The 72,089-nt window shown below is 35.7% G+C and overlaps 1 long non-coding RNA gene and 1 other non-coding gene across 2 annotated transcripts; both read left to right on the plus strand.

Moving 5' to 3' along the window:
- Positions 1–11,530: 11,530 nt before the first annotated feature.
- On the plus strand, positions 11,531–47,307 carry PCAT4 (prostate cancer associated transcript 4). The gene is made up of 2 exons (NR_026555.1): positions 11,531–11,663; positions 45,350–47,307. It is a non-coding gene; the product is annotated as a prostate cancer associated transcript 4 (long non-coding RNA).
- LOC124900174 (small nucleolar RNA SNORA75) lies at positions 27,162–27,288 on the plus strand. Its single transcript, XR_007058522.1, has one exon. It is a non-coding gene; the product is annotated as a small nucleolar RNA SNORA75 (small nucleolar RNA).
- Positions 47,308–72,089: the final 24,782 nt, after the last annotated feature.

The following is a 72,089-nucleotide window of genomic DNA, read 5'->3' on the forward strand; positions in this document are numbered from 1 at the left end:
ACATTAACAACAATAACAAGGACAGGAAAGTTGCCCCCAGGACAAAGGAAAATAAACTTATTGAGGATACTTGCAACAGCAATTCCAAGAAGATGCTGACTGGCTCATTTTACTATTTCTATTTCTCCCCAAGTGATTCTTCAACAAATAGCTTCATTGAAAATAATAATAACAATCCAATTAGTATGAAACTCTTTAGGCAGGCAAGAGGGTAAATAAAGAAGAATCAGAACATGAGGAAAATACAGATGACAGATGCAAGAGTAAATACACAAGGAAACAGAAAAAGAAACTATAAGAATAGTTCTTTATAGATGTTGTATTTTTAAAAATAAAGAAAAACTACATTTTTTTTTCAAAGATGAAATTACTCAAAATCAAGAGGTGAGTTTGAACCAACAAACCTTTAAGACAAATTGTAGGAGGAAAACAAATACATTAAGAGAAGAAAAACACATTAAGCACAACAACCACAAAATACAACCACATGTGTTTACAAATATAGGGAGTGATAGATAAGATAGAGAAAATCACATAAAATGACATTTAAAGAGCTCTTACAGAGATCCTACTTCTGGTGATAATGGAAGGCCTTGTATTGAATTAACTCTTTCCATGTAAAACAGTTATAACAAAATATTTATAAACAACAACAACAACATTTTGAGATACTAGAGTGAATACAAATAGGCAGAAGCTGGAAGAAAGTGGAATCTTAAAAGAAAAAAAGAACTGCACTGCTATATATACATTTAACACAGCTTTTTAACTGAGGGCATTTCCCAGTTCTAATAACATAAGAATCTAAAACCTAAACAAAAAGTCATAGTCTTGAAGAATCAGAGGACCAAGCTCCACAAAGTTTCAGAAAAGAAAATATAAAAATTAGTCTATAAATTCTGATTAAATCTTTGGTTAACTCAAAGTTGCAAATAAATGGACTGACTCCAAGGACAGCAGAAGGAAACACTGCTGGAAAGTTTAAAGAACCAAGTAGAAATTTAATTGCTTCTGGGAAGGAGAGGCAAAGCTGAAAGTCTGAGTCAAGCCCAGTTAACTACCTGCTAGAACTAAAACAGTACTCTTCAGAGGAAGATAACAAAATCTAGAGTCTCTACAATATATTACCTAAAATGTCTAGTATAATATAAAACATTATGAAACCTTAAAAAAAAAAACAGAAAAGTGTTCACATAATAAAGAGAAAAATCAGCCAATAGAAACCAAACCTTAGATGACCCAGATGTCAGAACTAGTATACAGGAATTTAAAATAATTACTGCAAATATTGACTAAGACCAAGTAAAACAAAGTCACAATAAATTAATGGGTGGACTACCTCAACAGAGAAATAGAGAATATTTTCTAAAAAGCAAGTCAAAATTTGTAATCTAAATAAAATATCTGAAATTATAAATTCACTGGTTAGGCTTAAGAGCAGCTTGGGAATAGCCCCAGTAAAATTAATGGTAGATCAATAGAAAATATTCAATCTGAAAAATAGAAGGACTGGGAAAAGCATGTCTCAATGACCTTCAAGACAATATCAGGAAATCAATTATAAATGTAACATAGCCTGAGAAGATGAAAGAGTGGATCAGGAAAAATTATTTTTAAATACTAGCAATTTTCAAAAATATATGGTAAAAAACATAAACTTACAGATGTAGAAAGCTGAATGAAACCAAGCAATCTAATAAAAAATACAGAAAAAGAAAAAAATACTTAAAGTAACCAGAGAAAAACAACAAATTACCTACAGAAAAGCAATAATAGAAGTGATAGCAGACTTCTCATCAGGAATAACAGAGGCCAGAAGACAATAAAATAAAATCTTTAAAGTACTGAAATAATTTGATGTTCATTTCTATTTTTTTTCAAAAAATGAAAACATAATATAGACATTATATAAAAATGAAAACTTGGAGAATTTTAGCAAGATATGCTGAAAGTTCTTTCAGCTGAAGGCATGTGATACCAAATGAAAACTCAGAATTACAGAAATAAATAATGAACACTGGGACTGATTATTACATGTATTTTTCTTTCACCAATTAAAAAAAATATGACTAATGCCAAAATTACAACATTATATTTCATGGGTTATAATGTATACTTATGTTAAGATATTTGACAATAACACAAAGGATAGGATGGTAAATGGAGCTATACTATTGCAAAGTTTCATGCTTTATGTTATGTGGTAAATTAATGATTTATAATGTGAGTTCCTACATCAACTACTAAAAATGTACTGCAAAAATTACACTAAAAAGGCAATAAAGAAATTGAAATGCAATATTAAAAAGTGTCCGATTACCCTTAAAGAAGGCAAAGTAGACAGAACAAAAAACTGAAAGAACAAATAAAAAGAAAATAGCAAAACGGTAGACTTAATTTCAACTAAATGGACTGATTACACTATATGTAAAATGGCTGAACATTCCATTTAAATGTCAGAGATTGTCAGCCTGGATAAAAAGTAAGATGCAACTATAAGTTTTCCATAAATGATGCACCTTAAGAGATAAATAGGTACAAATAAATATGAAAATGCATACCATGAAGACAATGGGCATTACAAAATTGGCATGCCTATATTACTATAAAAACTGACTTTACAGAATTTTGTTAGAGATAAAGAGAACATATTTTATGGTAGAATAGTCAAATCATCAAGAGGACATAAAATTCACAGATATATGTGCACCTAATAACAGAACTTCACAATACTTGGGAGAAAAACAGAACTAAAGGGAGAAATACTTGAGCACAGCTTCATAGTAACTCTAACACCAATCTGTCAGCAATTGATAGAACAAGTAGTGAAAAACTCAAAAAGCCTAGAGAATATTTGAATACTACTATCAAACACCTTACTTTACTTGATATTAATAAGCATTTAACCCAACAAGTGGAGTATATTTGCTCTCTTTTAGTGCACAGGAGATGGTCACTAAGATAGACCATACGCTGACTAAAGATAAAAATTTCAATAAATATCAAAAAACCTAAAATATTTTAGAGTAATTGTTATTAACACAGTAAAATTAAATAAGAGCTTACTAACAATGATTCCTAGAGAAGCACAGATAGAAACAACACATTTCTAAGTTGCCCCTGGGTAAAAAAAGAAATAGCAAAAAAATTAGAAAGTTAGAAAATATTTTAATTAGAAAATTTCACAATTTGTTGGCTGCAGCTAAAGTCATGAAAATGTATTACTTTAAATGCTTAGATTTAAAAGGAAGAAAGGTCTAAATCAATGACCTAATATTTCACCTTAAGAAGCTGGAAAAAGGACAGCAAATCAAACTAAAAAAGTAGTAAAAAGAAGGAAAAATAAAATCAGAAAAGCGGAAATCAATGAAATAGGGGAAATAACTATGGTAGGGAAAAATCAACAAATTTATTAAGTAATTCTTAGAAAAGATTAATTAAATTGATAAAATGCTAACAGGAGTGCCCAAAAAGAAAAGGGAAAACACAAATTACCAATAACAGTGATGAAAGAATATACAACAGTGAAATCCTAGGTATAACTTAAAAAGAAGAGACTATAATAAAACTACTTTATGCCAATAAGTTTGACAGTATAGTTAAAATAAACAAATTCCTGAGAAAAGCAAAGGATCAATTTTGACCCAAAAAGAAATTGATAATATTAATAATCTTAAATGTATTAAAGAAATTGAATTCATTGTTTAAAATGTTTTCATTGAAAGTACTTAATTCAGATTGTTCTGCAGTAGATTATCCCAAAATTTTAAGAAAAAAGATTTATTTCAAATTTCAAATTATTTCAGAAATTAGAAAAAAGACACATTATTTTATGAGTCCAAGATAATTTTTATACTTAACTGAAAAGGATGTAAATAGAAAAAAAACACAGACAATCTTTTTCATAATGACAATTGTGAAAATTCTAAATACAATATTTCTGTGAGTAACTTCAAAAATCTTCTTGACTTATCTTAATTACATGGTTTATACAAAATATGACCATTACCGGCCAAAAGGAATAAAATAGTAAAATGTGTTTTAAAAAATAATAAATGTCTAAGCAAACTGCATAGGTTTTGATGTCAGAATGATGTTACACACACATGTGTGCACACACACATCGTTTAATAATACAGAGTCTATTCAGCTATCTTGCTATATGCTGCTTTTCTTAGTTCTGGAGATCCATAGGAAACAGCAACATCTCACAAAATTGCATAATATGACTTACAAGAAAAAAATGGCTTATCAAAAGTTGTTCTTGATATGTTGTTTACCCAGCAAAGAAAATATAAATAAGGAAGAATTACATGAACTCTGAAAGTTGCTACAAACCACAAAATATAATGGTGGGACAGGCATAGGACAGACAACTTTCATTCCAAAAGGGAGAAACAGGAAAGAATAAAGCAGTAACTGGTCCAAAGCAAGTTCAAAACTCAACAGGGCAAACAATACTAAGTCCTAAAGCTTGAGCATAATATTTGACTTCATGACCTGTCTTACAGCACACTTGGACAGGAGTTGGCCTCAGGCAGCCTTGTTCCTATGCTTTGTGGGGCTTACTCCATGCAGCAGCTCCTATAGGTTGGAGTCCCATCCCTGCAGCTCTTCCAGCCTGGTATTGTATGCTGGTAGCTGTACAGTTCTAGTATCTTGAAGATGGCCCTGTCCCCATGGCTCCACCAGCAATTGCCCTAGTGGGGACTCTCTGCAATAGCTCTGCTCCTATGACAAGTCTGTTAGGGCTGCCAGTCTATCTATGACATCCTTTGAAATCTAGGTGAAGAAAGTCATGTCCCACCAGCTCTTGGATTTGACATGCTTGCAGAGTTAGCACCACATAGACTGCCAAGGTTTATGGCTTGTACCTTTTGGAGTTTGGGTTGAGTCAAATTCAGGGCCTGCTTGAGCCATGGCTGAGGCAGCTGAGAAGGGTTGCCCTGGAATGCAGGAAGTTGAGACTTGAGGCAGCCCTGGGCAGTGAGCCCCAAGGTCCTGAGGGTATTCTAGGCCTCCCTCTTGACATATTTCTCTCCCCCAGGCCTCAGCACGCTCTGCCTGTGACGGGAGAAATCTCCGAAGTACCTTTAGGATCATTCTTCCATTGTCTTGATCCATAGCTCCTCACTTCATTCTATCCATGCTAATCTTCTTGTCAAATGGTTGTTTGGCCACATCCTTGGTTTCCTCTCCCGAAAATTCTCTTTCACTCTATACCACAGTGCTAGGATGAGAATTCTTCCAATCCCTACACTCTGTTTTCTTTTTAATTATAAATTCTGTCTTTAAATCCTGTCTTCTCTCATTTTCCTACATGCAATTAAAAGAAGCCATACAGCACCCTAAATGCTTTGCTGCTTAGATATTTCCTCTGCCAGAGAGCCTAGTGCACTGCTTTGAAATTCCACCTTTCATAAAGTCCTAGGGGACTGATAACAGTTCAGCCAAGTTCTTTGACACTGTAACAAGAATGGCCTTTCCTCCAATTTCCAAAACCTTGTTCCTCATTTTCGTCTGAGATCTCATCAGAATGGCCTTTATTGCCCATCTTTCCACCAATATTTGGATTACAACCGCTTAAGTAATCTCGAAGAAGTTTCAGACTTTCGCCACAGCTCTCCTCTTCTGAGCTCTCATCAGAATCACTCTGCATGCTCCATTCATAGTAATATAGGCTTTTTTCTCACCTGCTCTTCCAAATTCTTCTAGCCGCTACTCATCACCCAGTTCCACAGCTGCTTCCACATTGTCAGGTGTTTGTGACAGCAACACCTCAATTCTCTAGTACAAATTTCCTGCCTTAGTCTACTCATGCTGCTATAACAGAATACCTGAGACAGGATAATTTATAAGGAACAGAAATTTATTTATTATAATACAATTCTGGAGGCGGGGCAGTCCAGGATCAAGTTTCCAGCATCTTGCAAGGCCCTTCTTGCTGCATCATCCCATAGCAAAGAGCAGGAAGAAGGGCCAAGAAGGCACACCAGAGAGCCAGAGAGCAAGAGAAGGCCAAGCTCTCCCTTTTATAACAACATTGATCCCACCCATGAGGGTAGAGCCCTCATGGCCTAATCACCTCTCAAAGGTCCCACCTCTTACTACTGTTATAATGACAAATTTTAACAGAAGTTTTGGAGGAAACAACATTCAAACCATAGCAGTTTATGTTTATTTTCTATTCCTGTGTAACCAATATCATAAGCTTAGGGGTATAAGACCACACTGATTTAACATCTCTCAGTTTCTGTAGATCAAAGGTTGGGGGAACATCATGACTGGTTTATCTTCTTAAGGTCTCACGGGGCTGAAATCTAGGTGTCAGCTGGGTCTAGGATTCTCATCTGCGGCTCAGGACCCTCTTTAAAGCACTATTGGAAGAATTATTTTTTGTCATAGAACTGAGGCTCCTGCTTTCCTGCTGGATATTGGCTTCCGACCACCCTTAACACCCAGAAGCTGCCCATGGTTTCTTGCCACGTGGCCCTTCCATCTGCAAAGCCAGCAACAGTGGGTCTGTCTCACATCAAATCTCTCTCATGCTTCAAATCTCTGACTTCTTCTGTGTCTGGCCTCTATAGCCAGATTTAAAGGGGTCAAGAGATTGGGTCAGGCTCACCCAGATAATCTATCTTTTTTAAAATTATGCCATAGAACATTATCTAATTACAAAAATAAAAAAAAAACTATGAGATTCACAGTCCTAGGGATAATGTATCAAAGTGTACATCAGAAAGTGGAAATCTTGGAGGACATTTTAGAATTTTGTCTATTACAGGGTTGTTTTAAGGATTAAATAATATAACATAGAAAAACATATATCTGAATACCTAGTCCTTAATAGGGACCTAATAAGTATCATTTATTTTGAATATGATATTTGGAGGGAGGGAAGACAGTTGACCTACCAACTAGGCATTGTCATTTCTATAGATTAAAGATATTAAAATATCAACAATTTTATACGGTTGTATTATACCATGTTTGCTCAATGTAGTATTTTATAAAACTGAAGAAACACCTCTATATTGAATTTTTAGTCAGTAAATCATTCATTTTCTTCATTCATTCATTCATTTTCCCACAAGTTGGAGCTAATACTTAATACCTAGTATGAAATAGCCAATAAGTGGGGCAATTTAGAGCATACATAAAAGAGAAAGACATCATCCCTAACCCTCAAAACTTTAGGATCTAATGGAATTTGAGTCTTCCTAGATTTTAACAGTGTAGTTGATATTAAACAAAGCTGCTTCTAACAGAGCTAAAAGAAGCAACACATATAGCAATTTCATGTGTCTAACCTCACATTGTTTATAATTCTATGACAAAAACAAATGGAGAAGATAAATTTAGAAGAAACTGTACTACACAGGCTTAGTGACAAATGGAGTTTACAGTCTTGGCAAGCAGCCTCCAAGGTTTTTCAGCGTTAGCTGGCATCCTACTTTGGAAATACCTTTCTTAGTTTCTCAGCAACAGTTCAGATATGACAAACAATTCTAGTGTCTCCTTTTTTGGCTTCAAATAAAATAGCATAAGCATATTTAAACATCCATCTTCTTCTGGCTTCTAAACTCTTTTTTCACATGAGCACTTAATTGATGGCTTTGTGCACCTTACTTGTGTCCCCCAAGGAGAGTATTCCAAACATCCCTGGACATGTAAAAGCTTCTTTTGTAAAGTGACGCAGAATTCCATACTTCTTCAATTTGTTTTTTATTATTTCATTGGTCAGAATGTGGGCAGCTTCTGCTGCAGATACAGTCTCCAGTAACTGCCCTTCTAATGGTGACTTGGCTGAGTTATGCTGTGATACAAAGACAGTTTCCAAATCTCTGCCAATCTTCCTTGTGTTTATATAATTGCAATAATAAAACATACCACAGAATTTATCTTAGACACACTCTAGTCTAATCCCCATCATATTTTTAATTCTTATTGCAATATCCTTAACAATAACACCCACTCTCTTCTTGAATACTGGGATCAAAATGGAGTTCTTTAGCAAAGAACATTGCTCCTGCTTTTAATCCTTAATTTCCAAGTTGGAAAAGTTATTGCTGAATTTCTGGTCTTTTGTGTTGGTTGTGGATGGGCAAGTAGAGATTTCTCCACTCTCCCAAGATATAAACAGATTAAAACTCCTGATTTCATTAGTCAAGGACACAAATAATTAATAGGAGCAAGTTAGAAACAGATATAACTTCTCTTGATGTGAATTTTCCTAGGCCTGTAGTTCCCTAAAAAGGCAGAAGCTAACACATTTCCAGAATAGGATAATGTCTGATATGAGAAAATAATCTAATTTGTGGTATGACAAGCCTTTCGTATTTGGGGTTTATCAACTGCTATAAGCAGAATTAGGAGTCCTCAGCCCCAAATATGTCCATGTCCTCATCCCCAGAACCTGTGACTATGTTAAGTATCCTGGCAAAGGAGCATTAGGGTTACAGTATCGGGGAACCTGCCCCAGTATTCATGTAGGTTCTTTTCTATTTTCCTTAAGTGTCGGCCAGCTTGAGAAATAAAGGGACAGAGTACAAAAGAGAGCAATTTTAAAGCTGGGCATCCAGGGGAGACATCACATGTTGGCAGGTTCCGTGATGCCCCACAAGCCGCAAAAACCAGCAAGTTTTTATTAGGGATTTTCAAAAGGGAGGGAGTGTGCGAATAGGTGTGGGTCACAGACATTAAGTACTTTACAAGGTAACAGAATATCACAAGGCAAGTGGAGGCAGGGCGAGGTCACAGGACCACAGGACCGAGGCAAAATTAAAATTGCTAATGAAGTTTCGGGCACCATTGTCATTGATAACATCTTATCAGGAGACAGGGTTTTGAGATCAACCGGTCTGACCAAAATTTATTAGGCAGGAATTTCCTCTTCCTAATAAGCCTGCGAGCTCTATGGGAGACTGAAGTCTATTTCATCTCTGCAGTCTCGACCATAAGAAACGGCCACGCCCAGGGGGCTGTTTATAAGCCTATACCTCCAGGTGCACATTCTCCTTCTCAGGGATGTTCCTTGCTGAGAAAAAGAATTCAGCAATGTTTCTCCCATTTGCTTTTGAAAGAAGAGAAATATGGCTCTGTTCTGCCCGGCTCACTGGCAGTCAGAGTTTAAGGTTATCTCTCTTATTCCCTGAACAATTGCTGTTATCCTGTTCTTTTTTCAAGGTGCTCAGTTTTCATATTGCTCAAACACACATGCTGTACAATTTGTGCAGTTAATGCAATTATTATAGGGTCCTGAGGCAACATACATCCTCCTCAGCTGACAGGATTAAGAGATTAAAGTAAAGACAGGCATAGGAAATCACAAGGGTATTGATTGGGGAAGTGGTAAGTGTCCATGAAATCTTTACAATTTATGTTTAGAGATTGCAGTAAAGACAGGCATAAGAAATTATAAAAGCATTAATTTGGGGAACTAATAAATGTCCATAAAATCTTCACAATCCACATTCTTCTGCCATGGCTTCAGCTGGTCCCTCCGTTTGGGGTCCCTGACTTCCCACAACATCTCTCCCTTTCTTTTTATATAAATGTGCCATGGCGATGAAGGCTTGTTCGTTCTCCCGATTTTGATGCAGGATTCTTTGACTGGTCTGGCACACTAAAAACAAGCCGATTAAACAGAGAAACATAATTCCAAAATGTACTACAGTGGAGCCCCCAGTAGACTTAATCCAAGTCATGGGGTTTAATCCATAAAGATTTTCTGCCATCTGATCTAACGCCTCAGCTCCAGGCACAATGGATAAGTGAGCTTGAGAGGCTTCAAAAATTTGTTTCTTTAATTTAGTTATGTCCAATGATAAATTATCTTCTCTACCCAGAAGATGTCCTTTGACCATTTCCCATGAATGATCAGTCTCATTATAGGAATATGGGGTGATGTAGAAATCTGAAGTATTCCAATCGCACTGCATTTGCATGAGATGCTCGAGACTCACTACCCGATCTCCAACCCAAATAACAGACTGTCTTAAATCATTAATTTGATTTGCCAATTTTTGATCGATGCCTTGTTGAGAATTCCACATTTGGGTGGAAATGGCTTGCCAATCATTAACAAAATGAGCTGTTTGAATGGATTGGTGTAATGCCATTCCGGCAGTGGTGGCCATTGCAGTGACTGTAATTAGGCCCATGATAACAGTGACTAAAGTGAAAACAAATCTCTTAGATCTTTTTAGAATTCGCTGTAGCACTTCCTTATTGAGGGGGAGGATTCCCAAGGTCTAGGTAAAGTTACCGGAATCCAGATTCCTTCTCGAGCTCGAACATTACATTTTTCCTGGAGTCAAAATGGGAGTTAATACAAGTGCATAGATGACAATTAATGCATTGGACAGTTTGATTATGTGTCCAAATTTTGATATTTCCTACTAACGGCATGTAAGGAGGCTTAACACAGCTCTGTATGGGAATAGTCAGGTTGGAGGTAAGTAAAGCAGAATGTCTGGGTCTACATTGATACTGAGTGGGATGGTAGTGGGAACAACAGTCAGAATAGTTTTCCCTTCCCACACTCACAGTCCAGACATGGCAATAGCCAATTTCCAAAGTTCTGGGTGTTCTGGGCTCAGAATGGGGAGTATCATATGAGGCCTGGGGTTGGGGGGTGTAATGCCTTTATCTACCCATTTTAAGGGAAAGAATGAGCTGATCCTCCTATGCAAAGTAGAATGATGATTCTCGTTCTCTTGATAAGAAATAAAATAAGTAGCCTCCAGGCATTCCCTTCCACCAGAGGAGCAATTGTTTTTTAAATAGCCCTTTGGTGCCCAGTCTATTACTAAACCATATGAGTCATTTTTTAATATTACTGCATGTGAGTTAACACAATCTTCCCAAATTAAAGTTTTAGATGGGCCCTCAAAATTTTTAGGGCACGGTTTTCCTGCAGGTTTATATGGAAAGTATGGGTATCTCCCATTACTCCTCCTTTCATTTGTTTTAAAGGAGAAAGGGAGAGGCCAGAGACCAAATGTCTCATTTTATCTGTAGCTGAACTTTCAGGAAGATAAGCAGCCCAGACTTGAGTTTCTAGATGTATACAACCAGGTGCATGTCCAAGGCACAGAGGGTGGTATTTATAACCCATAGTAACATTAAATGCAGTGTCTTATTCTCCTGGTTGGGCAGGGCAACAGTTATCTGTGGCTCCAGGCATCCACACACTATTGTTAGTGTAGATTTCTGCAGAAGCATCTATCCAGGTGAGAGGTTGAATAAGTGGAGGAAAAGGCACATAAGCCCAATAAGAATATTTATGTGTAGCAGGTAAATCAGTGTGAGAGGAAACTGGTGAGACAGAAAGTATAAGGAGGAGAATCATTAAATAAAACTTATTGTAAGTGAGATTCTGAAGAAGGAAGAGAAGAACAGTGTTAAGTATCCTGGCAAAGGAGCATTAGGGTTACAGATAGAATTGAAGTTGCTCGTCAGCTGATTGAAGATAAGGAGATTGGCCTGGATTATCCAGGTAGGCTCAATGTAATCAGGAAGGGCCTTTAAAGTGAGAGAGGGAGGCAGAAGAGGAAGTCAGAGCGATGTGCTGTGAAATCTACTACCGTTTGCTGGTTTTGAAAATGGAGAAAAAGAGTGAGGAACTGAGAAACATGGATGGCCTTGGGAACGTGGAAAAGGTAAGGAAACACTCTTTCCCCCAGAGTCTTGTAAGAGGAATGCACTCCTGAAACGTCTTGGTTTTAGTACAGTGACATGGTTTTAACCCATACTGGACTTCAGAACTATAAGTTAATAAATTTTTGTTATTTTAAGCCACCAAGGTTGTGGTTACCTATTATAGCAGCAAATAAAAAAACTAATCAACCTTCTGACTTGGGTTGGTTTTAGGCTCTGAAATGAGGATTCATGTGAAAGTGTTTTAGTAGGAAGTGTTCCCAGGAAAAATTGTTTAGGGAAGCAGGAAAATGGGATCAGGAAGGAAAAGATGCCAGGAATGGGTGTCAAGTCATGCTATGTTTCATGCAGGACTTGGATTCAATCCTATATGAAGCAACAATAATATATTTTACACTTAAAAATTTGATAAGAGGGTGGATCTCATGTTAAATGTTCTTACCACAATAAAATTTTAAAGAAAATCTTTTTAATCCCATAGGGGAACTCTGGAGAAAATGTGGGTTATTTGTCAGTTCTCCGAAGTCAAGTGGCAAGAGAGTTGAGTTATTCATCTCTGACCAGACATTGCTTATACACCACCCATAGTGGTGAGGTAGAGGAGTAAATTCCTAGGCAATTTTAGATCTCCATGCACGTAGAAAAATGGAATCTGAATGTTTGAAAGCATCCGTCTACCAAGAGACACAGGTGTTGGCTGTTAGGAATGAAAGCTGACTGGGAGCTTACACATATGACAACGGCAAAGAAACCCAATTAGAGATGGGTAGAGTACTAACAGTGTCTGCAACAGTTTCCTAATCTATGCACTTTTACTTAAATGAATGTTAACAGATTGCATTTTTTTATTGATTTTGTATCAAAGTCAGCATCTGCAATGCCACATACCATCCAGGGAAAGAAAGACTCAGTGCCCAAATGTTTCTGAAAAGTATCTTCACCTTCTCAGAGATCTGCACAATTCAAATAATCCACTTGTCAATAAGGAGTTTGAGTATTGCTGTGTTCCAGGAATAGTCTCTGAGAATCTAGTAAGATACTTCTCAGGTTTCAGTAGAAGTTGTGATAAGATTACAAAAATATAAAAAGTAATAAATTATCGTATTGAATGAAAACAATCCAATCTTTTGTCTGTCATTGCTCTGAAAGCATGACATTATGTAACTTCAGTGTTTAAGAATACCCTGACTATGCCCAGCTTCTCCTTATTAACTTTGTGAATGGATCCATCACATCAGAATCAGCTGCATCACTTTTCTAAGTCACCAGTTGTCTTCAATGGACATCATCTTTAAGATTATGTTCAAAACTGATTGTTTTCCCTTATAAATCTGCCTCTTTTCCCAACTTCTCTTCCTTTGTTAGTGGCATTACTATTATTCTGGCCTCTCAAGTTAAATTTATTAAACTTTTTCTTCTTGGTCCTTTTCCCATTTGCCCTGAAAATACTCACTGGTGGTGCTTGTGGCTGCAGCGTTTAACCTGTGATAATTTTGCCATGAAATATCTCGCTTTTATTATTTTTACATTGCTCTAGTATATCAACTTTGGAAACAAAAGACATCATTCTATTTATAGCATTGTGTTTTTAGTAGTGGTATTTCCATTTACAAAATATAGTAATTCTCAATCGCTGTTAAAATTTGAAGAAATTAGTACCTTCATACACTGCTGGTGGGAATATAAAATAGGGCAACCACCTTGGATAACAGTCCGACAAATCCTCAAGTGGGTTAAACATAGGTTACCATATGACCCAGTTATTCTACTCCTAAGTATATATCCAACAATAAAAACATAACTTGTTTCAAACATCTATAGCAGCCATATAGTTGAAACAATGTCTATCAACCGATAAAGTGGAGGAAATCACTGTGGAATATTATTTAGCCATAAAAAATAATAAAGTACTAATATATGCTATAACATGGATGAATCTTAAAAACATTATGCTAAGTAAAAGAAGCCATTCACTAAAGAACATGAATTATATGATTCAGTTTATATAAAATGTCAAGAATAGGAAAACCTATAGAGACAGAAAGTAGATTAGTAGTTGCTTAGGGCTTGGGTTCGGGGGCTGGAAGGATAACTAAGAGTTACAAGATTTCTTTTGGAAGTGTGTGATGTTAACATCGTTCCCAAACAGCTGTTGGCAGAAGATTCATTTCATGAATCTGATTTTTCCAAAACAGACAATTCTGATGATTGAGATGATTTTGATGTTAGTTCTGTTTAGAAATAACTCCAAGATCAGTTTTTATATTTTATTTTCACATTGAAAAGCTATCACCTTTGTTTCAGCCTCAAAGAGTGTGTTTATGTAAAATTAAATGAGCACTAGCAGTGAGCTGCACTCTTTTTTTTTTCTAAAGGGGAAAAGGGTTAAACCTGGTTTCAAGTTTGTCATTAAGTCTTAAGATATTGCTGCTACTTGTTTTCTCCCTGTGACCGCAACTTCTGACAGTCTAAACTCACTTTTTGTTTATATTGCTGGCCACCTAATATAGTGAGTCCAGTAAGTCTATCAGAAGAACCAAAAATATCATTTTTCTTGTCACTTCCTTGGTCAAAAATCTGCAATGAATCACTTTTTACAGCACCAGGAAATATGACCAAAATATTAACGTTTTATGCATGAGGGATCAAAGCCCTGGTCTCCTTCTTACTACTGAATATTATTCTGTTTGACTTCACCCTGTTGGTTTCCTCTATACCCTTTTCACAATTTGAAATTACATTATTTGTTTGTTTACTGATTATTTTTTATTTATTTTCTATTTCTATTTGGCTACATCTAAACTGTAAACTCTCCAAGGGTAAGAGATAGACATTTTTGTTTAACACCATACATCTTGTACCCTCTACAGGCTACTTATTAGTGCCAGGCAAACAGAAGGTTTTCAATCAACATTTGTTGATTTAGTGGAGAAAGGAAGTAAGGAGGGAAGAGGGAAGATGAGAGGAAGGAATTATTTTTCGGTTCTTCTTGCTGACCATCTCACCTACTTCCTTCCTTCTCCACCCTCATCTCATACTTTAGGATAATTTTTATGTTTGCCTTTTTTTATGCTATACCTCTACCCTCTAATATCTCCCTGCTTTTTCTCCTGGTCAAATCAAGTCACAAATTCTGTCTCATCTCCACTTTCTTGATTTCTGCACCCATATCCTTTCCAACCAGAGACATTTCTCATGTCTTAACTTCTGTTTTAGTTCCCATCTGTATAATTTTGAGCACTTGGTTACATATTTTCTGATGTTGCCATCTAATATTTTAGCATTTGGCATTGTTTCTACATATAGGTCTTCCAGTATTTGCCTTCTGCCTATCTGCTCTCAGATTCATTCACCAGCCTTTCCCTGCTCTGTCCTCTTTTGTATTAGTTTACATTTCTCAGACTTTCTACTCTCTGGCTTTCTAATAATTTTATCAATGGGAGAAATTAATGGAAAATTAGGAAGAGGGAGGAGGAGAAAAGCTGGGATATTTCTGCCTGCAGTGGCTATTCCTGCAGCGATTATGTTTTATCCATGGTTGTAGCTCCTGCCAGGCAGCCTGTACCATGGCTTTACCTCTCGCCAGATGTCCCAGTTTCTGGGTTCCGGTGATAACATCTCTTCTTGTGATTTATCTATCCATTAAGAAGGTAAGGGCTTCCTGCTGTGGCTAATCTCTGAGTTGTCCCAACCTCAGGCTTTCCAGTTTTTCCATGTCATCTATCAACAACTCCTTGTATTGAATTTCTTCTGTTTGAAAGTCTTAAAAAATTGTTTTGTTTTATTTTATTTTGTTTTTCCTGGCAGAACACTGACTGATATGCCTTTTTAAGCCTCCAGGAGTATTTTAAATTTTCTACATCCTTCTACAGCTGGTCATATAAAAGTTACTTATGTATGTGGATTGTTCTTTTATGAGTGCTTCTTGCTTATATCAGAAACAATCATCTGGAAAACACTCCCTTGTTCCCTATAAACAAGGTTCAAACAGTATATTATCCCAAAATGTCTCACTGGAGAAATGCAGTTTAGTTTTCTGCACAACTCACCCAACCTGGCTAGATTTTACCTGGGAAAAATAAAGGTCTTCAAACTTTGAGGTCATTTTGATTAAACTACAGACATCAAGGAAAATAAAAGTGTGTTCTCTGCATTGATTTAAGTTGGTGCAAAAGTAATTGCAGTTTTTGCCATTAAGAAATGGCATATAAAGTATAGCAATGACTATAAGGTTATGAGTATAAGGTATAGCATTAAACAATGACAAAAACTGCAATTACTTTTCACCAGTATAATACCATTACACATACAATGACCTTTCTACTTTCCCTATTTTGTGTATTGAGTCACATCCCAAACATCTGTAGAAAAAGTGTTAGTTAAGACACTAAAGATAAGAATTATAGTTCAATTGTGACTAAAATCACAGTCTATGCTTTCTGGCTTAACAAATATAATCTGGGTATCAGTCAGTAGTGAAGATTCATTTAAATTACCACATCACCAGATATGAAACAACTTCAAAGCTATACCAGCACAAATGCTTTTGAAATGAAATATCATCCCACTACTGAAAATGAATCATATTATCATATTTTCCACTGTCTTCTACTTTCTCTGGCAATATAGTTAATGACTATCCAAGTATAAGATAAAACTGTAAACTGTGAGCAGAATGCAAAACAAGGCCCTAGATGGACCAGAAAGATTGGTGGAATGAGTACTGATCCCAGGGCAGCTCAGGACTACAAATGCAGTCTTACATAAGTCAGTGAAATGGCCAGTTTATTTTCATTTCCTTATCTTCAAAATTCAGGGCTAAATTGAATGATATATTATGACCCTTTCACTGAAAAAACATACAGATATACACAACTGAAAAAACAGAACTAAGTGGCACTTCTTTTTTGATACCAGTACAGGAGCAATCACAAATCCTTTGTGAATGAAGGAGTGTAGAGGCAGAAATAAGTAATAGGACATTCTAACCACAAGTTTGTAATTTTCTAACCAGTTCTTTTATAGTCAACTCAACATTGCATAAATTGAGAAATAATCCCAGTTTGTGTGGCTAGAGGTAAGCAATATTCTTATAATTCAAGACAGAATAATATTCAAGACAGAAACAATGTAGTGTAGTAAATGGTATTATGATTTTACAATTAAAAGAGACCTTAGAACACTGAGTTCAGAGGGTTTTTGTTTTTTTGGCCTTTTTAAGAAAATCATTTTCCTACTGGAAAATCATTTGAAAGCTATACAATCTCTTTCTCGATAAAAACAAACCATAAGCAAGCCTGGCACAGAAAGACAAGTACTGTATGATCTCACTTACATGTAGATTGAACTCTTTATATGATTTAAAAAGTTTAACACATAGAAGCAGAGAATAGAATGGTGATGACCAGGGACTCTGGGTTGGGGGAGTGGGTTGGAAAGATGTTGGTCCAAAGATACAAAATTTTAGTTACAAGGAATAAATTCTAGAGACCTCTTGTACAACTTGGTGGCTATAGTTACTAACAATATAGTATATTCTTGAAAATTGCCAAAATATAGATTTTAAGTGTACTCTTTATAAAATAATAACTATGTGAGGTAAGACATATGTACACTAGCTCAACTGAGCCATTTCACAATGGATTCATATTTCAAAACATGTTGAACTTGATAAATATATATAATTTTTATCCATTAATTTAAAAATTAGTTAATTTTTTTAAAAAAATAAATATATGTCCTGAGACAATTGTGCATAAAATTTCTGGCTGTTCATATACCTGCTGAGGTCTATTCAGGCAAGCCCTGACCACATTGTCCTCAGATAACAGGTAAAAAACTTGATACTCAAAGAATTTCAGCAGATAGTCCAAAGACACAAAGATATTTATGTAAAAACTGTACTAAAACACAGATTTCTTGCTCAATTACTCTTTCTATTTCTCACTGTCTCTTTTTTGGCTAGGACTTAAGTTAACATTATTCATCTGAAAAGAAAGAAAAAGTACTACTTGAACCAAGTGGTTAAATGTCCAAAATATAGTATGAAAAAAAAAAAACAATTAGAAAAGACTTGAAGCAGGTGTACAAAAAGCTAGTAGAGAGTCTATTGGACATGTATTTTTCTAAAAAAGAATAGCTCAGAAAGGTATCAATCAAAAGATCAAATCAGCAAACAAAGGTTAATTTCAAAATAAGTTATCAAGTTTTTTACTTAAAAGATTGAATATCATGATGGAATTCTATCACCATACTTTTTAAATTCCTCTTTTCTTACATACTACAGCTGCTAACTCTCCCTGGCTTCACTGTTCCTGGGAAACTAGGTGAATGGGTCCCTTGTTGATTGCAGACTCATACCTCTTGTCCTTTTTCTGTTATTTTCCTCCTAATTCTGTATCAGAAAAGCATACTACAGCAGGAAATAGTTTGTAAGCCAGGAGAGAATGAGAAACAGAGCATGTAACATCAGTACGGCCTTTGGCAAGGACAGATTATGGAAATCATCAAGAGTTTTCATCCACTGACAAATTTTTCTAATCTGTAAATGAAAGGAAGAAACAAGCATTCTTTTGGAGCAGGAAAAAGGAAAAATAGGAATGATAAATAAGCTTGGAGAGAGGATTTGAAGAAAACTTGACTTCATCTATGTAGTATTGTCCCTCTATAGTATCCCTATGACAGCAAATAAACAACCTGTATCAGGAGCTGCTTCCAAAGGCTGCTAGGAAATATTACTGGAAATAGACAACAAAATTATTTTTTAAGAAATTTACCTACATTATCTTTTTTCTTTTTTTAAAATGGCTTTATTGAGATATAATTAATATGCTATACATGCATCCATTTAAAGTGGACGATGCAACAGTTTCTAGTATATTTAAAGATATGTGAAACCATCACTGCAGTGAATTTTAGAATATTTTTACCTACCTACAAAAGAAATCTTTTTTTTTTTTTTTTTTTGAGCTGGAGTCTCGCTCTGTTGCCCAGGCTAGAGTGCAGTGGCGCGATCTCTGCTCACTGCAAGCTCTGCCCCCCAGGTTCACGCCATTCTCCTGCCTCAGCCTCCCGAGTAGCTGGGACGACAGCAGGCGCCCGCCACCATGCCTGGCTAATATTTTATATTTTTAATAGAGATGGGGTTTCATTGTGTTAGCCAGGATGGTGGTCTCAATCTCCTGACCTCGTGATCCTCCCACCTAAGCCTCCCAAAGTGCTGGGATTACAGGCATGAGCCACCACGCCGGCCAAAAGAAATCTTGTAACTCTTAGGTATTTTTCCAGGCCTCCCAGCCCTAAGCAACTACTAATCTACCTTCTGCCTCTATAGATTTACCTATTCTTGACATTTCATATAAACAGAATCATATAATACATGCTCTTTAGTGACTGGCATCTTTTACTTAGCATGTTTTAAGGTTCATCCATGTTGTGGCATATATCACATTATTATTTTTTATGGCTAAATAATATTCCATTATATGACTATCCCACACTTTATTAGTTGATAGACATTGTTTAAACCTTATGGCTACTATAAATAAATAATGCTGCTATAAATATTTGGTAGAAGTTTTTGTCATTGTTGTGTTTTTTTGACATATGTTTTTATTTGTCTTGGATATATACTTAGTAGTAGAATAACTATATAGTGGGTTAAACATAGAGTTACCATATGTTATATAGTATATAACACAGATTTACCATGTGATATATGTATACCATATGTTTGCTGATTTGATCTTTTGATTGACACCTTTCTGAGCTATTCCTTTTTAAGAAACATACATATATCATATGGTAACTCTGTATTTAACCCACTTCAGGATCTGTCAGAGTATTTTCCAAGGTGGTTGCCCTATTTTTATTCCCACCAGCAGTGTATGAGCAATTTATCCATATCCTTCTCAATACTTGTTATTATCTGAATTTTAAAACTTTTTGCCATCTTGTTGGGTGTCAAGTAGTGTCTCACTCTGATTTTGGCCTGCATTTTCTTTATGACTAATGATGCCAAGTATCCTTCCATGTGCCTACTAACCATTTTTATATCTTCTTTGGCAAAATGTCTATTCAGATTCTTTGTCTGTTTATTAATCAGATTGCTTTTTGTTATTGAATTCTAAAATTTCATCTTTTTTTAATTTGTTTTTTATTTCAGTAGGTTTCTGGGGAACAGATGGTTATTGATTACATGAATAAGTTCTTTAGTGGTGATTTCTGAGATTTTGGTGCACCCATCACCCAAGCAGTGTACACTGTACCCAATGTGTTGTCTTTTATCTCTTGTCCCCCTCTCACCCTTTCTCCTGAGTCCCCAAAGTGCATTGTATCATTCTTATGCCTTTTTGTCCTCATAGCTTAGTTCCCAATTATGAGTGAGGACATACAATGTTTTGTTGGCCATTCCTGAGTTACTTCACTTACAGTAATGGTCTCCAACTCCATTGAAGTTGCTGCAAATGCCATTATTTTGTTCCTTTTAATGGCTGAGTAGTATTCCATGGTACATTTATAACACTTTTTTTTTTTATCTGCTCATTGCTTGATGGGTGTTTGGGCTGGTTCCATGTATTCAAAATTGCAAATTGTGCTGATATAAACATGCATGTATAAGTATCTTTTTCATATAATGACTTTTTTTTCCTCTGGGTGTAGTGGGATTGCTGGCTCAAATGGTAGATCTACTTTTAGTTCTTTCAGGAATCTCCACAATGTTTTTCACAGTAGTTGTACTAGTTTACATTCCCACCAACAGTGTAAAAGTGTTCCCTTTTCACCACATCCATGCCAACATCTATTATTTTTTGATTCTTTGATTATGGCCATTCTTGCAGGAATGAGGTGATATTATTGCATTGTTGTTTTGATTTGCATTTCCCTGATAATTAGTGATGTTGAGCACTTTTTTCATATGCTTGTTGGCCATTTGTGTATCTTCTTTTGAGAATTGTCTATTCATGTTCTTCACCCACTTTTTGATGGGATTGCTTGTTTTTTTCTTGCTGATTTGTTTGAGTTCTTTGTAGATTCTGGATATTAGTCCTTTGTCAAATATATGGATTATGAAGATTTTCTCCCACTCTGTGGGTTGTCTGTTGACTCTGCTGATTATTTCTTTTGCTGTGCAGAAACTTTTTAGTTTAATTAGGTCTCATCTACTTATCTTTGTTTTTTGTTGCATTTGCTTTTGGGTTCTTGGTCATGAACTCTTTGCCTAAGCCAATGTCTAGAAGGATTTTTCCAATGTTATCTTTTAACATTTTTAAGGTTTCAGGTCTTAGATTTAAGTCTTTAATCCATCTTGAGTTGATTTTTGTATAAGGTAAAAGATGAGGATCCAGCTTCATTTTTCTACATGTGGCTTGCCAATAATTCCAGCACCATTTGTTGAATAGGGTTTCCTTTCCCCACTTTATGTTTTTGTTTGCTTTCCCAAAGATCAGTTGGCTATAAGTATTTGACTTTATTTCTGGACTTTCATTCTGTTCCATTGGTCTATCTTCATATATTCTTGATACAAATGCCCAGTTAGATATATGATTTGCAAATTGTTTTTTCTTCTTCTGTAGATTATTTTTTCACTTTCACGATGGTGTCCTTTGGAACACAAACGTTTTTAATTTTGATGAAGTCCAGTTTATCTCTTTTATTGTTATTTGCATACCTGGAACTCAGTACCAAATTCAAGGCCATGAAGATTTATCCCTATGTTTTTTTCTAAGAGTTTGATATTTTTAGTTCTTACATTGAAGTCTTTGATACATTTTGAGTTAATTAGTATATATGGTGTGAGGTAAGGGTCCAACTTCATTCTTTTTCATGTGGCTATCTAGTTGTCCCAGCACTATTTCTTGAAGAAACTATTCTTTCCTACATTGTATGGTCTTGGCATCCTGGTTGAAAATCAGAGTATAGGTACATGAATGTATTTCTAGACTCTCAATTATATTGTGTTAATCTTTATGCCTACTTTTATGCTAGTAGCACAATATGTTGATTACTGTTGCTTTATAGCAAGTTTTGTAATGGAGAAGTGGTGAATCCTATTTTGTTCTTTTTCAGCATTGTTTTACTATTCTGGGTTCTTTGTAATTCCACATGAATTTTAGAATCAGCTTGACAATTTCTACAAAGAAGCCAAATGAGATTGTGGTATGGATTGCTTTGAATCTGTAGATAAATTTCAGGAGTTATATTAGTTCACTATAACTGCCATAACAAAGTACTGCAGACTGGGTGGTTTAAATAATAGAAATTATTTCCCCACATTTCTGAAGGCCAGGTGTTCAAGATCAAGATGTGCTTAGATTCTGAGTATATTATGGATTCTGCAGCCTCTCCTACTGGCTTGTAGATGGCTATGTTCTCCCTGACTTCATGTGGTCTTCCTTCTATGAGCATTCATGTCTTAATGTCTTCTTTTTATAAGGACACTAGTCATATTGGATTAGGGCCCACCCATATGACTTTTTACTTAATTACCTCTTTAAAGGCCCTATAACCAAACACAGTAACATTCTAGTGTACTGGGATCTAGGACTTCAACATACAAATTTGGTGGGAAGGTGGGCCAGAAACACATTTCAGCTCATAACCAGGAGTTTTGCCATTTTATTTTTATTTTTTTTAATTTTATTATTATTATACTTTAAGTTTTAGGGTACATGTGCACAATGTGCAGGTTAGTTACATATATATACATGTGCCATGTTGGTGTGCTGCACCCATTAACTCATCATTTAGCATTAGGTATATCTCCTAATGCTATCCCTCCCCCCTCCCCCTACCCCACAACAGTCTCCAGAGTGTGATGTTCCCCTTCCTGTGTTCATGTGTTCTCATTGTTCAATTCCCACCTATGAGTGGGAACATGCAGTGTTTGGTTTTTTGTCCTTGCAATAGGTTGCTGAGAATGATGGTTTCCAGTTTCATCCATGTCCCTACAATGGACATGAACTCATCATTTTTTATGGCTGCATAGTATTCCATGGTGCATATGTGCCACATTTTCTTAATCCAATCTATCATTGTTGGACATTTGGGTTGGTTCCAAGTCTTTGCTATTGTGAATAGTGCTGCAATAAACATACGTGTTTATGTGTCTTTATAGCAGCATGATTTATAGTCCTTTGGATATATACCCAGTAATGGGATGGCTGGGTCAAATGGTATTTCTAGTTCTAGATCCCTGAGGAATCGCCACACTGACTTCCACAATGGTTGAACTAGTTTACAGTCCCACCAACAGTGTCAAAGTGTTCCTATTTCTCCACATCCTCTCCAGCACCTGTTGTTTCCTGACTTTTTAATGATTGCCATTCTAAATGGTGTGAGATGATATCTCATTGTGGTTTTGATTTGCATTTCTCTGATGGCCAGTGATGGTGAGCATTTTTTCATGTGTTTTTTGGCTGCATAAATATCTTCTTTTGAGAAGTGTCTGTTCATGTCCTTCACCCACTTTTTGATGGGGTTATTTGTTTTTTTCTTGTAAATTTGTTTGAGTTCACTGTAGATTCTGGATATTAGCCCTTTGTCAGATGAGTAGGTTGCGAAAATTTTCTCCCATTTTGTGGGTTGCCTGTTCACTCTGATGGTAGTTTCTTTTGCTGTGCAGAAGCTCTTGAGTTTAATTAGATCCCATTTGTCAATTTTGGCTTTTGTTGCCACTGCTTTTGGTGTTTTAGACATGGAGTCCTTGCCCATGCCTATGTCCTGAATGGTATTGCCTAGGTTTTCTTCTAGGGTTTTTATGGTTTTAGGTCTAACATGTAAGTCTTTAGTCCATCTTGAATTAATTTTTGTATAAGGTGTAAGGAAGTGATCCAGTTTCATCTTTCTATATATGGCTAGCCAGTTTTCCCAGCACCATTTATTAAATAGGGAATCCTTTCCCCATTGCTTGTTTTTGTCAGGTTTGTCAAAGATCAGATGGTTGTAGATATGTGGCATTATTTCTGAGGGCTCTGTTCTGTTCCATTGCTCTATATCTCTGTCTTGGTACCAGTACCATGCTGTTTTGGTTACTGTAGCCTTGTAGTATAGTTTGAAGTCAGGTAGCGTGATGCCTCCGGCTTTGTTCTTTTGGCTTAGGATTAACTTGGCGATGCAGGCTCTTTTTCGGTTCCATATGAACTTTAAAGTAGTTTTTTCCAATTCTGTGAAGAAAGTCATTGGTAGCTTGATGGGGATGGCGTTGAATCTATAAATTACCTTGGGCAGTATGGCCATTTTCACGATATTGATTCTTCCTACCCATGAGCATGGAATGTGAGTATTGCCATTTTAATAATATAAGGTCTTCCAGTTTATGAACATGAAATGCTATTCCATTGATTTAGGTATTTAATTTAATTTGATATTGTTTTATAGTTTCCAGGACATATGTTTTGTTATTTTATTTAATTATTAAGTATTTTATTCTCTTTTATGTTATCACAAATAGACTTTCCTTAATTTTATTTTTTGATTGTTCATCACAAGCATATCAAAATATAATATATTTTTGTATGTTGATTTTCTACCCTACAACTACAATGAAGTCATTTATTAGTTCTAAAAGAGTTTTTATCTTTTTTTGGTAGATTTTTTTAGCATCTTTTTATACAAGATATTTTATCTCTGAATAGAGATTACTTTTTTCTTTTCAATCTAGATGGCTTTTTTTTTTCTTTTCTGTGGCCCTAGCTATAACCTCTAGTACAATGTTGACTAGAAGTTGTGAGAGTAGATGTCTTGTTTTGTCCTTTATCTGAAGGGGAAAGCATCCATTCTTTCACCATTACATGTAATATCAACTGTGGGTTTTTGTATGTGCCCTATATCGTGTTGAAGAAGTTTCTTTCTATTCCTAGTTTGTTCAGTGTTATTATTATTAAAGATGTTGAATTTTGTCAGATGCTTTTATAAAGTCTATTAAGATTAATATTTGCCTCATTTTTTATTCAATTGATGTGGTGTATATTACATTAATTGATTTGGGGATATTAAACCAACTTACATTCTTGAGATAAATCACACTTAGTTATGGTGTATAATTTATTTTATCTGTTGCTGAATTTAGGCTATTAGTAGTTTGTTGAGAATTTTTGTGTCTATATTCATAAAAGAAACTGGTCTGTAATTTATTTTGCTTTTTATGTCTCTTTCTGGTTTTGGTATCAGTATCATACTGGCATCACAAAATGAACTGAAAAGTGTTCCTTGCTACTCTATTTTTTGAAAGAATATGTGAAGATTTGGTATAAATTCTTTAAATATTTTGTAGAATCCAGTGGTAAAGCAATTTGAGACTAGGCCTTTCTTTGTGTGTAATTTTTAGATTGCTAATTCATTTGCTTCACTTAAAGGTCTATTGAGATTGTCTATTTCTTCTTGAGTCAGTCTTCATATTTTGTGTCTTTCTGAGAATTTGTCCATTTTTATCTAAACTGTCTAATTTATTAGCATGAAATATTTTATAGTATTTCTTTATAATTCTTTTTATTTCTGTAGAGTTGATGGTAGTGTCCCCTCTCAAATCTGATTAGTGATTTCAATCTTCTCTTAGTCTCTTTTTTCTTGAGCAATCTTGACAAAGTTTGTCAACATTATTGATATTTTCAAATAACTGGCTTTTGGTTTACAAATTTTTCCTATTGTATTTCTATTTTTGATTTTATTAATTTCCACTTTAATTATTATTATTTTCTTCCTTCTTCTGGCATTAGGCTTAATTTCCTCTTTTTTACCAGTGTCTTAAGTTGAAATGTTAGGTTATTGGTTGGGAATTTTTTTCTATTTTACCACAGACAATTACAGCTATAAATTCCTTCTAAGCACTGCTCTACTGTCTCTCCTGAGTTTTCGTGGGTTGTTTCCTCATTTTCTCTTATCTCAAATATGTTCTAATTTCCCTATGTTTTCTTCTTTGACATATTCGCTAATAAGACACATGTTGTTTAGAGTTCCCATAAGTATGAGTTTGCCCATTTTGTTTCATTCCATTGTGGTCAAAGAACATATATTGTTTTATCGCTATCTTTTAAGATTTATTAAGTTTTGTTTTATGGTCTAGCATATGATCTACACTGGATAGTGGTCTACATGTATTTGTAGAGAATATATATTCTGCTGTTGGGTGAAGTATTCTATATATGTCTATTAAGTTCACTCAGTTTATATTTTCATTTTACTTTTATATTTTCTGGTTGATCCTCTGCCTATTCTATCTTTTATTGGAACTGGGATATTGAGATCTTTATCTAATATTATCCAATCATTTATTTTTCCTTCATTTATTTTTTAAATATAATTTAATTTTTAGTAGAGACAAGGTCTCACTATGTTGTCCAGGCTTTTCTCAAACTCCTCACCTCAAAGGATCCTCCAGCCTTGGCCTCCCAAAGTGCTAGGATTACAGGCATGAGCCACCACACCTGGCCTTCCTTCATTTCTGTCAGTTTTTGCTTTATGTATTTTGGTGCTTTGTTAGGTGGATATGAATTTATAATTATTATAGTCTTCTGATTTATTGACACATAAAATTTCACTCTTTAGCAATTTTTTTTGTTTTAAAATCAATTGTGTCTGATATTACTATAGCCACTGTAGCTTTCTTGGGGTTGCTCTTTGCATGATATCTTTTCCATCCTTTTACTTTCAATATATTTGTATCTTTGAATCTAAAATGTGTCTCCTGCAGAGAACATGAAGTTGGATCTTATTCTTTAAAACCCAGTCTGACAATCTATGTGTTTTGATAGGATTATTTAATCCATTTACATTTAATGTTATTATTGCTACAGTTGGGTTTACATCTGTCATTTTAACTTTTGTTTTCTGCTTTGTACTGTTTTTGCTCCTCTATTTCACCTTTACTATGTTCTTTGCATTAAATGAATATTTTCTTATGTAGCATACTATTTTTAAATGATTTTTTACTACACAGATTGAGTTATTTCCCTAGTGCTTGTTCCATATATATCTCAATTTATTTGAATTAGCTTCAGATTTACACTAACTTAATTTCAATATGATACAGAAATGTTATTCTTGTAGCACCATTGTCTTTCTTCTTTTATAATACTATTATTATACATATTTCACTCTATAAATGTCTCAAGCTCAACATTTCATGATTATAATTATTACTCAATATAATTTAAGCATTTTAAAGAAGCCATTAAAGGAGAGGAGAACAAGTATATATTTATAGCTTTTGTTATACTAGCCTTTTTATTTATCATTTCTGGATCTATTTGTTTTTGTAGATTTGAGTTACCATATGGAGTCACTTTCATAGCCTAATTGAGCTGTGTTTCCACCCACTTTTTTTGTGCTGTTATTGGCAAATGTATTACATTTCTATATTCATGGTATACATTTTATTTTGTTTCATCCAGTTGCCTTTTAAATCAGTCAAGAGAAGAAATATGTGTTTATACTCTTGTGATCACATAATTACATTTTCAGGTACTCTTTGTTTATCTGTGTGGATTCAAAAAATGAGGTCAGACTTCTCACTGAGCTTCTTTCTGTCTGTTGCTGGCAGCTTATGGATTCATATGAGCAGAGAGAATCACAGAACTAGCATTACTTTTGTCTTTACAGGAGTATATTTGGCTGTCTTGTGAGATATTACGGTAAAAAAAAATTAGAAATCAAAGAAAAGAAAAATGAGGTCACTTGCTTTTAGCCTAAAAAATTTTCCTAAGTATTTCTTGTAAGGTAGGTCTACTAACAACAAATCAGTTCACTTTTTGTTTATCTTTTAATGTCATTTTCCTATTTCAATTTTGATAGTTTTGCTGTACATAGGATTCTTGGTTGAAAGGTTTTTTTTTTCCTTTGAGTGCTTTGATTGTGTTATCCATCCTGTCTTTACCTCCCTTCCCATCTGTGGACTCCATTGTTTCTGATGAGAATTTAACTTTAATCTTCTTGAAGTTCCCTTGTAAATAATGAGTCACTTTTCTCTTGGTGCTTTCAAGATTTTTGTCCTTGCCTTTGGCTTTCAGCATTTTCACAATGACTTGTCTGTGAATCTCTTTACATTCATCCTACTTGAAATTTGTTGAGCTTCCTAGATGCATAAATTAATGTTTTCCAATACATTTGGTAATATTTTAGCTATTGTTTCTTCAAATACTCTTTTTGTTCCTTTCTTTCTGTTTTTCAGATTGCATAATTTTTATCAATTTTTTATATTACTAATTCTTTCTTCTGCTTGTTCAAATATACTGTTGAGCCTCTCTAGTGAATTTTTTACTTCAGTAATTAAGTTTTCAAATCCAGAATTACCATTTGTTTCTTTTTTTAAAAAAAATCTGTCTCTATATTCTCTATTTCTTGCATCATTATCATTACACCTTCCTTTACTTATTTTATCATAGTTTTCTTTGAAGATATTTATAATGGCTATTTAGAAATCTTTGTCAAACCTGATATCTGCTCATTTACACAGGTAGTTTATAGTATGTGAGGTGTTTTTCCAGCATATGAATCATATGTTCTTTTTCTTTGTAGGTCTTGTAACTTTTGTTGCAAAGAACATTATAGATAATATAGCAATTCTGGGTATTTGTTCCTCCCCTCCAGGGCTTGAAATTGTTATTGATTTTTATTTGTTTAGTGACTGACTGAATTATTTTAGTGAAGTATGTTACCTACCAAACCCCTTCCTGCTCAGGGAACTTCTAATGCTGTTTTTTGGACTTGAAGAGTCTGTGATCACACTAGAATGACAGTAGTTTTGACAGATATCTCCTTGACTCTTTCCCTGACCACACCCAGCTGTTAAGCCCAATAATTGCCAGATTATTGTTCTATTGTTTTCAGCAATGTGCTGGAGTATGAATTTCTCAGCAGACTGATCCAGTCAAATGCAGACTTCTTTGAAGGAATAGCTTCAGAGGTAGTGTTTGAAATTTGGTCTGGCCTATGAAGGGTTCCTCCATGCTGTCTCTTTCTGTGGCTCTGTCTGACAAACTAGCCAGTCAATATTTTAGCTTATATCCCCAAAGAATCTACCACTTTTCTCCCAATTGCCTGTCACTACAATCCCCACTTTTTTGAGATCGTATTTAGGCTTAAAATTTTCCCCACTGTATTGCAAATGAAGTCAGTCCTCTTGGGAAGAGATTCAGATTGTTTTTATAGCCTGATTCTCCCACCCTGGGCAAAATCTATGAGCCATAGTTCTGGACCTGGGCATAGGGATAATGTGCATTTCCCTCTCTGAGTAGCAGTTCCACTGTTTTGGAAGCTGAATACTGAATAGAAGGGCACAGGCAGTAGCTTCAGGCCTTATAAGCTTGCCTCTCTTAGCCTGGAATCTCTACCTTACAAGCCAAGGGAAAGACAGGCTCCAATATTCTAGTGCAGTTATGCTCAAGGAGTTAGAGTCTCTGTTCCATGCATGGGGGGCTTGAGGTTGTGGGGGTGGGAAGGAAGGAGCTCTCATCTCTCAATTATACTTACACAGAATTTAACCTCAGAACAAGTAGCTAGGAGCAGCATGAGAAATGCTAATGTCCTGCCCTTCCTAGGAGAATAGCACTCTGACCTGGAGCTGAGATTAGAGGCAACCCTGTGTTCTTAGCTGTACAAATCTGGAGTGGAGTTTGCATCTTGCTGATGTGGGAGGGCAAAGCGGGGAATGTGTCTTGGTTCAAATACCACAAGCTCTTGCTGCTTTTGCCAAGATTTAGTAGATTTTTTAAAATTAATATTTCTTTACTTTCTGTATATTTTTCATTGAGCCCAAGAGGCGGAGGTTGCAGTGAGCTGAGGGAGCACCACTGCACTCCAGCCTGGGCAAAAGAGTGGGACTCTCAAAAAATATAGATAGATAGATACATAGATACATAGATAGATAGATACTAGTCTTTGAATTACTTTGAGAAAAAAACTTTATGGATGAAACATTATTATTTTTATTGTATAGATGAGAAAGACGTTTATAGATGAGAAAGCTGTTATTATTCTATAGTACAAGTCATTGCTGGGAGAAGATTTGAATAGAGTTCTTAAAAATGCAGACTTCAAAGCCCCTTCTCTTAATGTATTATACTAGTTCATTTAATAGCAAAAAAAAAAGATACAAGAGGAAACTGATTCCTTCAAAAAACATTGAGATAATTTACTCAAGATTTCAAGGTGCAGAGGACTATTTTAACAGGTATCCTAGAGAGCAGATGTTCTGTTTTGTTTTATATTCTTAGTATTGAGGGAATGTCTAGTAATAAGGATTACTTAATAGATTAGCTGTTGAATTAATAAAAAATTGAATTCTTCAGGGAAAATTTAAGACTCTGTCCTTTGTATTTTTCATTTCAGATCGTGATCATTTTGAGATAAGGCATAACTATTTCACAGATGATGAGGGGAAATTCTATGTAGAATTACTGGAGGGAAAGCCTGAAAGACAAGGATATATAGTTAAAGATAAATCAAGTCCAAGAGCTATTAAGGCAATAAAAACACATATAGACTTTATATTGACTTTTGATACTTCTAGGCAATTGAGAACACATAAATAAATAGTCAGCTTGTGAGTACTGTGTAACTGCTTAAACCTTGACTATTTTTTATTATCTATATTTGCAAGTTTCCTGGCAATTTTAATTAAGCTGATAGCAAAGTTAAACTAAATAATAATTATTTTACTTAATGTATAGTAATATAGCTGTTATATTTTCTATATAATTATGACATATTATAGGTAATATACTACATATTAATATGTAATTATACCTAAATATCATCCATATTATAAAGAAAACATTTTGTGCTAAGGTTGTTGCACAACTTTAAATCTTGATATAACTGTATTTTAAGCAATATTCCAAGTAGTTATAATAATCATTTTATGTACACTTTAGGGATTTAATTTATTTTGAATATTTTTTAAGGTAGTGTAGTTTTGTTGTTGTTGTCATTGTTGTTGTTTTTTAGAAAGCATATACCTTTAAATGTATGACCTCTACACATTTGGCAGTTTATGGTGACTGGCATCCTCTAATCTGATGGCAGTTAATGAAATTACTGGCATAATACCTAGGAAAATGTTTGTCCAAATATGATACTCAGGCCATATGCAATAGAAATTCTAAGAGTCTTCCTTACAAGTAGATCTCTTGGCCTCAACCTGTAGCCTTTCCAACAGAATCTCTGGCAATGTGGCCCAGGAATTTACAGTTTTTATTATGCATTCCAAGATCACTCTATGCACTCTCACATTTGACAACCATGGATCAAGCAAATCAAATCCTAATAAATTTAACCTGAACATCCAACCTATTCCCTAAGTACCAAATATTATATAGAAGGATATAGGAAAGAACCACTGAAGAAATTTGATATTTCTGTTTTGACAATAGACCTACAAAGCATGATAAATTAGACCTATAAACTATGATAAGGAAAGAAACTGATTTCTCCTTTGGGGGGATTAGGTTAAATAGGTAATGGCACATTAAAGAACTAGAATTGGCCAGGTGCAGTGACTCATGTCTATAATCCCAGCATTTTGGGAGGCTGAGGCAGGTGTATCACCTGAGGTCAGAAGTTCAAGACCAGCTTGGCCAATATGGTGAAACCCCTTCTCTACTAAAAATACAGAAATTATCTGGGTGTGGTGGCACGTGCCTGTAATCCCAGCTACTCGGGAGCTGAGGCAGGAGAATCGCTCGAATTCAGGAGGCAGAGGCTAAAGTGAGCTGAGATCGTGTGCCACTGTACTCCAGCCTGGCCAACAAGAGTGAGACTCTGTCTCAAAAAGAAAAAAATATATAAAGAAAGAAAGAACTAAAATTCATCAAAGGTCACTTAAAGCAAAGCACTCTATTTATTCACATTTTATAGATACTAATTATGTTTTCACTCATGCTTTTCAGTATTTCAAAATAAAATGGCTCCTCATTTTCATGCCAAAACATCTTTACAAAAATTGTTACAGATTATTTCCAATACCTTTTGCTCAGCAATTTGGCATCAACACTACTCAGGCAACAACATTCATATGGTAATAGTTAAATTTGTTTTTCACTAGGGCCCTCTCAGCCAAATTTTTCATTTCCAGCCTGCGCATGCTGAACTCTAGAAGATGTTGTAATTATTTTATTGAACATGGGTATTTCTAAATCAATTAATATCATGTATGTTGCCAATTATTTTCCTGCTTAAAGAGTGGGCGTTACTCTGTAAATTTGTTTCTTTTAATCTTATTTCTCAGGTAACAGTTAGACTGGATTTGAATTTCACCTCTTTCTCTTCTTAGCTGCATGGCATTGCAAGAATGTTAACCTCTTTGAAGCTTACTTTCCTCATCTCTAAAATGAAAATAACACTTATTTTGCAGTGTTGTCAGGAGTAAAGATGTTGACTGAGATAATGCATGGAGATGGAGCAGAGTACTTGGCACATAGTAACCGATTCTAGTTTTTTTGGTGCCTAACAAATTACCCCCAACCTATAGAAGCAAACACTTCACTTTGTCCCTCATTTGTTAGGCTAGGGCTTGGCTAGACCATTTACTCTATGGGGCTCTGAAATGGTTGTACTCAGATGTTGGCTGAAACTACAGTTATCTGAAAGCCCAACTGGACTTGATGTCAAAGATGGCTCACTCAAAAACTAGCACTTGAAGTGGTATAAAAGTCTGGGCCTCTTGTCCCAATTCAGGCATTGACTCCTGCACCTGAAGGAACAATAATCAAAGATCAGAGGCATAGAAGTCTGGAAAAGAAGGAAGTGGATAAAATAATGGAAGTGGGCACAGAGTATGTGAATATGCAAATATCATGACTCACATTAATACCCACTGAAGAGCATCCATCACAGAATAGGCACCCAACAACCAACTGGACAAGATGATCCCTCCTTTGGGTGTCAACCATCTTATTTACTCAGCCACATTTTTGCGGACATAATGAGTCATGAATGAAATGGCTATTGACTCAAGGATAGAGGATAACCCTGACATAATGAGATACAGAACTAAATGGGGATAGAGGACTAAATAGCATGGGCTTTCACTTACCACAAATGATCTAGTTACTGCCTCTATGGAATGCCTTAACACTAGCAGCAATGTGACACCATCCCTGAGACTATCCAACTGTCTAATTTCAATTGAAATCTGGCTTTTCATTTCATACCTAGAGAAAATTTTTCCAACACTACTATTATTTACCTGAACCATTGATATGGTATTACATACAACATTGCCTCACACTAGTAGACACTAACAGCAAAGAAGATGTAAGAATGTGTACATACTCACAGAATCCATTGGATCTATTAGACACCTCATCACCCAGAAGCAGTTAGTCTGATGAAACAATAGGATATGATGTTAAGTGGCTTTGCAAAGGCAACAGCTCAAGGATAACATCTTGTGAGGTTGGGATGCAGTCCCTTAGAATGTGGCTTATACTCTGAACCAATAGCCCATTCCCAGTCCTGTATCCCCAGTAGAAAATGTACACAGGTTTGGAAACCAAAGGTAGAAGTAGCGTTGGTGATTTTCACCATCACTCTCAGTGGCTCACTTTCAGAATATGTGCTTCCTGTCACTGCCATTTTAGGTTGTATTAGAAGTCCTATTTCCTAGGATGGACTGCTTCCATCAGTGTATCACTTTAAGGGTTCTACTATGCTTGAAGCTATGACTATCACTGGTCGTGCTGAACTCATCATGCTGGAGGATCAGCAGACAAAGAGTTAACTACACTGGGGATAATAATTGACCTTGATTTCCATGAGGAATTAGAATTGCTGTTACACATTGAGATCAAGCAAGAATGTATCTGGAAAGGAGGAGACTCACTGGGATGTCTTTTGGAGCTTCTACACTCAGTGATAACAGAATCAGCAACTTCAGTGACCACAGTCCAGCAAGGGCAAGGAAACTAGGGCTTCAAACCCTTAGTTCTGGGATCTCTCTACAAGGCATACAACTAGACCAGCTACTGGACAAATATAAGGAAAATTCAAAATAGATGGTGGAAAAGAGAAAATATTGATCGTGGCTTTAGGACTAGCTATGACTAGTGATGACTGTAGTTCATTCAACTCTACTATTAGTTCAACTCTGTTATTAAATCCTTGCAAGTTTGGCCACTACCTTGAAAAAGATTCTGTGATGGACTGGAGGGAATAAGAATAACTGAGAGGTGAAAGAGATGAACTGTAGGTAAAAGGAATGATACCTCTTGGGCTCTACTTCGAATCTTCTTTATAGCCTACTCCAAGACTGCGGTGTTGATCAGTTCTTTGAAGGTTTCAATTAGTTTCCCAAAAGTGCAACCTGACAGCACTTGATACAGGCCTGGGCTAAATATCTCTCAATTCCAGCTGGGTTTTGTTTGGTTGGTTTGATGTGCCCACATGGAAATTCTGCAAGAACTTAATGCATCATTCAGAAGTGCAAGGGAGTAAATATCAGCGAGGTGTTCCTTGACCAATGGGACACAGAAGCTAAAGGAAGGATATCTTCTCTACTCCTTTTGGACCAATTCTGAAGCGCATACCATAAAACTCTTCACAGTGACCCATAGAACTGGGCACTGCTGCTGTGGCAGACTCAATAATGCATTATTGCATTTGCTTTTCCTCTTTCCTATTCAATCTTTCACCACTTCTTGCTTTCAAAGATTGCTTCATAAATAAACTACCTCTACAGAAGCTTTATCTTAGAATCTGGTTTCAGAGGATGTCTAAAACAAATGATTGTTAGGCCTGGATTATTTCACTTGATATAAGACAAAGGGTAAATACTTGAGGGGATGAATGCCCCATTCTTCATGATGTGTTTGTTGTACATTGTATGCCTGTATCAAAACATCTGTGTACTCCATAAATATATACACCTACTATGTACCCACAAAAATAAAATAAAATAATTTAAAATAGAAAAAATATGTAAACAAGTGACTATTAGGGAATCTAAGGTCATGGTAAGCCAAAGTAAAAGAATTTCTGGAACATGAAAATATTAATCATGTTGATGCAGTATACTTCTACACAGGGATGTGGGAAACTTTCCTTGTTTATTACATCAGGAGTTGGCCCAATTAAGTTATGTTTGAAACCTTTAGAAAAGTACCTAATGAGGGCATTTAATTCTCATTATTTCTAATTCTAAGCCTGGAAATTATCATAATATCTAGATCTAAAGAGTTCAAAACATGATGTATCCAAGTCTGGAAAGATTTCAATCTGACCCTCCCATTTATGTCATCGGGATGCGTGCAAGAAGAGCCAAAGACAATGCTTGGCTGCCCTTTACACAAAGGGAAGTCTCCCTGCTATGGAAGATAGACACTGACACATGTCATTTCTGATTTTAAAACACTTTCCACTCATCTCTGAGCATTTCTCAAAAAGCTTGAGAATCTGGTGCCGTAAAACATAGCAAACAAGATGAATTCAGAATTCACAAACATTGTTTTCAACTTCCTCTGCTTGGCATATTTTTTTGAGCATTTCACAGTGGGATACACGCTTCCAGGTTTTCTTTGAATAAACAAATTTTAAAACCTCAAAACTCTGTGTTGACATTAGTTTTAAAGGTTAGATGAAGTATATGATTGCAAATATGATTGCAAATAACAAACTTTAGTTATTGAGATTTTCAGATTTGTCACAATTCAAATATTTTATCATGCCTGAAAGTTAAAACTGAACATTTTTAGAGTTTGAGATAAGTTTTCCAAAAGCTCCCCATTATCTATAACTCCCTTACTAACTAAATTTGAAGGGTGCTGACATTTTTTGTTTTCTCAAATTAGATAGTAGTGATAACTGTGAAATTAATAACAGAAGTTAAATGCTATCATAAACATAAAACTTATTTTAAAATTAGTGTGTCCTTGACCCACTAGAAGAGAGGCTATCATTATTTAAATGATATTCATTTGAATGAATTATGATGATGATAAAGATTATTATAGGTAGCACTTACTGAGGACTTTCTATGTCACAAGCACTTTGCTAAGTATTTTACATATATTATTCTATTTAATTCTCAAACAACTGTGTGAAGTAGATTCTGATATCATCTCTATTTTGTAGGTGTGATGACTCAGGCACAGAGAGATTAAAAATTTTCACAATAACACCCAGCTTGTGAATTATAAAGCAGCAATGAAATTCATTTAAAGAGCCAAAATAGAGGGGAAAAATTGCCTCATGTATCTCTGAGATATGTGTTAGTCATTGGTTATTTCAATATAGAGGAATAAGATAAAATTACATGATAACAACTGAAACATACTTTCATTTTGTATTACGGATACATCAACAGTTCTAAAGGATCATTTTTTTAAAAAATGAGATTTTAAAAAAATGAGTGACAATGTGAAGAGTGACACTGAACCATTGAAAGAACCCTTAAAATATGGATTTCAATGATTAAAACACAATGGGAATGTATGTATTTTCTCAGGACTTTATGCCCTATTGTTGTATCAAGAGTATCTGTTCTTAGGCTTTGGTAAACATGTGTGTCATCACATAACCAAATGCTAAAACATATACAAAACTTTAAGCCTTGTTTACAAAAGTTTTTTGCCCTGCAATGTGGTCACATCACTCAAACTTGCATTTTGTTGTTGTTTTTCTTTCTCCTCACACTGACATTGTGTTTGATAAAAGTAACCTCAGGATCCTTAAGTTTACTTGGTAAAAAGAGGATTTCTAGACCCTCTATAGAATCCTTGGGGATTTTTTCAGCCATCCCTTCCCAGCTGTTCCCTCTCCACATGGCTGTGTTCCGAGAAAATGATGCAAGGCTGTGAAATGGGGCTATGCTTGGGATCCAGCTGACAGGAAGGCATGCCGGGAAGGTCACAGCAACTTCCATGTAAACAGAGCTGTGGTTTGCCTGGCTCTAAGTTAACAGGATAAGAGGTTCTCCTCACAGAAGGGGGCACACAGACAAACAGCACCCAGCATGTTCTGTTCCAGATGTTCTTCCTGTCATTTATGGCATATGAGGAGGTGCCTTTGATGTTTCCCTCCTTTCTTGTCAGTATGATTCCACGAGCTTCATTATAAATTATTTTACCAAGGGATGAGTCGTATTGTATTATAATCAGAGCAGGCCCTGAGCACAATTACAAACCAAACCAGATTCATCCACTGAAGCCTCTTCCCTTTTGACGTTTTCAATCATCATCTTTTCCTTTTCTATTAGATTTTGAATATCCTTAAGTGGCACTCATCTGATGTTAAAGTGTCACGCCTTGTGCCATGCCTCAGCCTGATGTTCCTCATGACAGTGTTCTAAATCTTATCCCAACCAAAATTCACTTGTGCATTGCCCCTTCCTCCTTGTTCTATCATCACAAAATCTGTGGTATTTAATTGGTATGTAGTTTCAATAAGAACTGATGAGCTGACTAGGTTCAAATGTTGGGAAGGCCATCTAGAAATTATCGATTATGCCAAAAAGCAAAGCTAAGAGAGAGACTTCCAAGCCATACTTGATACTGGAGAAGACTGTATTTGCAACTATTTCAAGTTTCTGCTATTCCTTGGCCATCAATGCCTTCTTCACATTGTGGTTATGTCATTATATATTTTCACTCCTGTAGGAGAAGACTTAAAACATTTTTTTAAAATTCTTAAGTTATTGTCTCTTTATTGCACTGCAATTTTGTCTGTTGCTTAGAATTTGTGATGGAAAGAAATTCCCAGCACCTTGTAATCCAGGTCTTAGCCTTTCCAGTCTATCCAGATTGCTCAGTTAAACCCCAGCTATAAGCCTACCTCCAACTTTTTCTTTACCAAAATAAAAAACTAAATAAGGGCTGGTAAGGGTAAAGGGATTACTGAAAAGAGAAACAAATCCTATTCCCTTCAAAATTCTTGGACTTTTTTAAAGTATGATTTTAATTAATAATCTGACTGGCTCTAAGGTAGTGTTCTACATTAGCCAGAGATTATCAGTTATTTTTATGGAAAAAAAATTATTAGGCTCAGTATCTTAGCCCAGGGGAAAAAGTATAGAACCTGGAGTCAGAAAAAAAAAAAAGATATTTAATTCTCAGCTTTGCCACTTTCATCTATGTGGGCTTGATCCTGTTAGTTACCTCTATAGGTCTCAGTTTTCCTGCTGGTAAAACAGGTAAAATAAAATCTACTCATCAGGATTGCTACAAAATTAAAATAAATTCTATGATATGTTACACATAAGGATCTTTGTTTATTAGCACATACTTAATTTTAAAAAAAGAAACACAGAAAAGAGAAAATAAACAATAAACAACCAGGCTGAAACAAATATATGGCCTTAAATGTTCTCTGGTGAATGGCATGTCTTACAGTGTGCATCCCCTTTAGGGCTGTATGATCCATCAAGAATAAAAGACCGTCACTCTGATGTAATATTCGAAAACTTCTGTGATCCAATCTCTAGCCTCTTTCCTGCCTCTTCTTCCAAAGCTTTATTCTTTCACTCTAAAGTTGTGTCATTCACACTAAACTGCCTTGATTTGCTGAATTCCCCTGCCAAATCACATCTCATTACTTTTCCATAAGCCAGTCCTTCTACCTAGAAAATATTTTTCCATCTTAATCTCCTGAAGAAGAAGCTAAGACCCAACTTCTTTCTGAAGCTTTATCTTCCTTCCCAACTCACACATGCACACGCGCGCACACACACACACACACACACACTAAATACATATACACTGCCTCACTCTTTCATTTGTGCCCATGCTATACCACAAAGATTCTAAAATTGAGGTTAAGCCTGTGTGGATTGCATGAATGACCTGCAGGAAATCTAAACCCTCTTGCGATTGTATGTAATATTTTCTTGGTGAGTACCAGTGCACATTTTGTTTTTCCTGGAAATAGGATTTGCAGCTGTGATCATATTCTCAGTAGGGTCTCTGATCCAAGAGAATGTAAAAGCCACTGTCACACCTTTACAATGGAAATCATTACTGTATGGCAATAATGCTTGCTGAGATCAAGTGTTATTAATCTCTGTTTTCCAAGCTTCTAACATTTACTAAATACTGAAAATATATTTGATAGATGATTAATTGCATTTGCAAGAAGAGAACATTCTCGGGGTACTGCAAATTATAGTCATAATGTAATATACAACATTAAAGCTTGGTTGATGCAGTTTACAATTTACTAATAATTAGTGCTTTTTCTACATACAAAATTAATTATAGCATAATAAAATCCAATAGCATTTGTTCTTAATTCTCCTCTGATCTGCATTCTGTTGTTTATTCCCATTTGTTCTGATAAGGTCCGTTGTCTCTAATGTTGCTTTCTAAAGGGTAAGAAATAAATCAATGGTACTTAGCTTTTCTAACCATCTGGTCTGGCAAACATCCCAAAATTAATGTTTAAATCCGGGTGCAGTTCATGTATTTTTGTCTTGTGTTAGGGAACATCTCTGGAAGTAGGGAATGAAGGGTAAGATTTGCTCTCTAATTTCACTGAGAAATTTGGCCTTTTTATACATATCACTCTGTAAATATTATAGATTTCCATTACATGTTATGTGGTTCAGTTACTCAGCAAAGGCCACAGTCAGTTCAAAAACTTCCTCTTAGGACACTTTCTTTTATGTTTTAGAGCAGAAGTTAGCAAACTTTTCCCCATAAAAGGCCAGATAGTAAATACTTTAGCCTTTGTAGGCCATAAAGTTCCTGTTGCAATTATTCAACACTGCTGTTGAAGTGTGAAAGCAGCCATAGAAAATATGTAAACAAATGGGCGTGGCTGTGTGCTGATAAAATTTATTTACAAAAACCGGCAGTAGGCTGGAGTTTGCTGATGCCTCTTTAGAGCAAAGCTTTTTGCAAAACCATTAATTTATTCCTTGATCATTTCAAGTTTCCACTGTGTAAGTTTACTGGCTGTGATTTATACAGGGAGATGTGTAATGTTTTTGAGGCCCAGCTTTCTCATTTGTAAATCAGCAATAAAAACACAACTCTGAAGGATTATTTGGAAGATTGGGGAATATGTTTTAGTATGCATGGAATCCTTACTCATACTTAGTGCTTAATAAATATGGTGAGAACATTCCATTAGAATCTCTCTATTTGAATCTGCTTGACCATGCTCATCAAAAACTAACAGCTCATATGTACTGAGTGCTTACCATAAGAAGAAGTAAGGACTTTTTATATACTATCTCATTTAATCCTCACAACAATATTATGAGGTAGGCACTACTGTATTCCCATTTTCCAGAGAAGAAAATTGAGGAATAGATATATTATATAATTTTTCCAAGTTCACACAGCTAGTAATTTGCAGAGCCAAGATTGAAAGTTTTCAGGATGAATGTGTTAATTAGGTATAAATAATTAGTTAATAGTCATCTGGGGGAAAGAGCAAAATGGACAAGTGTAATAAGCTATTCCCATTTTACTGTGGGAGGGACATTTCTTTTTAAATGGCCGAAAGTTCTTTGATACTTCTCCCAAGAATGTGGTGGTCTATAATCTCCTCCCATTGAATCTAGGAGGACTTACAACTGGTTTGGCCAATGGAGTATGATGTAAATGAAGCTGTGTGACTTCTGAGGTTAGGTAAGAAAAGGCTTTGAGGTCCCTGGTTCTCTTGGGGCGTTCACTCTGGGGCAGCCTGCTGCCATGGAAGAAGTCCAACCATCCAAGAAAGACTATATGTAGTCTATAAAGGCAACCATCCTAATTGAGTTCCCAGCAGCAGCCAGCAGCCAGCAGCCAGCAGCCAGCATGTAGTTGAACTATCTTTTATGTCTATTCCAACTTTATCTTCAGGTAACTGCAGCCCCAGTGCTCATCTGATTGCACCTGGATGAGAGACTCAAAGCAACTGTCTAGCTAAGCCCTTCCAAAAATTCCCGACCAGGAATTCATGAGCAAAGTATGGCAATCATGCAGAGAGACAGTTTTAACTTCCTTCCTCTCCCTGATACTCACCTTCAGCTAGGTGTCAAGACTCTTTTTTCTCTACAATATCTTTTCGTCAGTCACCCTCTCTCCATTTGCGTGCTACTACTGTATTTCTAACTAGTATTATCTCCTATCTTGAACAAATATAAAAGCCTTCTGTTTTTATCCATACCTCTGATCTCTCCCCAGTATCATTTAATTTGAAAATTAATTCTTCTAAAGCATGTGTGATACTAAGATTCACTTTATTGAAAGAGTATATTAGTCTGTTTTCATACTGCTAATAAAGACATACAAAAGACTGGATAATTTATAAAGGAGAGAGGTTTAATGGACTCACAGTTCCACATGGCTGGGGAGGCCTCACAATCATGGCGGAAGGCAAAGGAGAAGCAAAGGCGCGTCTTACATGGTGGCAGGCAAGAGAGCTTGTGCAGGGGAATTCCCATTTATAAAACCATCAGATCTCATGAGACTTATTCACTACCATGAGAAGATTAAAGGGGAAACTGCCCCCATGATTCAGTTATCTCCACCTGGCCCCACCCTTGACATATGAGGATTATTACAATTCAAGGTAAGATTTGGGTGGGCACATAGCCAAATCATATCAAAGAGAATCAATGCTGTCTTGTGTAATTAAGAATATTACTCTGTAACCCAGAATTGTTTGGTTAGATCATAAAAGGCTATGCCCCTTCCTCCTGGTTCTCTAGGGTTGCTCACTTTGGGAAGACTGTCACCATGTAAGAAGTCCCTGGGCTCCCCCATTTAATAAAAAATGCTGTTCTTTAACCCAGAATTCCAGAACCCTCATACTGTAACCCTAGACTGCTTTTCTCACCTTACCCTGCACTGTTTCCTCTATGCATTGTCAGGTCCTATATTTACCTTCTGTGGCAGTGAAATTGATGAAGACAGGAATGATAGGGCAGCTGCTGCTTGGTGATTGAGTGTATTTGGATAACAAGGGGGCAAATATAAAAAAGGATTCTGGGATTTCGTAGTTAGATGAATAAAATGTAATATCTCCAATAGAAAGCCTAACGTCAGATGAGAGAATTCATTTGAACAAAAACATGTATCTATCTAATATAAAACCACTATTATGAAAATCACTCTTGTGTACAACTCAATTCTCTTGCACCTCTCTCATTTTATCATTTTAGGCTGCAAAAACCTCAATTGGATTACGTTCAACTCTGATTACTCTGCACCTACACTCAGCTGAACATGGCTGGAAAAAAGCACCCAACTTAAATGTATATGCCCCACTGTCAAATGGGCCCCTAGCGTTGCTCGGAAACTATATACATTTTCTGAGTGTATTCACTCTCCCACATTTCTAGAGGACCATTTCTAACTTCCTTCTCTATCCTCACACATCAGCATCTCTTCTCCCATCTTTACTTTGGCTGTTAATCTTGCTTCTTATTTCACAAGGGAAATAAAAACAATGAAGAGACAGCTCCCACAAGCTTGCATCACCACATCTAACCACCTCTCTGCCTTCATGCCCAATACATTCCTCCCAGATTCCTGTCATCCTGAAATTTTGTACAAATTGCTCTTATCAAAGGTCCCTCGTACCCTGGATTGCATGACCTCTTGCCTACTCAAGTACCTAGCTCTATCAGTTCTTTCTCTTCTTCTGCATCATAGTTTTCCCTCTCTACCAAATAGTTTCTAACAGTGTACATGCATATTTTTATCTCTCCAATATTAGCAGAAGAATTCTTCTCTTGACCTCCTGGGCCCCCTTATAGCTACTTCACTCTGGTCTTCTCTTTACAAGTTGTTTGTGTTCACAGTTTTTAATTTTCTTTTCCCTAACTCTTGAACTCCTTCTGACTTTTTCCCATACCATTCTACTGAGACTGGTCTTCAGGGTCACCAATGGCCTCCACATTGCTAAATTCAATGGTTAATTCTCAACGTTCATCTCCCTCTTCAGTGTTTGACACCGTTCAAACTCTTTTCATCTGGCCGCCAAGATTTCACATTCTCTCCGTTATTCTCCACCTCAATATCCACTTCTCCTCTGGCTTCTTTGCAGGTTTCTCCTTATTCCTCAACTTTTACACAATGGAGTGACCCGAAGCTCAGTCCTCAGACCTCCTCTCTTTTCTCCATACACATACTACCTCTAGGATTCATCTAGTTTTTTTTATTTTAAGTACCATCTCCATGATGATGATTCCCAGGCTTACAATTCATTCCAGGAACTCTTCTGAACTCTAGACACATATACTTAGCCTATTGCCTAATTTATATTTCCATTTTGATGTCTAATAGGTATCTCAAACTTATTTTATCCCCAACTTACCAATTGTCAAAGCCTTCTCAGTCTCAGTTAATAGCAACTTGTTCCTTCTCAATCCTCAGTTAAAACTTTGAAGTTATCCTTCACTCCTCTCTCTGTCAGTTGACTCACATCTTGCCTGCTAGAAAATCCTATTGGTTCTACCTGCTAAATATATCTAGATTCTCACCTTATCTGCCTCCATCTATTGCTTCTACCCTTTAGAAAACCAGTATAATCTTTTCACTGAATTATTTCAAGAATAATTATGAAGAATTTTGTCTGTACTTTTGTCTGTACTTTCACAAGTCCACATACCTTCCAGCCTAGTTCCAACACATCAGCCAGATCATGTCAGTCCTTCTTGCAAAATTTTCTGTTGAGTTCCTGTCTCATCATAGTCTAAGCCATCATCCTTAGAAAGGCCTAGAAGGCTTTCTATATCCTGGCACCATTTTCCCTCTCACCTCCTTTCCCACTCTTCTGTCTCTCTGGCTAACTCTCTTACAGAAGGAGCACTGGCTTCCTTTGGGTTCATGAACATCCCAGCCATACTTCTGTATTGGAGCTTTTGTACTGTTTCCGTGCCTGGAAGGCTCTTTCCCTCAGAGAGGCTTACTCTCTCTCTCCCTTCAGGTCTTTGTTGCAATATTACATTCCCAGTTAGGTCTTCACTGATCACATTTTGAAAATTGCACCCACCCCCTCTCCGCACTAGTGCTCTTCTTCCTCTTCCTTGTCTTACTTTCCTCCATAGCACTTGGCATTAGCTAACATTTCTGTCTCACCCTACTCCGTGCAGGCACAGATATTACTGTGTAGCTGAGGTTCTATCAGGTTACAACTGCACACTACTGGTTCCTGCCACAATAACTGGAGTAAAAATATGACTTAAGAATATGCGAGGTAGGGCATACCCTACACAGATTACAATGGACACAATAGATTTTTTCATACCAAAAGCCAGCCTAGTTCTTACAACCTATTGAAAACACTGCCTCTATGCACTTCTTTGAAGTGATTGTGTGGAAACAGGTTTGAAACAGATTTCCATTTCTCTATTTGCTTAACCCTTTGACTTAGCCCATTGGTTAAAAAAAAAAATTATGGTCAATTTGCTATACTTCAAGTGAAAAAAGTATTTGACATTATTGACGTTTCTCTATACCCCAACCTGCCAGTTTGTTATGCCTCTGGAAAAGTGACCCTTCTTGTGAAGAAGTAAGAACATAAATAATTTTGGTAGCATGTTCAGTTATACCATGGTTGGGATGTCTTGACAAATGAATTTTAAAACCCTATTTTAACAACTTGGTATAACCAACTAAATATAAAAAAAAAACTCTCTCAATATGTGCATTTGCATATTTACATGTTTTCAAAAATAAAGAGAAAATACATAATATTTAGGAATATATGAAAATCATTTTTACAAGTTACAGCTGCCTGATAACTCATAAGTAATGAAACTATAAAACATCATCTCTAATGAGTAAAAACATTTGTGATTTCACACTTCCCACATCGTTTACTCTGTTTATAAGAATTGCCTAAGATGTTTTAACATGTAAAAAAATTTAGTGGTACTTTATTTAACTATCAAAACTAAATAGATATATCTGTACAGCTTGGCAATGCTAAGCTCTTATCTGACAAAAAGATCCTTTGGAATCTTTTACATTGGTAGCTCAGATCATGCATCATAAAAAATTTTGTGTAACTCAGATCATGCATCATAAATTCTGTATTTTGTTTTCTAATCATTGTAAATGACTCTGCCTTAAATCTTTCCATATAACAGAACATTTTTGTGGGCGTAATGATATAATTGATCTCTGAATTTAAATACATACGTATTCATAAATGTATTCAACTTTTAGGTCATTTTAGGGACAGAAATCAACAGTAGACACATTGTAAGTTCAAAAATATATTTTTCCAACTTAAAAATTCCAAAAATCACTGGGAAATTTCAAATTTTAAGCTCACAGCATTCACATTAATTATGTGTACATTTAATCATACAATATCACTTTCCATGTCAATATATTTACCTTCTTTAAAACTTTTTCCTAATATAAACGTAAGGAAAAGTGAGAACTTATATTTGTTCAACAATCTACTATGTAACAGTACTTATAGGTATTGTTATCTGACTTTATAGTTGTTGAACTAAGTTTCAGAAAAGTTAAGACATAAATACTCATTTTGGTAAGAATCGTACTACAAGAAAAAAGATACAGAAAAGTGAACTGCTGAAATGAGAAAGAAGCCAAGGCAGCATTTATGGCATTTAGATGGGGGCAGAAGAGGACAAAAGGGATGGAGAGATCAGAGAAGAAGCCAGTTACTGGGACCTGGGTACAACCTGGGCATGTGATTCTGACTTCATCAATCATGGTATCACATCCTATGGCCATGGTATGTATATATGTAATTTTTTATGCAAGGGCTTACAGGAACTTTTCCGTTCCCATAGGGTCACTGAAATGGGACGACATGAACTCAAGGAGGCTATTTATGACCATGTCATTTGCAACATGAAGAAAGCTTATCTGGAGTGAAAGTAAATGAGACCAACAGAGATGAGAGACCCGGAGAAATCCTGGTTACACTGCTTGAATCCTGTCAGTCCTATACTGGAGTCCTGTTAATACAAAATAATAGTAATAATCCCTCTGTTTCTTATGTTTATGCCAACTTCAACAAAAAGAAACTTGACTAAGAGACAATATAAGAATTTAATGTGTAATTAAGAAAGAACTCTCCACCACGGGGAATGTGAAAGGTATATGAGTCCCTTTTCACGATGCGATGTCATGTCTTTTAAATAAGCCATACTTTATGTTCAATAAAAAGAGAATAAGCAGGATTCGCAAGAGAACACAATCCCTTTTTAACTGCTGGGAAGATACTTTTAGTCATTAATGACTGGACGACAATTTGGGACACATATATGGATATTGGCCGGTTTGTGATGATGTGATTGGGCCTCTAAGTGACAACATTGTTCCCTGTATAGAGTGAGTGGCAAGTGCATTTATAAAATTGGCCATCATGGCTGTTAAATTTATGAGTCTAGAAGTGTGCCTCTCAAACAAGTATTTGAGAGGTTATCATGAAGAAAAACAAAATTAAAATTATTCTGCTGAGCTCTCAAAGGCAGAACTATTGAATCAAAATTATAGGAAGGAAGGTTCAAACCAACAATAAGAATGCCTCTCTTGCATTCCTCATCACTAGAAGTTTCTGATAAGATTTTTAGAAAAATTTAGACAGTATTCTTGAATTGAGCAGGGGGATAACACAGAGATAATTCAAATGTGGTTTGATGAACTTCTAAAATGGTTCCAACTATAAACTTCAATTATTCTAGCCTCCAAGACCTACACATAACTGTGCAATGTGCAAATTATTCAATAGTAACATAGAATTCTGAATAATTAGCATTTTCTCATGGTTTGATATTTGTATAAAGCAATCTTAGCAGTCTGAATAACTAGAATACTTCAAAGCAATATGTTTTATTGCTTTATATTTAAAGAAACCATGTCAGACATTTAAAATGAATGGCTGCTATCAGGAAAATGGATCTCAAGACACAAGAAATAAATCACAATGACTTCCTTATTTGTGGAAATTCTTCTTGTACTAGAAAGGAAAAGTAGAAGTATGGGAAAATGTCTTCCAGAAAATTACATTTTCCCAAAGTTTATTTTAAATTTTAATAATTTAATCAACCATCTGATTCTGATTTCAAGTGTCACAGAAGTTCATTTTATTATAAACAACAACAAAAAAACTTTGTAGTCTTGTAAACACTGGTGACAGAGAATAACACCACTAACCATGCTGAGCAGAAAACAGGAGCCAAGTAAGGGAAAAAGATTCTTTATGTCACTCATCAATTTAAAAGTGTTTTTCACCCCAGGACCATCCTGAAGCCAAAACTGGGGAAACATTTACTACTTTTACAAACAAAAATTTATATTCCATCCCTTGCATGATGTGTGTGTCTCCGACATTTGGTTTCTGTCTTAAGTGTCTAAAGAAAGGCCTTATTTAGAGCAAAATACATTTTTGTGGGCATTGATGTGAATTTCAGGTCTGGGTTATCAATGACCTAAATTGAGAAAATAGAGGGGCTGTGTGGACAAGGAGAGAGAAGAGAGCATACAGCTGCCCTATGCCGTTGCTCTGTTCACAGTAAGGATTGAGCCATTCTAATCCCCTTGGATTTTTTATCTACCAAAACAGCTTGGGCCCATCAGCAAATTGCAGTGGCATATGGTCCAGGTTTACGAGTAATCTGGCACATGATTAAGGCAAGGGGGATGTCATCTTTCAGCAAATACTGAAAATATTGTAGAAGAATTTGGTAGAGTTTTTAAATTCAAACTGATAAAATTGTAACTATTAAATACTTCCCCAAATCAACAATTTGGATTTTGTCAAATTGAAACTTTCTTTATTTGTAAGAAGTTACCATAGGGAAAAATAATGTCCAAGATATTAAGAAATAGGAGTTCTGTTTCTCAATTTTAGGATCAATAGCTCGTATGCTGCTGATTCAGGATCTGATGTGGCTACACACCATGCTTGTGTTTCAGGGTGGACCAAGTTTACATTTCTCTGCAGTCAGATTACCATTGTACCAACAACTATTCTAAGGTCCCAGTGAAATAATTTGGACATTTCCAAAAGAGATAAGATGTGAAGACATGTACAATAATAGCTGATGCCTAATATAACCTCATCTGTGTTTCTCAAACTAAAGTAAGTATCCAGCTACAGCAGTGGTTTTCATCCCTGGATGCACATTAGAATCATCTAGGAAGATTATAAAAAGTATCAATGCCACCCACAGAGATTCCAATTAATTTGTCTTCAGCGAGGCCCGAGCATTAGCATTTTTAAAATGTACCCTAGTATTTCCACTGTTCACCCAGAGTTACAACTCACTGAATTAGAGCAACACTCTAGTGTGCCAGGTGGTACACAAAACCACAGGATTAAAAGCTAAACACATCTTTCCGGAAAATCCATCTGTCTCAAAAATTTGGGGAAGAAAATATTTCATTATTTTTTGTTCTGCTTAGATTATTATACATGTAAGACATAAGATATGCCTTATGTCTTATACGTATAAGTCTAAGATGGGTGTAATGTGTAGCAAAATATAAAATTCACATGAAGTTTTCAGGCAAAACCATGTCCCAGCACTCTAAGAGGAATAAGGGCATTCATTCATTGTTTCCTTCCTTCATTAGACATTTCTGAAAAACGAATACATAGGATACTATGCTTTCATTGAGACTACTTTAGTGTTTTAAATTTCTCCCATATGTTTACTCATACACAGAAAGCTAGTAACTACCTACTGAAATATTTATCTACTCATCAATTTTGGCATATGTATGAGAGTTCATTTATTTGAGCTTGTCTTTTAACCATTGGGAAAACATGTTTTTAAAGGATCTTTAATGCTAAACTGCATTTATGTCTAAACAAGTAGAGCAGTAACAGGTATGATCACACAGGCCTGGCATTGATTCTAATTTTTTCACAGATTATTTAATATTTATAACTTTGAGGACCTTGAATAAACAATCCAAGTGGCAGAAAGAAAATAGGTAACATTTTCCCTCTCATTTTGCTTAATATCACAGTGGTCTTTAGAACAACAACATAGCACCAACAATTTTTCAAGTTTTCAGGTTTTTCTGGGCATTATATTCTTACTCTATCAAGCACTTTCTTATCTGATTAAAGCTGGTTAGTGCCAAACAAAGCCATGACCACATAATCCAATATGCGTATGACAGAATTAAATTTCCCTGAACCTGTACTCTCAGCATCTATCATATGAGAGACAGGCCAAGTTTAACTTCATTGTCTTCTAGTCTCTTGTCTTTGCAAGTGAAGTCAGTACTCCCTTCAGAAGGATTCCAGCAATGACTTCTGCCAACAACCTTCCTCACTTTTCTCCCATTTTCTCTTCAGAGTTAATTAATCTAAAAGTACTCATTAATCCATCTTAACTACAGCTTGCAGAGGAGAAACAAAATAGGAGTTTGATTTCACTCTCACCCAGGAAATTTTTGCAAAAATCTCCTGCTGGGTAAAATCAACCAGTGACTATTTGGCCAGCTGCAAAATCACCATAGCAACACGTCACTTCATCATGTCAAGACCTGTGCACTGCCTGGACTTTTAGGAGGGCTACTGTATTCAGTGCTACAAACTGACACAGAGGAACAGACGTGAGAGGTTCATGGCTATGCTCAGTTAGGAAAAATGTCTCATGCCTTAATTTAAAATATTCATGTTGAATATTTATATTATCTGGAAATCCCCACAATCATAAATCCTATGCATTGGAGCAAAGCTTTGAGTAGGCTAAAAAGTTCACTGATTGATGGGGGGGAAGAATGAAAGAACTAGTGGCACCAAGGCAGATTCCCACAGTGAAAGGATCCAAGTTTCTTCCTCCATTTGGCAAAATCAAAGTGAATTTTAATGACTTGCATGGAAAGTTATTTAGGTGGGCAAGAACTGTTTCGTGGTCTGGATTTTTAAAGTGAGAAAGCAAAAAGATCACAGCAGGAGGAAATTGCAGCCTGGGCCAGAATTAGTGGTAAAAGGTTTGGAAGTGATTTTCCTGACTTCCCCATGAGTCATGCACATTCTGAAGGTATTAGAGAGAGTCTTGGAGAAGTGAGCTACTTGTCCCCAGCAAAGACGTTTCCAGGGCTAATAGAGAAAGAATTAGAGTCAAACCATATAGTCAAGAAAGCCAAGAGGACAATAAGACACAGGATCCTGCAGCAAGCCCATGGAAGGAATAAAATATGGATGGAGGTAAGATTAATTGGTTTACTGATAGAGATCACACCCAGAACTATCAAAGCTGTAAAATCTTAAAGTCTTATCCACTGATTTGAATACAGATTCCTGTACTTCTAGCTATCTCATTTCTACTGTTAACATCCATCTTTCCTAACTTGAGTGAGACTTAGAATTTACCCACATTTCTGTTCTTATCCATTCATCAGTTTCCTCTTGTTCCCATTTCTCATGTGGACAATAATCCAGTATTGAATCGCCCCTTTGACTAGTCCTCAATTCTTTTGCCTCCTCCTGCTGCATCTGCCTACCATAACCTCAATCTGGCCAATACTACAATCACTACCAACTAAAATGGAAGAGGTGGGAATAAAATGTCAAGCTATGCAGATCTGTGTCACTGCAAGTTAATGATGTCAAACTAACCCTTAATATTAGCTAAAAATCTGTTTGTGTGTTCCTACTCAGCTTGTCTCTTACTATCCAGACTAACCATTCCTATTTTACCTGCTTTTCTCAATTCCCTATCGATTAATCTCATTCTTTACTCTCAGCAGAAGGCTTACTCTCATATTTTACAGAGAAAACAGAGACAATAAAGTGAAAACTTGCCCGATTTCACACCCACCCACCCACATATTTGCTATATTTGCTTTCTATTTATTTTTTCTCCTGTCTCTTTAAAAAATTGATTTTATTCCCCTTTCTGGAACTAGTCCTGCTATCCCCTTACACTCCCATCCAGAAGTTTTTCATTTATTCTTTCTTATCATAAATTTCTGGACTTCACCCTCTCCATTGACATCTCTCACCTACAAGATTGTTCAAGTGTCTGCCAGGAAAAAAACATTCTCTCTTAACCCTCTACCCTCTATCCATCTCTAAGTACCACTCAGTCTCTCCCCTTCAAAAATTAGTCTATACCTGAGAACTTTAATTTCTTATCACTCAGTCTCTCCTCTTCAAAAATTAGCTAATCCAGAAAATTGTCTATACCGGAGGACTTTAATTTCTTATCATTCACTTTCCTCCTTAACTATTCCTATCTACAGCCACTGCCTCTACTTCACTGAAATAATTCTTCTAAATATAGAATGACTATCTATTCTGGTTTGCCTGGAGGACTCCTCATTTATACCTGTTGTCTTATCACAATTATTAATAACAATCATTTGCATTCTCAAATATATTCTATTTTAGATGATAATTTGTATTATCACCCTTTCCACTTTCCAATGTGTAACTTGCTTTGCTGCGCTGCAGCGATTGCCTCTATAACTTAGGTTCTTTCTTTAAATTCCCTTGACTTCAGGAAACCAGCCCCATGCTTCACCAGCTATTTCTTCATAGTGTCATTTATTATCTACTCTTTCTCTACCTGCTTCTTAAGAGATAATCTTGCTACAAGCTTATCCTTTGGCCAATCCTCCTGGATAATATATTCATGCTAATGGTGTCAATTACTACCAAGTATGCAATAATTCCCAAATATACATATTTGCCAAGGTCTTTCTCTTCATCTCTAGACCTTTATATATAACTACCTTTATATAAAACTACCTGTGAGAATTTCCACTTGAATGCCTAAAAAGACACTGTAAATGGAATGCAACTCAAATTGAACCCATCAGTTTTCCTACCGATCTTTCTCTCTTCCCAGACTACTCTAGGTGAATGGCAGCACCCATATGCATCATTGAAATCATAGACCTAAATGTCATCTTTGACCTCTCACTTTCCTTTACTCTCCCATCTCTCCAAATTTATCATCAATCTCAATTAATTCTACTGCTAAAATGTTTCTCACATTTTTGACACTTATCTATGTCAACTCTGACTACCTTTAGAAACTTATTTGTTCTTCCTTTGTTTACCATAAAAAACCTTTTAACTGGTCTTTCTACATGTACTTGTAATCACCTTTAACCTACCTGCTACACTGCTACCTCTTTGATTTTTCTAAACCCTACAGTGGCTTCACTCACAGTGACTTCAGGTAAGGCTCTTCATAATAATTATCTATCTGCCCAGTTCTTGCACTTGCTATGTACCAGTTATACTCAACTAAAAAGTACTGGTTGAGCCAAACACTTTTGCATGTGCTTCTTCCTTTCCCTAGAAAGACTCTTCTACCACTCCATTTTCCAAATTAGTCTCATGTGGCCTCAATATCAGCTTCCTCTGAAAGTCTTCCAGGTGGGTTTAGGTGGCCCTTCTTACAAAGCATCTCTTGTTCCTTAAAAAACACAGAGCTTGTCATCCTGTACTGTAATTGCAAAGTTACCATCCATCTCTGCTACTAGACTATGAACTGTGAGACCTCTTTGCATCCATGGTGCGTAGCATGGGGCTTTACACAGAGTAGGCACTCTGTGAAGGTTTGTTAAAAATAATTTCATGGATGATTATCAACCAACTACAAATAATTTCTAATATAACAGGTAAAATACATCTGAATAATGCATTTTTAAAAAATAACATTTCTTTTTCATAGAAATATATGAATTAAATTGAGAGATTTAAAAATCCTGCAGAACTGCTAAAATTACTTGGCTGAACTCTGCTCCATGGTTCAGGGCTTCATCATGTAACACCTGTAGCTTAATTATTTTTTCTTTGTTATTTATTATTTGATCATTAAGTCATACCTTTCTGTTTGTTATGGCCATATTAAGGATGTGTTTATGCAGTAATTCAAGTGTTCAGAAAAGCATACCAGCCATTAGCAAGCTCCTTTTCTTGTACAGCCACCTGCCTGCTTGTTGGGACCTTTTCTCTCTCCTAACTTTTGTGTTTCTGAAATACTTTTAAACTAGATACTATTATGTAGACTCTTGGTATTATGTTATTTCCATTCTTTCATACTCTCTTTCTTAGCCCATTTGTGAAATACAATATTTTAAATTTTGTTTAAAAGAAAAACAGTAAAAGAGAAATTCGATAGGGATCTATGACTGAGGAGAAGAAAATAAAAGCTCCTGCTTTAGCCATGTCATCCCTGGAAAGTATAAAATGACCTGTTACTAAGAAAAAGTCTGAGCATCAAAGAGGAAATTTGATACAACATTAAACGAATGTATGTCTCATGATTCTTCTCTTCCAACAACAACAAAAAACACTGAAATATGACACATTCATATTTAAAATGAGAAAAGCTCTCATTTATTATTATGGACTGAACATATATGTCCCCTAAAATTCATGTATCAAAATCCTAAACCCAAATGTGATGGTATTTGGAGGGGACCCTCTGGGAGGTAATTAGATTTAGATGAGGCCATGAGGGTGGGGACTCGTGATGGGATTAGTGTCCTTATAAGAAGAGAAAGCTATACCAGAGCTCCCTCTCTCACCATGTGAGGATACAATGAGAAGGTGGGCATCTAAAAGCCAGGAAGGGAGGTCTCACCAGAACCCAAGCATGCTAGTCCCCTAATCTCAGATGTCCAGCCTCAAATTATGAGAAATAAATTTTTTGTTGTTTAAGCCACCAAGTCCAGAATATTTTGTTATGCCAACCCAAGTTGACTAATACATTTATACAAAACTAACTCAATTTACCCCTACAAAAAGTTTAGGATGGGAGGAAAATAAAAGAATTATTTGTCTTTTTGCTCAGTTTCTGTTAATAAATGGCAGAAAGCTTTTTCTTGCTGCCAAGAGACTAAGAGTTTCCAAAACTCTATTCACCAAGATTTCTGCTGATAGTCCATAATCTTCACCCCATCCATCTGCTTCTCAAAGACTTAGACAATGGTATAATTTGGGAGAAAACATTATATGCTATAAAGCCAAATTTAAGACAGTGTGAAATGAGATAAAATATTTTAAATGTATATCCAAAGATGCCTTAAAAATCTCACAAGAGAGATTGCTTAAAGAAAATTCTTAAATAAATTATAATCATATAAGCAGCTTTTTAAAACCTTATTGAGAACAGGAAAAAACGTCTTCCCAAGTGTGACCCCAAATGTAACTCAAACAATGGGTCTTATGCCCCAAATCCATTAAGTTATCCCATTAATCTTTGCAGAGTCGATATCTTAGCCATACAGCACATAAGCCATACAGCATTTTCCTCTCTAATTACAAACATCAGCTATTTCATCATGAAGATGTGGTTTATGTCAGTCAACACAGCATCCACTAAAGAGGTGAAAGTCACCACTTATATTCTGACGTCTGGTACCATCTGGTGAATTCCCAGGAATTTGAGAGCATTTCATTTCCACTAAAAGAGGCTAGCCTGCAGTAACCATTCATACAAGCTCAAAAAAGAAAGCATATCTATGCCCAAGCAAGGACAACGCCAGAATGCAAATAGCCTACTCCTCCCAAAGCAAGCTATTCTTGTGTTTAAGGAGAAGTTCCAAGCTCATTATCAATTTAAAAGATTCAAACAATTTAACTTGATATAAAAGTGAATTATTACCCAATTAACTGACACAGGGGGTTGCTTTCCTTGTCAAACAAGCCCTCAGCACTGCTGATATAAATGACATTGTAACTAGATCATGGCTAAGAAAACACTTAGGCATGTTGAGAGGTGGTTCATCTGACCAATTAGAAAGTGATTACAAGGGAGAAAGGACGAAGACAGGAAAAGAACTAGAAAGTCTCCCAACTTGATCTATAGCTTCAATGCAATCCCAATCAAAATTCTAGCAAGTTTTTTACAGATATCAACAAACTGATTCCAAATTTTATATGGAGAAGCAAAAGATTCAGAATAGCCAATGCAACATTGAAGGAGAAAAACAAAGTTGGAGGACTGACACTACCAGACTTTAAGAATTACTGTAAAGCTACAGTAATAGTGTGATATTGGTGAAAAAATAGACAAATAGATCAAAGAAATGGAATACAGAGCCTAGAAATAGACTCACATAAATACAGTTAACTGATCTTTGACAAAGGAGCAACGTTAATATAATAAAGCAAAGATAGTGTTTTGAACAAACTGTGCTGGAACAACTGGACATCCACATACAAAAAGTGAATATAGACACAGACCTTATATCCTTCACAAAAAGTAACTCAAAATGGACATAGACCTAAATGTAAAATGCAAAATTATAAAACTCCTAGAAGACAACTTAGCAGAAAACCTAGATGACCTTGAGCATGACAATGACTTTTTAGATAAAACACCATGGCAAGACCTACGAAAGAAATAATTGATAAGCTGAACTTCATTAATTTTTTTAAAAAAATCTAGTTTGCAAAAGACATGTAAAAGAATGAGAATATAACCCACAGACTGGAAGAAAATATTTGTAAAAGATATATCTAACAAAAAACTGTTGTCCAAAATATACAAAGAACTCTTAAAACTCAACAATAATAAAACAAATTGATTCAAAATGGGCCTAAGATCTTAACAGACACCTCATCAAAGAAGATGGCGAATAAGCATATGTAAAGATGATCCACATTATATGTCACCAGAAAAATGCAAAAGAGAACTGTCAACATTTCAACTGTAGGAGGTTGGATTTTAGGTAAAGATAGCAGATAACAATCTTAACAATGAGACACCACTACGTACCTATTAGAATGGACAAAATCCAGAATGACAACACCAAATGCTGGTGAGGATGTGGAGCAACAGAAATCTCATTCATTGTTGGTGGAAATGCAAAATGGTTCAGCCACTTTGGAAGATAGTTTGGCTGTTTCTTACAAAACTAAACATATTCTTACCAAATAATCCAGTTACTGTGCTCCTTTGTATTTACCCCAAAAAGTTGAAAACTTATATCCACACAGAAACCTGCAGAAGAATGTCTACAGCAGCTTTATTCATAATGGCCAAAACTTAGAAGCAACGAAGATACCCTTCAGAAGGTGAATGGAAAAATAAACTTTGGTATATCCAGTCAATAGAATATTGTTGAGTGATAAAACAAAATGAGTTATCAAGCCATGACAAGCCATGGAGAAAACATAAATGCATATTACTAATGAAAAAAGTCAATCTGAAGCCTACATGTTATATAATTCCAACTGTATGACATTCTGAAAAAGGCAAAACTGTGGAAACACTAGCAATATCAGTGGTTACCAGGGTGTTGCAGGAGTAAATAGGCAGAGCACAGCAGATTTTTAGGGCAAGGCAAAAAACTCTGTGATACTATAATGATGGATATATATCATAATACATTTGTCAAAACCCACAGAATGTACAACACCAAGAGCCAGCCCTAGTGTAAATTATAGACCTTGTGTGCCAATTATGTGTTAATGTAGGTTCATCAGTTGTAACATACGTACCAGTCTAGTGGGGTTGTTGACAAAGGGAAACGACATGCTTGTGTTGGGATAGAGAATACGTGAGAAATCTCTACACTTTCCTCTTCATTTTGCTGTGAACTTAAAATGCTCTAAAAATATAAATTCTTTTAAAAATATTTTCTAAGAGTGAGAGTCCAAATCGATGATGTTCTTAAAGAGAGATTTTCATATGAATTCGTGACCAGACAAAAATTCCCAAACTGACTATTAACTTTCCATGATTCATGGCAAAATAAATTGGAAGCACCACTAGGCTGGAAGCTAAAATTTTTCCCATAACATTGCAAGAAAAACATGACTGATTACTTGATTTTTAACCACATTTTTGTATTGATTTATACTTTTTTGAGCAAAGGGATAGAAAGGTAAGTTGCTCAAAATAAGTGAATTATTCTTAGAAAAATATCACAAAGATAATAATAAAACAAGCCACATTTAATGTTTGAAGCCCCAACATAACAATGACAATAAGAAATATTAACTCTCTAATGAATCATGTTACGATGATGCTGAGCTCACAAGCTTCTCTGGTGATTTCTGAACCCTTAACTTAGCATGTAGCACATGTTTACTGAATGAATGAATGAATGAATGAATGAATCTATGGAGCTGTTTGCCTATACTTTAATCATGAGTAACAACATTAGGACTCTTACTGTCAACATTTCAACCTCAGGAGGTTGGATTTTAGGTAAAGATAGCAGATAACAATTTTAACAATGCTAGACCAGAGGGCAATTCTGAGCACATTTTCACCTTACTCACCTCTGAAGAAAAGTGGACCTAAGGTCAAAGAAAACTCTGAGAGATGACCAATTTTCAAAAATCAGTTAGAGATTTCTCATTCTCCTTCATACATTCACTGGCACCTGTGACTAACAATTTGCTCCAAAGCGAAATTCAGCATAAGGCAGGTCCATCTTGAACTCTATCCAAAGGGGTTTAATTACTGAATCATCAAAAAAAATCTTGTTATAAAATAGATTTACCCAAAAGGCAGCCAGATGGCTTAGTTCCAATGTATTAGTAAGGATAAAAAGAACAAGAAACATGTTGTCCACCCCCCTGCCCCCACCCCACCCAAGATGTTTGTTGGTTTGCTTGCAGTCAAAACCCAGGTAATAGGGGAAGTTGATGCCTGGGAAAGGAAATAAAACTGGCTTTATGACATTCCCTAGCAACTGAACAGAATCTCTGAGGTCTCAACAGGTATTAGGGACAGAAAAGTTCCTCTAGACCAAGATCATTGTTTCCAAAAAATGTGGGTGCAACTTGCCTCCATAAGCAACTGTATCTTAGGAACAGAAATTTTAATTGACTGAAACCCACTGTGTGAAACTTAGAATGGAAATTGGGTTCTCCACCTCCGCAGCACCTTTATTTTGGGCTATGAAGCTTTGGAAGGACAGCAGGGAATACAAACTGGCTATGGGTTGTCTTCTATATTATTCATTTATGTACCAAAAAAAAAAAAAAAGGCAGAAGAAGAAAAAAAGAAAAACAAAAACCTTCCCAGTTCCAAGGGAGTCAGACAAAAGGTAAGAGCACTGCTAGAGAGGAGACTTGTTCTTGTTGGCTTGTGAAGTAAAGAGACCTTTTCTATATTTTGTAATAAAAGCAAGAGCAATTGTGATCTGTCATCTCCAGGAAGTTTGTCACCTGTGAGATTTTTATTAGCCATCTTTACAGTGTTATTCAATTCTATGTATAGATCTCTTTGAGGGCAGGGACTGTGTCCTCTTCATTCCCCAAACCGGCACAGTGCCTGTCGTTTGTAGGTTCTCAATAAATATTTGTGAAATGAATATCAGATGAATGAGTGAAATGATGAACCCACAGTTCTATATATTTCAAAACCTCAAAATATGTAGGCACAGTATATTATAGTATAGAAAGGATAAAATGTTTTGCAGGAAAAGAACTAAGAAATCAACAGACTCATTGTCCTGATTTTTAAAAATAAGAGAAATGAGGCTTCCAGAAAGTTAAAATGTTATATTGACTAGAAAAGGAGTAATGAAATCCCAAGATTTTGAAAAATATATACACAGTATGTGTGAATTCCACATTGTTTCAATGATATCTGCACTACCTGGCTCTCTCTTGACTTCCAACTCATTTCTGGGTTCTCCCCATGTACATTTATTTTCTCAAAAAATGCAAACTACTTTAGAATTAGCTTAAGTAAAACCTTATTAGGTAAATCATATGCTGGAATGGATTCCAAAGATACATTTAAAAACTCCTTTCATACAGCAATTTCTTAAGACTGATGGTATTATAGTCAATGAGCCACCTTGTTTGAACTGTCTAGGTCAGACTAAAGAAGAACCAAATTTAGAAGATTTCCAAATGAATTTAGTGGTGATGTGGTGATGTTATAAATTAGCCAGGCAATCAGATGTAAAATGCTAAGTTTAGATAACCATCACCATATGTCAAGCAGACAGTGATTACCGGGCAATGTGCATAGGAGAAAGCAGAAGGAGTGGTAGGCCCAATTCTTCATTGTGTAGTCTCCATGTGCACAGCAGCAGCCTCACAAGAAGAGGAACAGTGGTCACTTTGTAGTGTCACTTGAGGGGTCTTCACCCTAAACCATCTTCCCAAATAACTTCCTCAGATGCCGGAAATTTTATTTCAACACAAATAGCCCTGGAAGAAATTCTATGCTGATTGTCTTTTAGGTAGAAAGACTCACAGCCGTGGCAGTAGATAAGGGTTCTAATATAGGTGTCATTACCACTTTCTAGCTGCACAATCTAGGGCAAGTTAACCAACACTTTCAACCTTAGTGCTTTGGATGTTTCTAAATCCATAAAATAGAGATTTGAAGTCCTACCTCTCAAAGTCCTCTCAAAGTCATTGCAAGGCTTACACTAGACACCATATGCAAAGGGTTACAAAGTTGGTGCTTAAGGAAAAGAAAGGGGCATGAGTGGGGAGATGACAATTAGCTTAGCTTGATGGTCAAGCCTCCCATGATTAGATTATCAAATTCAAATCTTGAATTCTGTGTAATTTTGCACAAGCAACGTACCTTCTCTGTGCCTTTGTTTCTTCATCTGTAAATAAGGAATAATAATGGTACATATACCGAAACTTATTATATAAGGTCAGTAATATCATAGTGGTAATGTGCTAATATTTGGGCTCAGTAAATTGAGCCCTTAACAGCAGAAATGCAGCAGGTATGAGTATTTCAGGAGACAAAGAGGAAGCATACCCAAAACACAGGGAGATATAAAGGGGCCTTAAAAAGAAATGTAAATGGATATCAAGAAGATAGTGCTTATTCAAATATTTATCCAGGTCTGTGTAGGCCTCATCTTTCTTTATTTTCCTGCATCTCTCTAAAAACGCTATAAACTATTCAGTCTGTTGTCTTGGACTTATTCATTGTAATCTGTTAGGTTTGATTTTGAATTTATAACTAGTATTCAACCACTGGCCTGTATTTACAATTAACAAGTAAAGCATAAAAGAATTGCATCCCCACCCTTCCCAGAGAGACTATAAAGCCGAACAGCCCTTCCCTTAACAATGAGGCTAAACAGATGAGGCTTGCCCTATGGCCTAAAGTTTAGCATTCCCAGGCTGCACCAGAAAAACAACAGAAATGAGCTCCAAAACCGAAGATTCCCCACCCTTCTAGCAGATTTCAAACTTTAGGCCTAACGAAGGCAATGTGTTCTACCAATGGGGGTAGTCATGCCTCATCACAGATTTCAGTCTTAAGGTCAGAATTTTCTGACAGTTATTGGGTAATTGTTTGGACTGAAAAAGTAAGAAGTATCCAGTCATTGAGCTAGGTCCATGCTCCTGGTAGAGTGAAATACTGTTGTTATTCGAGTCCAATCCTCTGTGTCTGGGCCCAACATGGGCTCCCAAGTGAGTCAGATTAAATTACAGACTTCAATTCTGAGCCCTTTAGTATTTCAGTCAGACTATAAGGCATAATTACTCCTTATTTTTGCTTATTTTTGCATTTCCCCCTTTATGCTCCTCATCACATTGTACTAGTAAATGTATTTTTTATTTATATATCTTATGAATAGTAAAATGTACAGAGCTTACATGTAAAAGTTTTAAGAATTCTAACAAATGGAACATCTGTGTAACCAACACTAAATCAAGGTATAGATTTCCTTTACCATTGAAAGATCTCTTTCCAATCAATACTTCCTAACCCTCATCACTCCCTAAAACTTTTTTTTAGTTTTTATCCCTATAGATTAGTTTTTATTCCTATAGATTAGTTTTTATTATGCTTGAACTTCTTATAAATACAATGATACCATCTGTGTTTTTATGCCTATTTTCATCTGTTCAGCATATTTTTGTTATTCATCTATGATGTTGAATGTATCAGGAGTTTTATTACTGAGTAATTTTCCATCAAGTGAATATAATACAACTTGGTGTCTATGCTTCTGTTGATGGACATTTGATTGCTTCCCGTTATTGGCCATTGTGAAAAAAGCTACTGTGGGAACGTGTGCACAAATTTTTAGTGGACTCTTGTTTTCAATGTTGGGTAAATACCTAGGAGTGAAATTGATGAACTATAGAGTAAGTATATGTTTATCTTTATTAGGATCTACTAAAATGTTTTTCAAAGCTATTTTAGATACCTCATATAAGCCAGTCATTTTTATTTGAACAATTCTAGTGGGTGTATGGTGGTACCTCTTTCTTGTTTTAAATCATGTTTCCCTGATGACTAATGATGCTGAGCATCTTCTCATGTGCTTATTGACCATTCATATATCTTTTTTGTGAAGTATTCATTTACTTGCTTTTGTGGATCATATTGCATTATTTTGTATCATAATTGTAATGCATATTGTACTATATTGTATTAGGTTGGTGCAAAATTAATTGCTGTTTTTGTCATTACTTTCAACAGCAAAAACTGCAATTAATTTTGTACTAACCTAATGTATTCAATTGTATTGTATATTTAATTAACAATTAATACATTATCTTATACATGTTTGTCCTGTCTAAAAACTCTGTGCCCACCCCCAGGCCATGATGATATTTCCCTGTTGTTATTTCTATAAGCTTTGTAGTTTCACATTTTACAGTTAGGTCTATGATTATCTCTGATTCACTTTTTGTGTATGCTGTGAGGCAGGAGTCAAAGTTGCTCCAACACCCTTCATCAAAAATATTGTCTTCCCTCGTGAGTTTATTTTTCAATTCCATGCTTCCTCAATTGTGAGCTCCTTTGTGGTACATCTATGATTGATTTATCCTTATAATCTTAGAGTACAGCATAGTGTCTCTGTTACATGGGAGCGTCGTAAATGGACACTGAATGAATACATTTTCTACGAGCTGAAAGAAAGCTAGGTTAACACTTGAGATTTTCCTATTTTTATATGTTTTTTTCTTTTATCTCTAAATAAAATCCAAATTCCTTACCAGGTGCTGCATGATGCAGCCCACTCTTTTTTCTAACCTTATCTTTTCATATACCCCTGCTATAAATTAATATATTGAAATCTTCATCCCCAATGTGGCTATATTTGGAGAGAGGACTGTTAGGAGGTAATTAAGGCTAAACAAGGTTCATAAGAATAGAACCCTAATCCCATAAAATTGGTGGCTTTACATAAAGCAGAAGAGAAGGAGATCTCTCCTTTTCTCTCTCCACAGACACATACTAACAAAAGGCCACATGAGGACACAGTGAGAAGCTGGAAGTCTACAACCCAGAAGAGAGCCCTCAACAGAACCTAACCATGCTGGTACCCTGATCTCAGACATCCAGCCTCCAGAAGAGTGAAAAAATATAATTCTTATTTCTAAGCAACCTGGTCTATGGTATTTCATTATGGCAGCCCAAGCTAAGACAGATCCCTATCCTATTCACCATGCTGCAGAGCCACATGAGCCTCCCTTTTGTTCCTCAAGCTCATCAAATACCTCCTAGCCTTAGAACTTGCTATTCCCTCTAACCAGAATTCTCTTCCAGGTCTTTCCATCCTGTAAGTCTTGTCCTTTAGATCGAAATTCACATGTGACCTCCCCTGAGAATGGTCCTCTGAAAACCTATCTCAAAGAGTGTTCCCAGTTACTCTCTACCTTACCCCCAGGTTATTATCTTCCCACCACTTTTCCATATTTGTAATCATTTGCTTTTGTATATGTGTGATATGGTTAGGCTTAGTGTCCCTACCCAAATCTCGTGTTAAATTGTAATCCCCAGGGAGATTACAATTTAGGGAGAGACCTGGTGGGAAGTGATTGGATTATGGGGGTGGGTTCCCCCATGCTGTTCTCGTGATAGTGAGTGAATTCTCATAAGATCTAATGGTTTTGTAAATGGTAGTTTTTCCTGTGCTGACTCATTCTCTCTCCTGCTGCCTTGTGAAGAGGTGCCTTCTGTCATGACTGTAAGTTTCCTGAAGCTTCCCCAACCATGGGGAACTGTGAGTCAATTAAACCTCTTTGCTTTATAAATTACCCAGTCTCAGGTATTTCTTCATAGCAGTGTAAGAATGGACTAATACAATGTGTAGTTATTTATTTAATATTTGTCACCACCCCCCAAGCACATTCACACAATCAGCCCCTTCAGATCAGAGATCCATACATTTACCATTTTATTGCTAGCATCTAGCATGCTTGGCTCATTATTATTGCTCAGTAACTATTTGTGGAGTAAATAAATAAATGATCAATCAATGAAAATCATGTGATATAAATAAGTTTCTTACTTTAAGAATTCAGTTTATTGATAGACTGTATTGCGTGTCAAATTGACATTAAAAAGGAAAGGATAATAGTGTAAGAATTAGGATAACAAAAGATGGAAGGGGGGGCAAATAAAAATATGCCAGTGGTTTCCATATGATCTTAAATAAGTTACTAACATTCTGGTTACCATTTCAAAAATAGGCATAAAAATATTTGCTCAGCCTATATCAAAGCGATTTCAAAACTTGAGTAGGGCCCCTCATTCAATAATATTTCATATATTACTTATAAAATACCTTATAATTATAAGGCATTGTTTTCTGTTAGGTACTGGACACATTAAGGAAGAGAAGTAATTTAAAATATGCTGTCTCCAGGATTGAGAACTGCATTGTTCAATATAGTAACCACTGGCCACATATAGCTATTTATACTTAATAAAAAATTTTAAAATTGCATTTTTTATTTCTTAGGTCTGCTAGCCACTTTTCCAGTGCTCAATAGCTACATGTGTTTAGTGAGTATTCTGTTGGATAGCACAGATATAGATTATTTCCATCATAGCCCAGAGTTCTATTAAACAGCAATTCTAGAGTTTACAAGATGCTTTAAGAGATGAAGTAAATCTCCTTGAAATTACCTAAAAACAATCAAAATTGCACATTAGCTTTCACAAAGTAATATCCAAAAATATATATACTAACAAACACACAGGAAAAGAAGGATGGGAGAAGAATCAGAATCTGACAGGTGAGTTTAAGAAAACTCCCTGGAAGATGAGAGGTTTGAAATGTCTCTTTAAGGAGGTAAATCTGGAAAATGATAGATAGATTTCAGAGCAAAGAGAGAGAAAGCATGTTAGGAAGAGAGATACCAAGACAAGGGTTAGTACATCTGGCATGTGAATTTCTAAGTCTGGAGACTAATGGCTATTTATTTTCAGGTACTGGTGCTAACTGGTGGAATGTAAGGGTAACAGAAATATACTATATGGTTTCTGTCTGTGTACCATAAGGAAGAGAAGCAGACAAGCAAAAAGGCATTTAACATACAAGGCCAGTGTGTGCCACACAAGTGTAATAGAGCCTCTGAGGAGTTCTGCACTTTGAAACCAGGGAAGTGTTCATGAATGTGGGACAAATGAAGTTGACTTTGAGGAGCAAGTAAGATTTAGGTAAATGTGGGTGATTTCAAGGGAAAGTAATAGAGAGAGGAAAGACAGTAAGGCAAGGTTAATGAAACCATGGAGAGTGCAGCTAGATGGGGACAAAGTGCATAGATGGTAGAACTGGGAGAAATCTGGAAAATATAGATGTGAGGCACAGTGGCTAGAAAGACACAGTTCTGACCCTTACGACAGACAAGTAGCCAGGAATCTCAATGCAGTATGGCAAGTTCTCCGATGAAGCAGGTGTTTCGGATGCACAGAGGAGGGAGTATCTGGCCAAGTCTTGGGGGCCACTGAAGGCTATGTTCAGGAGGAAATCTGAGGGATGATATTAAAAGGTGAGTAGAAACTAGCCAGGCAAAAGGTGGAACATAATATTCAAGCAAGGGCAAAAACATGTGCAGAGATGAAAAAAGAGAGAGGCGTGTTGCATTGAAGCATAGTATTTTAGTTAGTTTTGGGCTTTCAGTTTAAGGCTAAAAGTTTTGAGAGACGGTGCTGAGAAGGAAAGCAAGAACTAGTTCATGAGAGTGACTGCAATCCACTTTCAGTTACTTAGACTCAGAAAATGCTTAAAGATGTTTGTCAAGGATGAGTCTAAATCCGTTTCATTTAGTTTCACTCCCTGCCTCTGCCTTACTGCAAAGTGGATTGGAGAGGAAGAAGAAAACCAGGAGTCAGCCAGGAGACTATTATAGCATATTTGGGTGAGAGATGACAGTGGTTTGAAAGCAGGGAGGCACTATGGAAATGAGAGAAGTGAAATCAGTGAAGAGATGTTTAAATAGTAGATTGACACAATTTAGTTATTGATTGAATTTAGAGTTTGAAGAGAAATTTCCCTTGTTTTCTGGCTTGAGCAAAGTTTTCTCGGTTCAGTTTTGGATACACTGAACAGGCGGTAACTGTGAGCCACCCAAATGATTGGTTTAGGGGCAATTGGATGCACTGTCCTGGAGTGAGAAGAGAGACCACACTGGAGGTAAAGATCTAAGACTCTTTAGCACCTGGGTGATATTGTAAAAGGATTCAGGAAGAGTGTGGCTCAAGTACTTAAATAAACTTTTTCTTCACTTTCTAATTGGATTAGCTTTTTGAAGATGGATTGACTCAAGTGTTTGATATTATGGTCATTGCCATGCCATTGCTTGAAGCAGTTCCTTTCATTTTTTGTCTTCTAAGTTCTACCTATAGAAAAAGTCTAAAATCTCCTACATGAAAATTTCAAAATGCCTATTGCAACTTCAATCCTTCCACTTAACTGTTTAATTTCTCTCTGAATGTTCCAGAGACCAGCTGATATTTCCATATTGAAGGACCTTGATCTTAGCCTTGTGAAATAACCAGGCTTACAATTGAGGAGGAGAAAAATTGTCAAAGACCTGCTCTCTGAAATAACCTTTTCAAATATTTTGTGTGATTTAAATTATTTTTATGTGTGCAAGAAGAGTTAGTTGACAATGCTTCAACATAGATTAGGATTCCACAAACAGCCATGTTGAAAACTTATATTCACTACAGAGTAGTGTCTGAACAAGAAAAGATGGGAGTAAGCATTCCAAAATAATAACATTAAGGCCTTTAAGATTATGAGGGACTTTTTTCTTCTTCACATTTTTTGTACTTTTATGACTTGTGAGTATGGTTTTACTATCATATTGCATTACATTCCTTGTACAAAATAATATTAGCATTGGTATTGTTTTTAGTGCTTTTAATTGTATTATCCAACATTCCTTTAGATGTCTTTATTACTCAAGAATTCATTTTAATTTTATTGTAAGAAAAATGTAGTTCAGGTACAGATGGTTTAAAGATGACTTAATAAGCAGTGAACAAATCTTTCAGCAATCTGGTTCTATATCCATCATGAGACTGTGGCATTAAAAATGGCCTTTATCATACAGATAAAGCTAAGAGAATTCATGGCTTTACAAGCTTCCAATTAGTGGCAGAAATGAGACTAAAGATTTAGTCCTTTGTACAAAGGGCTGGAAAATCATTTAATATATTTTAATAAGTCAATTTAATTGACCATCCTATTTTCAGGCTCAGTATAGCTGGCAAGTCAATATTATCAACAGTAATCAAAACTGCCAGCAATGTGAAAGAAATCAGTCTGATAAATTGTATACAATTAAACTCTTATTTAAATGATTTTCTAAAATTATCAAAAATGATAGAAAAAGGATGGGAACATTTACTGAAAGTGTAAGACACGCTCTTCACTGGTAAGACTAAATATAAATTCTGAGAACTCTTCTCTTTGTTCCTTCCCAATTAAATGCCATCGTGTTTGCCCTTAATGAAGAATTAAAACTGGCTGGGCGTGGTGGCTCACAAATGTAATCCCAGCAATCTGGGAGGCTGAAGTGGGCAGATCACCTAAGGTCAGAAGTTTGAGACAAGCCTGGCCCACACGGCAAAACCATATCTCTACTAAAGATACAAAAAGTAGCCAGGCATGGTGGTGCACTCCTGTAGTTTCAGCTGCTCGGGAGGCCGAGGCTTGAGAATCTGTTGAACCTGGAAGGCAAACGTTGCAGTGAGCCAAGATCATGCCACTCCAGCCTGGGAGACAGAGTGAGACTCTGTCTCAAAAAAAAAAAAAAAAAAAAAGGAAAAGAGAAAAAGAAAAAGAATTAAAACTATGGGGCCCCTACTTTGTACTTCATGGCAGTTTAAGAAAATGATTGAGAGAAGAGAAAGAAATGTTCTATGGGCTAGCTAATAGTGTTTGAGAGAACAGTGATCAACAAAATCTATCTTATTTTTAAAAATAGTCAAAAACTTTTTACAAATTTTTTTATACATAAACCAAATTAAATATACCCTAAGAGTTACCTAATAACTGTTATAGGAGGGCAAATGAAAAATCAGATTGGAAAAGAGCATAAAAGCATTTAAGTAATTTTTTAGTAAAAATTATTTATGCTTCTGTTTATCCTCTAAAACAGTGGGAAGAAATGGTATAACTGTAGTATGTGATACCTAAAACAATCTCATTTATTTCATTTCATTCTTACTAGCCTAATTTTTTGTTTTGTTTTAATCTCTAATGTAATGTAGTGTTAAATAACATAATTTCCTGTACATTAGTCATAGTCCTCCATTTTTCTACATCAAATGTTGGTGGTCAGATGCATAACCTACCCAACTCATTAATATCTTTGCCTTGGAACACTTCAGAGACAGATGTGTTGGCTGGTTTCCGTTTAACTTTAGTACTTCCTTATGGAGAAAGTTATTCATTTAAAAATGAGTTATAAATAGTCTATCACAATGAAAAACAAAAAAATCATTTTATCTCAATCACATCTCTAATTTTAAGTGAATGTATATATGGAAAAATAAATTTTTCATGTGCAAATGCATCTAATGTCCTTTTAATTTTATTCCATCTTTACAACTTTTGGCTTATACAGTATATTTCTCCTGAAACATGCAATTCTTTGCATTGTAATTATTCATTTTATCATTGTCTAATAAGGTATAAATACTAGGTTAGAGTTTGAAAACCTATTGAGAAGGCTGAGTATAGAAACCTCTAATGGAAAAGGGAAACACGTAAGCCCTCTATTTAAGATGTCCTTTCTGACAGGAGCATGAGATAGAACACTCTTGAATTGCTACTTCTTCTTGAGCAAGTGATTAATGTTGTTAGTAGAAAGACATGATCACAACATATAGCTCAGCAACTCAGTCTACTGTACCAGATTTATGAAGCCTAGGTCAATATAAATTGTAGGAGACTGACAACCTTGTAATTCACTAGGGAACAATGATCAAAATGAAAACATGGCCTTGATGTTGTCTTTGCTCACTATTTTCATTGGCAGATGTATAATTGAGTAAAAAACTATCTTGGCATTTAATGAGCAGGTAAAGTATGAGAAATAGCCCTCCTTGAATGCTGTCTTTAATCTTCAGTGATGGCTCAGGCATTGGAAACAAAGGTGAGTTTTATAGGGGCAGAGTTGACTAGTTATTCCATTAGAGGACTCCTCAGCCAGTTCTCCTAGATGAGTTAAAGTATTTATTTTCATGTTTTTACATTTTGAGTAAGAAAAATTTCTAACATGTTAGAAAAACATTGTGCATATGAAAACAATGTCTTTCAAAAGTACATAATTCAACAATTCAACATAATACAGAAAGTTCTATGACTTTGAAGTTTATTTTAAAGTCAAATGGAAACAACCATCTACTCTATTATTCTCATATAAGTTATATCCACCTAGGTGATTTAAAGGACCTCCAGGCCATTAGGCTAAAATAACAAAATAACTCATAAGCATGGCATCAAGTGCTTATTATCACCCCGTTGTCATCTAAAGGTCTCGTTCCTTTTATTACATCTATTTCTTACATTATCCTATTTTTAAAAAGCTTTTATGCTTTAGCAAAATTGTTCTCATCAATAAAAGCATTGTCTGAATTACATGAATGCTCTTTTAATGTGGTGTTCACTCTTTTTAGTTGCTCTATGAAATCAGCTCCAGAAGATTAGGCACTCATTAGGTTTTTTGGGAGGCACATACTAAATCCTGAATAAAAGAAATAATATTTAGTTTCAGCTGCAAGAATGGAATGGAAAGAAGAAGTAAGTTCAGAGTCTCAGATAAGACTTTCAAATGAAAAACAAACTGGAAATTTAGCAGATGATTGTGGCCATATCAACTTGGATTGATTTACAGCATTTCATGTGATTTTTAATGTCCTCTGTTTACCATATTGACTTCTGAAAGTTAGTTTAATTTTCTTTTGTTTTTGTTTGTTTGTTTGGTTTTGGGTTTTCTGTTTGCTTGTTTTTTGAGACAGAGTCTTTCTCTGTTGTCCAGGCTGGAGTGCAGTGGCGCAATCTTGGCTCACTGTAACCTCCACCTCCCAGGTTCAAGCCATTCTCCTGCCACAGCCTCCTGAATAGCTGGGATTACGGGGGCCTGCCGCCACAGCTGGCTAATTTTTGTATTTTTAGTAGATACAGGATTTCACCATGTTGGCCAGGCTGGTTGGGAACTCCTGACCTCAAGTGATCCACTCACCTTGGCCTCCCAAAGTGCTGGGATTACAGGCATCAGCCACCACACCCAGCCTGAAAGTTGGTTTAATTTTCTAATAACTATGTTTGTACAACCTAAAAGTAAAGTAAACAATGAAAAATAATTATATGCATTGTCTTATCCGTTAGATGAAAAAGCTAGATATTTGGAAACAAATGACTGGATGAATTTATTTTTCACTTGCCAACTGAAATGAGCAGCAAGAGTATGTAAATATACTATAATTTGAGTAGCATCAAAAGGATCCCTGTTTAACTGTATTTCCAGCACAAGTATTTCTCAAATTCAAACTGTGAATAACGTTTTCAGAGAAAGTGTCAAAGATCCTGATTAAAGTAAGAAAGTAATTCATTAAGCTACTAACATCTCATTACAAATTAGCATATGAGATTAGCTAAATAGTAATCTGATTGTAATGATATTAGCTAACACACAGAGTATATACTTTATGTCAGTCATGTGCCTAAGAGCTGTATGTATATAAATTTAAATGATCTTCCCAACACACCCCTGAGGTAGACACCCAGAGGGTAATCATTATTATTATCCCCAGTTTACAGATGAGGAAACTGAAAGATAGTATTAAGCAATTTGTCCAAAGTGGCACACTTAGGAAATAGTAGAACTGGGATTTAAATCCAGGAACATAAATCCAGAGTCTGTGCTCTTAATCACTATGGCACAAATAAAGCACCACAGTGTGGATGGTGGTACAAAGTAGAGGGGATTCCTCCCTTGCCACACACACAAACGTAAATAGTAAACATAGTGTCTCACTGATTTGCCTAGGGTCAGTGATATATACAGGTGGATGGAAAAATATGTTTATGCATATATAAATAGGTGTATATATAGACATATATATGTATACCTACATATATATATACATATATACATCTATACACCCAGGTATATAGGTATATGTATATATACATATATGTACCCATACGTGTGTAATGAAATTTTATATAAATATATGTGAATATGACTGAGAAACTGGTGAAAATATGAGCTACAAGAATAAGTGTCCTAAAATTTAAGGCATAAAATTCCATATCAAGTTCATAGAACTCAAGTTCTAAGTATATCTTCCACAAAATTGCATTTAATTAGGTACAAACAGATATATAACATTTATAACTTTTTTCAAGTTTTGCCACTCTTTTCAGAAATTGTATTATCATTAATTATTATTCATTGAGTAAATGGATGACTATTTATTAAGGGACTGGATTAATTATTACTTATTGAGTGCTCACAATGTGCCAGGGACGGCTGGCAGAGCATAAAGGGACACTGTTCTCACCCTCGAAGAATTCACCAGATAAAGAGAAAAGACAGATGCACTCAGCCTTAGCCTTTAAAGGTGGTTATTGGTGTTTTTGTTACACAGAGAGGATGCTTTTGTGTGCGCGTACATGTGTGTGTGTGGTCAGCCAAATAATATGTGACTTACTTGACTATTTCACTTGGTCGTCAATTCATAGGATTGGGTCTTAGAAAGTTGAAATTAAAGCCATGTATCAGGCCTCATTTTCCCCCACCACACAAAAAGAAATCAAAAGGTCCATGTCCCATGGCAGGGCATCAGGACATCTATCTGCTCTCTGCATCTTGTCCTGTCCCTCTGGGGGTCTTATTCTAGCATTGCATGCCTTCCCTCTCTACTAGCTTTTCTCCCCCTTCATCTACAAATATTAATAATTTAAGTCACCTTGTTTTGAAAGGAAGTAATAACAAAAGCATAATAAGTTCTTTTTATCCTACAAAGTCCCATTGCTGACCTTTTTAGCCAGCCTTCCATTTAACTTCTTAGCCTACTGCAATCCAGCTTCTATCAATCTAGCTTCAGCTCACTGAAACTGTTTCTGTTAGGTCCCTAGAGACCACTTTATTACTAAATCACATGAACATTTTTCAGCATTTACCCTACTTGACCTTCTGCAGGATTTCGCAAAGTTGATAAGTTCCTCTGAATTGTATTAATAAGTATTTCAAATAAATACAAATATACAAGTGCTTTAAAAGACACTCTTTACCTACTATTCAGGTAAAACAAATATTGACATTTTGCCATGTTTGCTTGAACTTTAGCTTATTTAAAAAAATAAGAAATACCTAAAAATTCCCCATTATTTCCCCATTATTTTCCTCTCCAGAAGTAGCTTATAACCTGACATCAATATTATTGATGCCTTTTTCAAAATATTCTGATCCTTTGGCTTGTGTGCATCATTCTCTCTTGGTTCTCCTCACCCATTTTGACATATAATTTTTAAAATATTTCGCTAATATCCTGTTAACATAGATACCTCTCCAGGTTCTGTTTTTGGTGGTCTTTGTCCACCCTCCAAATTTTCTTTGAGTGATTTCATTCATTCTTATGGTTTCAAGCAACATCTCTCCTGAGGTATAAAACTAAGCATATTAACAGCCTACTGAAAATTGCCACTTATATATTTCACAGGCAAACCAGTGGGACCAGAACTAAGCACATTTTTTTTTCCTATGTTAGAGCAAAGTTTACTGCTGTAGTAGACAGGCTCACATTTCTCCTATATTAAGGTAGTAGTTCCAAAATATGTCCACAAATTCTTTGACACCCTCTCCTTCAAAAGGTGGAGCCTAATTCCCTCTCCTTGAGTGTAAGCTAGAGTTAGTGACTCCCCTCTAACAAATATGAAGTGGTGAAAGTGATGATGCATAACTTCCAAGCCTAGGGTTGTAAAAAGTGTTCTCTCTCTCTCTCTCTCTCACTTGCTTTGGGGAAAGGAACTTCCTATGTCATGAAGACACTCAAGGAACTCTATCGAGAAATTCATGTATCAAGAAACTGAGGCCTACTGCCAATAGCCATATGAGCGAATCATCTCAAAAGTGATTTTATAGCCCCTGTAAAGCCTTCACATGACTGCAACCTTATGAGATATCCTGAGCCAGTACCACCCAACTAAGTTACTTCTAAATATCTGACTCCATAGATGCTATGAGGTAATAAATGTTTATTGTATTAAGCCAATAACTTTTCAGGTAATTTGTTATTATATGGGGTAATTGTTATTATAAAAATAGAACACCGACAAGTAAGTTAGAAAAAAATTAGCTGCTCTAATAGATAAGCCTGCAGTTTTTAGTCACTT

The sequence above is a fragment of the Homo sapiens genome, chromosome 4, assembly GCF_000001405.40.
Source record: "Homo sapiens chromosome 4, GRCh38.p14 Primary Assembly".
Classification (NCBI taxonomy): Eukaryota; Metazoa; Chordata; class Mammalia; order Primates; family Hominidae; genus Homo; species Homo sapiens.